The sequence below is a fragment of the Gobius niger genome (assembly GCF_951799975.1).
Source record: "Gobius niger genome assembly, chromosome: 13".
In the NCBI taxonomy this organism is placed as follows: domain Eukaryota; kingdom Metazoa; phylum Chordata; class Actinopteri; order Gobiiformes; family Gobiidae; genus Gobius; species Gobius niger.
In genome coordinates this window covers 25768537-25840091 of record NC_136864.1, presented here as the reverse complement: position 1 = coordinate 25840091, position 71555 = coordinate 25768537, and the positions used below count along the sequence as shown (strand labels likewise).

At 40.8% G+C, this 71555-nt stretch overlaps 4 protein-coding genes across 4 annotated transcripts; 1 reads left to right on the top strand and 3 right to left on the bottom strand.

Moving 5' to 3' along the window:
• The first annotated feature begins 19848 nt into the window (after positions 1–19848).
• On the top strand, positions 19849–25283 carry usp14 (ubiquitin specific peptidase 14 (tRNA-guanine transglycosylase)). The gene is made up of 15 exons (XM_079569182.1): positions 19849–20000; positions 20823–20968; positions 22525–22557; positions 22763–22867; positions 23025–23187; positions 23255–23385; positions 23456–23536; positions 23611–23693; positions 23823–23937; positions 24009–24074; positions 24157–24249; positions 24356–24484; positions 24572–24632; positions 24709–24816; positions 24902–25283. The coding sequence occupies exons 1-15, from the start codon at positions 19985–19987 to the stop codon at positions 25048–25050; spliced, it is 1479 nt and encodes a 492-aa protein (XP_079425308.1). The 5' UTR covers positions 19849–19984; the 3' UTR covers positions 25051–25283.
• Positions 25284–27562: 2279 nt separating this feature from the next.
• thoc1 (THO complex 1) lies at positions 27563–38784 on the bottom strand. The gene is made up of 21 exons (XM_079569162.1): positions 38697–38784; positions 38436–38509; positions 38136–38196; positions 37983–38052; positions 36484–36602; positions 36362–36410; positions 36195–36290; positions 36038–36120; positions 35840–35913; positions 35652–35760; positions 35438–35572; positions 33523–33623; positions 33382–33448; positions 32934–32984; positions 32790–32860; positions 32608–32703; positions 32327–32392; positions 32163–32246; positions 31933–32080; positions 31767–31851; positions 27563–27961 (listed from the first exon to the last, which is right to left on the bottom strand). Exons 1-21 carry the CDS (start codon positions 38742–38744, stop codon positions 27675–27677), a joined length of 1974 nt encoding a protein of 657 aa, XP_079425288.1. The 5' UTR covers positions 38745–38784; the 3' UTR covers positions 27563–27674.
• Positions 38785–49030: 10246 nt separating this feature from the next.
• On the bottom strand, positions 49031–55967 carry LOC306972268 (aquaporin FA-CHIP-like; the record flags this gene model as incomplete). Its single annotated transcript, XM_079568815.1, has 4 exons — positions 49031–49297; positions 50365–50445; positions 53145–53306; positions 55614–55967. 4 exons carry the CDS (start codon positions 55965–55967, stop codon positions 49109–49111), a joined length of 786 nt encoding a protein of 261 aa, XP_079424941.1. The 3' UTR covers positions 49031–49108.
• An 11642-nt stretch (positions 55968–67609) lies between these two features.
• Positions 67610–70798, bottom strand: LOC306972267 (aquaporin-1-like). Its single transcript, XM_079568814.1, has 4 exons — positions 70364–70798; positions 69518–69679; positions 69320–69400; positions 67610–68212 (listed from the first exon to the last, which is right to left on the bottom strand). Exons 1-4 carry the CDS (start codon positions 70724–70726, stop codon positions 68033–68035), a joined length of 786 nt encoding a protein of 261 aa, XP_079424940.1. The 5' UTR covers positions 70727–70798; the 3' UTR covers positions 67610–68032.
• Between the last annotated feature and the right edge of the window lie 757 nt (positions 70799–71555).

Below are 71555 nucleotides of genomic sequence, written 5' to 3'. Positions count from 1 at the left end.
CAGGAACACTTCTATGACAGATAAAGCAACTCTGTTCCGTCAGAGACATAAGAATTGGTCTTAAAGATGAGGTCATTAAATGAAAAATCTACAGAAAGTCCTTAATGAAACCATGCGTCCATCCATAAACAGGTACATAACAACATAAACAGGACTTTTGTCTGTATTTCTTCACAAGGAAATGTATATATTATCAGCTTTGCAAATGTCTCCTGAATGTGTTCTGGATGTGTCGTTTAAACTTGGCTGTGCAACAAATTGATTTGAATTCACTACATTTGTTTTAGACTAATCCAAGCCTTGAGGAGGATCACCTGCTGTCATCGATGGACGTCCACAGAAACCAAACCTGCTCCAGAAACATCCAAAGCTCACGTTTCATCTTCTACAATGTTCGGGACAAACACCTGCTGTTATGCCAGTCATTTCTCCCTGGAGAAATGTGGTGAACTTTTAAAATACCTTTTATTTTTAGGCCGAGATATGCAGGTGCCATTTTGCAGGCAATATTTTTTACGATATTGATATTATGAAACTGTGCAATGTGAAAGTAAACAGCTGAAAACCATAGAATAAACTTTACAGGAAACATGGAGCCGTCCACATCCGGGAGTGAACATGGCACCAGCAGAGGGCGTCCTGACCCAACACCCCACCAACACAGCTCCAGAGGGACACGGGACCTGTGATTTCTCAGGAGGAGCTGCTCTTGGTAAATGCTAAATGGTCTCGACTTACAGCATGTAGCGCTTTGCCTCAGGGAACCACTCACCCCTTTACACTCTCATTTATGCTCCGATGTGTGCAGGTACCGAGGCGAGGACCCAACCACAGTGTGCACCTGCAGGAGCCGGGATCCCAACCCCTGACCTTCTGATCATGGGACGACCCGTTGTCTTCCTCTCTTGTTGGAAGTGGCAGGTCACTGGAGTGCACAGAGTCCACAAAGAGGAGCTCCAGCTGAGGTGAGACGGTGCTGCAGCGGTGCCTCCTGACTGTGCAGCGCCATGCAGCACTTAGAGCAGTGATCAATAAACTGACAGAAACATGGTGGATTTGTGTCGTCTTTTTTGTTCACAGTTTATTTAGAAAGTATTGGGAAGTTTGAATCATTGACCTTTGTTGCGAGTGCAGAGAGGCTGCCCAAATGAGGGACAGGGGAGTTTTTTTGTTTTTTCCTTCAGCTGCACCACTGTTGAATCTCTCTCATCGAGTAGTTTCAAATAGTTTGTGTTTTGGCCCTAACAGGTCAAATAGTTATGAGTCATTTAGACGAGATCCTTTTAGTTTTTGGCAAATCCAGTGATTCCGAGACACTAGGGCTTTTTCAGACGGTACAAAGTCATCTACAGTTTTGGGCCGGCTCTGAGGAGTCTAGATGGAACCAAACGGACTGGACACGGGCAACAGGCTGCGGGTCCCGGAGAAGAACGCCTGTGGACACGCCACACATTCAGCTCTGAGGCTTTTCAAATTTGCTCTGGAGGTTTATGGCTCTCCAATCACGACCTTTGAAACTGTATTTACTCTATTTGGAGAGAACTCAACACAGAGTAGCAGAATTTAAAACTGTTCACATATTCTGGGAGGTTGGAGGAAACAATCCGACTGAAGCTCTTTGAGGAAGTTACTGGCCTGTAAAGCTTAAGGTTCAGGTGCTTTATTTGTCATGATACAAAACTGCACAATGAAGTTTGTCCTCTGCATTTGACCCGCCCGACCAACGCCGCTGGAACCACCTGTAAGGAGCAGCATCAGCCGCAGAGCAGCGCCCGGGGACTCCTCTCCAGATGTGGAGCCAGGCTGATGGTCAGAATCACCTGGCTGGAGGATCTGCCTATTGTAGATGTTTTGATATCATTAATAATGAAGAGCAGACATTTCAAAGCAGTTTGCCCCCTCTTACTTCAGTAGCTATAGAGGCGAATCTGCACAAACAGAGTATTTTAGCTTTGTTTTGATATCGCGACATAACCAAACAAAATAGGACAAAACCAAAATAGCAAATACCAAAAGGATGATTAGGAAAATGATTGCTTCAACCAAATAATTTGAAGAAAAGTATATTTGGCCAAAATAACCATAAACCAAAACCCATAACGAAAGTGCCAAAAAGTTTCCAAACTATATAATAATGACTTAATGCTCTTGAAGCAGCCGCTGCTCTAAAAAGGCTGCTGACCCCTGACCTCGGCCCTACATGTCAGAAATATCTTGTGTTAATGTGACCCTGCCTGGGCTCGAACCCGGGACCTTAGAGTCGGCGTGTGTTTTTTTTCTTCCAAAAAATAAACTTTTTCCCCTCCCCGTTACACAGAGAGCTGTCCCTCTTCCACGGAGCACCGGTCCGTGTGGGCGCGCCACACGGCCCGGCCGGCCAGTCGTCCTGGAGGCGGCAGGGACAACTCCCAGTGGTGCGACTTATGTGACCGTGGACCCGCGCTGTCCGCTCGGCCATCGCACCACCGGGAACAAACTGGACCAAAGGTCTATTTATCATGACCGCATCAAAACACTGTGGTCACCATGGAAACGTCAGCGTGCGTTTAAGGGATGACGTCATCACTCGCTACTTCAGCCAATAATGTTTAGCTGCAGATATATATGTATATATTTAGACCCGGAGACAAGACAAATCTACCGTGAAAAGCGAATCCACCGTGATAGTGCGCCCTCTGCTGGCAAAGACAAATATACGACGGTATTTAGCTCATGTTTTACTGTTGTATCGTTGGGATTATTTTGTGTAATATAGAATGTGTTGACATGTAACTTAGTTTAGGCTACATGTATGTTTGGGTTATTTTATGAAATTAAAACTGTATGTTTTACTCCTTTCATTGTATTTTGTAGGACAGTGCCTTCATTTGGGACAGAGACAATATTTTGGAACAAGATCACATTTTTATTGTGGTAACAGGCCATTCCTGTAATCAGTAAAGAAAGGAGAGAAATCGGGTTAATAATGTCAGCTTGCAGATGCAATAACAAAGTAAAAAAACAAAACATACCGTCAGGGTCTTCCCTGTTTCCTAAATTCAGCAGCATCTTTCTGTCAACTTCATGTCATTAATGTGTAAACATCAAATGTTGTATTTCTGGGCTAATAATAATAATAATAATAATAATACTACAGTCAAAACTAGTCTGGAATGACATATACATGCAGCAATGTGCCATTAATAATGGTGCCATGACTTAAAAAAAATAAAATGTATTTGTCCTTTATTTATCCAGGATAAAACTCTCAAGAGTGTGCAGGCCAAGATTCTTTCAAATTAAAATATGCAATAATTTGCCACAGAAAGTAAAAGGTTCCCGTAATACATAATTATGAATAAATTATATATTTACTTTACATTCTGCAATTGCATTTTTGGGTAGCATGTAATTGGGATTAATTATTGTTTTTACTAATTTGCAACTAGCGTAAACACTATCTTAAGCAGAAAATGAATGTGTCATCTGATCTTTATCAAACATAATGTGTCATCTGATCTTTATCAAACATAATGTGTCATCTGATCTTTATCAAACATAATGTGTCATCTGATCTTTATCAAACATAATGTGTCATATTAGCTTGATCAAACAACAGAAGCATCTACAATTTCAAAATTGGTTCATAAGAAATCAAAAAATGAAATATCTCGGTTAAAGTCTCGCGTTCGTTGAGTTGATCAAATCAATGTTCCCAACCAATAATGTTTAGCTGCAGACCCGGAGCCGGGACAGATCTACCGTGAAGCGAATCCACCGTGATAGTGCGCCCTCTGCTGGTAAAGACGGATCTACAACGGTATTTAGCTCATGTTTTACAGTTGTATTGTTGGGATTATTTTGTGTAATTTAGAATGTGTTGACATGGAATTTAAATTACATGAATTATTATTTGTTTTTATTAAATTATTATCAAATTAAAGTAGTTTGTTAGTAGTATGTTTTACTCCAATATTTCAATATGGTGCCTTCATTTGTTCGTAGTAATAAGGAACAAGGGACAGAGACAATATTTAGGAACAAAATACATTTTTTATTATGGCCATTGCTATCAGTACAGAAAAGGAGGGAAATCATTGGGTTAATAATGTTAGCTTTCAGATGCAATAACAAAGTAAAATACTAAAATTTGTACCTTCAGGGTCTCCCCTGTTTCTTGAATTAAACATATCTTTCTGTTGAATTCCTCAACTTCACTAAAGCATAAGATCAACACTTGTCAATAATGTGTAAAAATGAAATGTATATCATATACATGCAACAATGTGCCATTAATAATGGTGCCATAACTTTTTTAAAGATGTATTTGTCCTTTATTTATCCAGGATAAAACTCGTTGAGATTAAAAATCTCTTTTTCAAGAGTGCCCTATCTAAATGGCTGAATGGCTAGATGGCTAGTTTCCATCCGTAGTCTCCGAGCTAAATATCGTCGTAGATCTGTCCTTACCAGCAGAGGGCGCACTATCGCGCACTATCACGGTGGATTCGCTTCACGGTAGATCTGTCCCGGCTCCGGGTCTGCAGCTATCCCCTACTCCCTTAAAACAAGTACATTGAAAAACAAAATCTACAGACATTGCTATGTTGCTTTTTTATTCAATTTTGACTATAAAATGATAAGAAAATGCCTTTGCCTTTTCAATGATTATTGCTTGGGGGCCCTGAGAGAATTTAACATAAGTGAATGAATGAATGAATAATAATAATAATAATAATAATAATAATAATAATAATAATAATAATAATAATAATAATTATTATTATTATTATTATTATTATTATTATCATTATCATTATCATTATCATTATCATTATCATTATCATTCTTATTCTTATTCTTATTCTTATTCTTATTATTATTATTATTCTTATTATTATTATTAATATCATTAAAGTTACTTTTTAACAAATAAACGTGCATTTCCTTTCCAAATGTATGTATTTATTTATTTATTTATTATAATTATTAGCATTTGGGAAGTGCCGTTAAGGTCATGTTTGTAGCAACCAAAGGCGTAAACAAAGCGAAAAACCCCTGAAATTTCTCTATTTACTGGAACAAATGCTTTATTGTGAACACATAGAAACATGATGTTTCTAATAAATGGATATTCAGAAAAATGGCGAGGAACAAAATGGTTTGACAATCCACAAAAACAGACAATGCTAACAGGAAGCTTACATTAGCTTTATGCCACGCTATGCTAACGTTAGCAAACTGCCGTGTTTTGCTTCTACTGAACAATTTGCTGTGACAAAGCTCTCAAATGGACTCGATTTTGGCTCGACTTTATTGGTGTGTGACAAATATGTTTATAGTCCGCCTGAAAACGGTAAAAAGAGTGAAAAATCATGATTTCAGTGAGATGTTTCCTTCAGTTGTATGACGGTTGCCGTGGCAATAGCTAATTTAAATAATCCATGTTTTTTCATTCTAAAGATGACGGTATGTAAGTGTATCTATAGCAACTAGCACATTCTAGCCAGCTTTACTCTTCAGGTGAGAGTAAACTGATCGCACGGTGGCACAGAAGTCGTTTCTTTGCAAATTATCTCAACAAAACATCTAAATTCAACCTTCAAAAGAGCCATGGACGGTAAGTGTCAAGTGCTAATAAGCGTTTGGCTTGGTTTTTCATCGAGTTTTAGAGGGTTAGACGTCAAAATATGTTGTAGCATCGACCAGACCATAGTTTCTGGGTTTTATCTGTTAGCCCTGTTTCTAGACTTTAAACAACTATTGATAATGTCAAAACATGACCTTGAATGATAGCAGAACTCAAGTAGGCAACTTTCCTTCGCTTTTATCAATGTTACCTCGACAAATACATACTTTAAGATGATGTTTTGTGGTTTCACTGTCACTAACTCCATGGTTTCAAGTGCTAATAAGCGTTTTATTATTATTTGGCTTGGTCTTACATCAAGTGAGGGACGGAAGGGGCATTAAAATATGTTGTAACATCTACCTGACCATAGTTTGTGGATTTTATGTGTATTTTAAACTATATGTGAGCGTATCTGGCTCTTGAGACCTGTTAGTGCAATTTCCAGACTTCAAAAACTATTGATAGTGTCAAAACATGACCTTAAATCATAGCTGAACTCAAGCAGGCAACTTTGCTTCGCTTTTATCAATGTTACTGCGACAAAAACATACTTTATGATGTTTTTTGCTTTCACTGTCACTAATAACTCCTTGTTTCTTCACAGAGAGGCGGAGAAGCCCTCGTCTTCAAGAGAACGGATACTACAGCGCTGATGGGAGGCCCTCGATCAACTACAGTGACCCTCCGCGCAGGTGAGTATCTTTGCAGCCATTTTATTGATGGTACACTATTGTTATTTATGTTACGACGCCTTTAAAGTTGAGACATGTTTTTATAAACCAATCCCTCTGGAGACGTGGTGTGTTAAAACTGTACTACGATACTTAGAAATGAGTGTGAGCTACAGTTAACAGTTTAAAATGCTGAAAATACTCTTTATTTCATTGTGAGCATAAAACAAATAGGTGTAGAGCCTTTAAACTGTAAAGGAATGCAAATGTGTTGATCCAGCCCCTAATAACACATGTTTCTCTCTTCCAGGTCACCAAAAAAGAGTGGCCAGAGGTCCCCTACAGCGCCCCCAGCTGTCGATGGCTTTGTGATGGGTCATGCATTCATCATCTCCCTCTGCGTCATCGTTTGGGTTTCCTGCATCGGCATGACCTACATCTCGTTGATGCTGGGCGAACAGCCGAAAATGAAAAGCAACGAGTCAGTCCAGCTGTCGGTCCCAGACCAATCGCTGAGAACGCCGAGCGACGAGTCAGTCCAGCCGTCGGTCCCAGACCAATCGCTGAAAACGCCGAGCGACGAGTCAGTCCAGCCGTCGGTCCCAGACCAATCGCTGAAAACGCCGAGCGACGAGACAATCCTGTCGCCAAAGCCGGATGGACAGCGGAACTTCCCTGGAAAATCACAAGGTATATTCAGAGTAATGTTGTACAGTATTACAGGCATACAAAGCCAACTTTTTGGAGGTTTAAGTAATGTTTTAATATAGTTCCCTCGTCTAAAACGTACCGCGCCATTCATAGTGTTTTGCGTAATCCAGTCGTGATCCTGTTTAACTTGGTCACTGCTTCTTCTGCTGTTGAAGTGCCCCAATGTGTACACTCTTTAAAACCCATAACACAACATTGGATCGGTTCTGAATAGATGGTAAATCGCTCTGTCTGAAAGTTTGTTTTTAGATTAGTTAAGTTATTCCTACTGCTGCCTGAGGGGGGAGCTCTAGACGAACTCTTGACCAGCTCAGTTGATAATAAAATATGTCTTATGTTTATTAACCCCTTAACTCCCACCTGAACCGAGCACACACTGGCTTTTCCCCAGTCCAAAAGCTTCTGGAAAAAAGCTCTGAAAATAGCAACGAAACTGAGACAAAAACAATGATGCAAATGTGACAAAAAGTGAGGAAACATTGACAAAAAATTGACAAAAATTTGATAAAAATTTGAAGAAAAAAACTACAAAAATGTGACAAAAAATGACAAAAAAGCTACAAAAATAAGTTGAATACCCAACAAAATAATGATGGAAAAGAAAAATCTGATGACGTGAGGAAAAAGATCGTCTCGGGTCAGGCGGGTGTTAAGAGGTTAAGCCTAAAGACTACACGTGTACTTATGAAAGTCTTTTGTCTTCCTCAGATTTCACGATCCTGGGATCCCGCTCTTCAGACACGTACGCACGCATGGGCTACATCGAGAAAATGCTGAACTGGATGTTTCCCAAGCACGCCTGGATTCTTCACAAATGGCAGAATCTGGTGCCTGGGTTCTGCTGGCCGTTCCAAGGATCTGCTGGCCAACTCCACGTCCAGCTGGACAAACCCACCCACATCAGCCACGTCACGGTGGGACACATCACCAAAGCCCAGTCCCCGACAGGAGAAAACCCCTCCGCGCCAAGACTGTTCTCCGTCCATGTAAGTATCTGAGACATTATTTAAAGCCAATGGTAAATTAATATTATGTTGTTTGTTAAATGTAATGTCTGTTTTTTTTGTGCTTTCAGGGAGTGGAAAGCAGCGACAGCAGTGAGACGCTACTGGGTCGATTCGAGTTCGACGCGAGCGGAGAAGCCTTTCAGACGTTCCCCGTGGATCCCGCCGTCCAGAAGGCCTTCAAGGACGTCCGACTCAACGTGGAGAGCAACTGGGGAAACAGCGAGTACACTTGCCTTTACAACTTCAGGGTGCACGAGACCCCGGTGCAGCCTTAGGGGGCGAGTGTGACTCCAACGGCGCAGGGAAAATGGTTTTAGAGTTGACTCTGGACGAATTGGCTTAAGTCACAGAGTCAATGTAGTTTTCTGGACATGTGACAGTGAATGGACTTTGGAGGGGATGTCAGGAGTTTAGTTGGTGGGTTTATAGGTATAGGAGACCTGTGAAACCGCTTAGAATCTAGAAGGATTTAGGTGGGTTTATAGGTATAGGAGACCTGTGAAACCGCTTACAATCTGGAAGGATTTAGGTGGGTTTATAGGTATAGGAGACCTGTGAAACCGCTTACAATCTGGAAGGATTTAGGTGGGTTTATAGGTGAAGACCTGTGAAACCGCTTACAATCTGGAAGGATTTAGGTGGGTTTATAGGTGAAGACCTGTGAAACCGCTTAGAATCTAGAAGGATTTAGGTGGGTTTATAGGTATAGGAGACCTGTGAAACCACTTAGAATCTGGAAGGATTTAGGTGGGTTTATAGGTGAAGACCTGTGAAACCGCTTAGAATCTAGAAGGATTTAGGTGGGTTTATAGGTATAGGAGACCTGTGAAACCACTTAGAATCTGGAAGGATTTAGGTGGGATTATAGGTGAAGACCTGTGAAACCGCTTACAATCTGGAAGGATTTAGGTGGGTTTATAGGTGAAGACCTGTGAAACCGCTTAGAATCTAGAAGGATTTAGGTGGGTTTATAGGTATAGGAGACCTGTGAAACCACTTAGAATCTGGAAGGATTTAGGTGGGTTTATAGGTGAAGACCTGTGAAACCGCTTAGAATCTAGAAGGATTTAGGTGGGTTTATAGGTATAGGAGACCTGTGAAACCACTTAGAATCTGGAAGGATTTAGGTGGGTTTATAGGTGAAGACCTGTGAAACCGCTTAGAATCTAGAAGGATTTAGGTGGGTTTATAGGTATAGGAGACCTGTGAAACCACTTAGAATCTGGAAGGATTTAGGTGGGTTTATAGGTGAAGACCTGTGAAACCGCTTAGAATCTAGAAGGATTTAGGTGGGTTTATAGGTGAAGACCTGTGAAACCGCTTAGAATCTAGAAGGATTTAGGTGGGTTTATAGGTATAGGAGACCTGTGAAACCGCTTAGAATCTAGAAGGATTTAGGTGGGTTTATAGGTATAGGAGACCTGTGAAACCGCTTAGAATCTAGAAGGATTTAGGTGGGTTTATAGGTATAGGAGACCTGTGAAACCGCTTACAATCTGGAAGGATTTAGGTGGGTTTATAGGTATAGGAGACCTGTGAAACCGCTTACAATCTGGAAGGATTTAGGTGGGTTTATAGGTATAGGAGACCTGTGAAACCGCTTACAATCTGGAAGGATTTAGGTGGGTTTATAGGTGAAGACCTGTGAAACCGCTTAGAATCTAGAAGGATTTAGGTGGGTTTATAGGTATAGGAGACCTGTGAAACCACTTAGAATCTGGAAGGATTTAGGTGGGTTTATAGGTGAAGACCTGTGAAACCGCTTAGAATCTAGAAGGATTTAGGTGGGTTTATAGGTATAGGAGACCTGTGAAACCGCTTACAATCTGGAAGGATTTAGGTGGGTTTATAGGTGAAGACCTGTGAAACCGCTTACAATCTGGAAGGATTTAGGTGGGTTTATAGGTGAAGACCTGTGAAACCGCTTAGAATCTAGAAGGATTTAGGTGGGTTTATAGGTATAGGAGACCTGTGAAACCGCTTAGAATCTAGAAGGATTTAGGTGGGTTTATAGGTATAGGAGACCTGTGAAACCGCTTAGAATCTAGAAGGATTTAGGTGGGTTTATAGGTATAGGAGACCTGTGAAACCACTTAGAATCTGGAAGGATTTAGGTGGGTTTATAGGTATAGGAGACCTGTGAAACCGCTTAGAATCTAGAAGGATTTAGGTGGGTTTATAGGTATAGGAGACCTGTGAAACCACTTAGAATCTGGAAGGATTTAGGTGGGTTTATAGGTATAGGAGACCTGTGAAACCACTTAGAATCTGGAAGGATTTAGGTGGGTTTATAGGTATAGGAGACCTGTGAAACCACTTAGAATCTGGAAGGATTTAGGTGGGTTTATAGGTGAAGACCTGTGAAACCGCTTAGAATCTAGAAGGATTTAGGTGGGTTTATAGGTAGGTTTTAAGTGGGGTTATAGGTATAGGAGACCTGTGAAACCGCTTATAATTATGTATTGGTCTTAACGTGGTCCGACCTTTAAGTTCCACGGTACCCAAGTTTCTCAGTTTGTATCTCGGGGCGCCGTCGTACAAACAGGGAACATACAGTAGGTGCCTGGGAACGCAGGGCGGACACATTTGGGCATTTGCAGATTTAACAGCGCCGAGGTTCTCTGGAGGTTTGAGCAGGCCCAACACCTTAACAGTAGCCAATAGCGAGGCTTCGAATACTCACTGTTTGTCCCGCTGATGTATTGACCCAACCAGCAAGCGAGGTTGCGATAACTTCGCTGGCTGGTGACTCAATGCAGCAGCGGACCAACGAGTGCCGTTCCTTTGCGGATAACTTTATCTGATTCCACATCACTTTGATGTCAAATTTATCCCTTGCTCACAATTGAATAAATTCCACTTTGACATCATGCTGGTTGTTCGTAGCACTGTTCACATGTCCAGAAACGTACAAAATTATAGAGAGGGGTCATGTCCTTTTAATGTCATGTTAATGTCTATGCCGTGTTTACTAACGTCTTTTTGTCTCCCTTGTTTGCTTCCTCATTTCAGGTTTTCGAAGGTCCTTAACACTGTTTGTCTCTCTCCAGGTTACACCAGTGATTCTTGTACAGACAGTGGTGTCCAAAGGCACCATTAAGGGCGGCACGGAGGAGTTTGCATGTTCTCCCCGTGTCTGCATAGGTTTCCTCCGGGTACTCCGGTTTCCCCTACCACAAAAAACATGCACAATCGGTTCCTCGCTGGGGCCGGGACTCCCCTGAAAAAGAGATTTAGTCGTCTCAGTGGGAATGACTTAAGGTCGAGGCGCTGCAGGTGAATAGGGAACAACATTTACTTACTTCTCTCCTGTTTCATATAGAAATTAGACATTTAATACAATTCGTCAACATGTTTCACGTGATTGAATCTTCCTGTTTGACATGATTAGCTGTGAAAAATAAAAAGTTTATATTTTTACATATTTGACCTTGTACTGACCATTTTTTCGATTGTTCTTCATATCACGTGGTAACATTCACTTTACAGCCTGATAAACGCCATGGTTAGTGTGAGCTCAACCCCTGAACTCCCGCCTGAACCGAGCACATTTTCTCCAGTTTGGCTTTACCCCAGTCCAAAGGCTTCTGGAAAAAAGCTGTGAAAATAGCGACAAAACTGAGACGAAAACAATGATGAAAATGTGACAAAAAATGAAAAAAATTTGCTTAAAAAATGACGAAAAAATTGGACAAAAATGTGATAAAAATTTGACAGAAAAATGACAAAAAATGTGATAAAAATTGGTCAAAAAATTGACAAAAAATGACGAAAAATTGATAAAAAAATGACGAAAAAATGTGATAAAAAATTGACAGAAATTTGATAAAAAATTGACCAAAAAAAGGACAAAAAATGTGATTAAAAAATGTCGAAAATGTGACGAAAATGTGATAAAAATTGGACAAAAATGACAAAAAATGGACAAAAAAATGACAAAAATGTGATAAAAATTTGACAAAAAATTGACAAAAAATGATGAAAAAATGACTAAAATTTGATTTAAATATGAAAAAATGTGACAAAAAATGACAAAAAAATGTGACCAAAAAATGACAAAAATTTGATTAAAAAATGACGAAAAAATTTGATTAAAAATTGACAGAAAAATGACAAAAATGTGACAAGAAATGTGACAAAAATGTGATTAAAAAAATGTCGAAAATGTGATAAAAATTGACGAAAATGACAAAAAAGTTACAAAAATGAGTTGAATACCCAACAAAAAAAGATGAAAAAAAAAATCTGATGACGTGGGGAAAAAGATCCTCTCGGTTCAGGCGGGAGTTATGCCTCAGAAACTTGCTCTGAAGCTGTTGTGTTCTGATTTGGTTGGTCTGCTGCCTCCTCTCTGTTTCCTCTTCTTTGCAGCAGAGCGGTTTGTGGCGAGGGGGCGTGGCCGACTCCTCCTGGCGCCGCAGATCAGCCTCAGTGTGATGTTCCTGGATGTCTCAGCACCAGTCTGCCAGATAACTCCGTCCTGGATCTCCTCGTCCAGCTCCCTGCCTCCACTGCCTGCTCCAAGTCTGTGAGAAAAATAAACTGTTAAACTTACCTCTGGCTTCTGTCTCTGCTTTAGGGTCCAATAGTTCAACTCAACATGTTATGATACTTTCTCTTAAAATATAAACATGAAAAACAATGAAAAAAAAGTACTACGTTAGAAAAATGGGGGAAAAATGCAAATAAATGTACAGACGATAAATATTGACCCAAAAAATGTATTGCTTATCTGTCATTTGTAACATAGGGCCTACAGCTTCACTGGACTCTCGCAACACACTTTCCATTGCTATCAAAGTGCACATATCAGGCATATTTCAGGATCATTAGTGATATTTTACGTTTGTAAAAATGTCTACTTTAGAGGAAGTGATTCATTATGACGTGTTTGTTTGAAAAGTTTTAAAAAATATCAGCTTTCAGAAATGAATCGAAGCATCAGAGAAAGATCAAATATTTGGACTCATTTCATATTTATTTCTTTATTTGGTCGGGACAGTGCACGTTAATGAACACACATGGGACACATGCATGTAAACGTGCCACACTGACCTTCACACTCTGACAACATCTACACTTAAGCTTCTATAAACTTCACAAACATACAATAACGAGTTTATTCAAAAACTAAAAGAAAAAACCTTCTGAGCAAATCTAATATGTCACAAAATGAAACATTAAAGGAACTTAACCTCATGTTTTAAACATTTAGGTCAGAATGTGATCACAGCCACAGAGTCACAATTACACGAACAAGAGAAAACACTTTGTGGGTTATTCAGATCCACAAATGTAAACTTCAGGCATCAGGCTGATCTTTTCACAAAGTTGTTTTGCTGGAAATATCTGACTGAATAATACATTTTACATGAATTTACAAAACATTTTCCCTCGATTGTATCAGTGATTCTAGAAGCCAGTGGCCCTGTGCCACAAAGCCACTGGGATGCACCGGTTTGGTAGAAGTTTCGGACGCGTGTTTGCTTCTTAAATGAGCCCAATACTCCAAATATGTGCAGCAAAATGTCCTTTATTTCCTCTTGTAACACGGTGAAAAGACTGTTTCTCCTCACAAGTGCAACAAATCACAGCCTGATTGCACCCTTTAAAAAGGCAGAGGTCACACCCTTCACCCAGTAGTGACACCTATAGGCCAGGTGGTACATTTTGGCCACTACAGTAATGTTCAGGAAAAAGTTCTAATTAACCTCTTAACTCCCACCTGAACGGATCCCATTTTCTCCTGCCCTAATCAAAAAGCTTCTTGGGGAAAAAGCACCAAAACAGCCACAAAAATGTGACGGGGGCGAGTAAGGGCGACTGAGGGTGAATGTCTTTATTTTTCTATGAAAACATAACTACATTTGTGTCTGTGTTGTTGTCAGTGATCTACAGCAGAAGTTCCACATTGATTTTTGTTCCTCTTCACCTTCAGCGTCGCCGTAACGTCGTCTGCGGAGAACTGACCGTTCTCGAGTCTCTGTCAACTAAGTTTTGACTTTTTATGTTTTTTTACGAGTCGTGACACAAGTGTTTACAGAAAGAGTTCATTCATAATAAAGCTCTGTGTTCCTTGTGTCGACTGATAAACGTTTTCTGACATGTTTGATTTTCTCATGACCTGACACTGTGGAGACGATTGTTGTTCAAATAAATGATTAAATCTGTCTTTAGCGTCGTCTCTTTATGTTTCCTTTGGTAGATTTACAATAAAACACGTTTATTTCCATCTATGTGTAGCTTCTGGCTGTACCGAGAGAGAGGGAAGCTGGTGCTTGTTTAGTCCTGGTTTATTGGATGCAGTTTTGAACGAGCGCTGCTGTAATGACATTAGTTCTGTTTCTCAGTTGCCTGTAGTGTGGACAGGGGCTTGGCACCACATTCTGGGCCCTGGGTACAAACTATCTTGGTGGACCCCCCCCATATGAAATACACTTTCCATATTCTATGTTCTTTGACCACACAACAGTGGTTTAGTGGTTCTGCAGTTCATTTATATTATATTAGAACTTATTATATATTATATTTATATTATATTAATATATAAATTACTGTGGATCATCAGGAAAAGGAAAAAGGAATACAACAGTGAAAAACTAAATGAGAACAAAAATAACGTAAAGGCTACATGGGGTATAATTAACAGTGTTGTAGGAAACAAAATCAAAAGTGCATACCCAAATTACTTTGTTAAAGAAAATATTGAAATATCCGAGGAGAAAAAAAAGTTCTGTAAATATTTTGCAAATGTAGGATCTACAATTGCAGAAAAAATACCCCAAATAATACACAAAACAGAAAATACAATCAGAGATAATGTAAACAGTATATTTATTGATCTGGGCCTGGAAACAAACGATCTGAGCGTCTGACGCCAATGCTGGACCTCTTTGACGCTCCCTCACAGTTCTGCTCGGCCCAACTGTTGGAATTGGTTCAAACATCAAATCAAACATCAATACAATAAAAAGAAGCTACATTGCAATGAGGCTCCTCATCTTGTTTTACAAATATTTCTTCAAAATCCAGATAGACGCGCGCGGAGTCACGTACGTGCGTCGATGCCATAGCAACGAGAGCGACTATTTAAAGAGCCACTTGACTACAATCTTTCTTTTCACTTCGACCCTCGACACGTGAGGTTTGTATCTTCATTTCTTATTAAGCTAATGTCAATTATTGGTCAAAAACACACTCAAAACACTTTCTAACACTTTCTAACTCTTTGTTTCTGTGCTTGTGCGTGTGTTTTTGCAGATTTACAAACTACTAAACTACAAAACTACTGAACGATGGCGCCTTCGCATCTGGAGTTGCGGTTCCCTCTCCTGGGTAAGTATCTTTACTATTTGCTCTTGTTTATCAGCAGATATCGCTAAAATAGCTGCAATGTTCAATGTTAGTAACAGTTGTGTCCGTGTGAGGCAATATGGGCCTTTTGCTAAGGCTTAAGCTGATGAAATGGCCACTTTTACATAGTTAGCAACTTTCACTCGACGATTTCTTTTTCGGGCCTGGTTATTACCTGATAAAAACGGCTTAAATGTATCAGTAGGAGTCCTAAGTTAAACGTTATCAAGGAATTTGTGGGAAAACTAAGGTAGTTTAGTTTCTGGACGTCTTGTTCTGGTCATAAGTGGTCAAGTTGACGAAATGGTTAGTTTTACAGGTAGCTAATAACTTTCACTCGACGATTACTTTTTTGGGCCTGGTTAATGCCTGATAAAAATGGCTTAAATCTGTGAGTAGGGGTCCTAAGTTAAACGTTATCAAGGAATTTGTTGGAAAACTAAGGTAGTTTAGTTTCTGGACGTCTTGTTCTGGTCAAAAGTGGTCAAGTTGATGAACTGGTCAAGTTTACAGCTACTACTTAGTTGGTAACTTTCACTCGATTACTTTTTTTCGGGTCTGGTTAAAACCTGATTAAAATGGCTTCACTTCATAAGTCGGAGTCTTACGTAAAACATTATCAAGGAATTTGTTGGAAAACAAAGAAAGTTTAGTTTCTGGGAGTCCACATTCATGGATGTTTTATGTCAGCTTTCCAGCCCAACTTTCTAAAGTGGCAGATTTGTTTCACAAATGCTTTGGCAAGTTTTAAAAAGCTGATCAATATTGCGTCAATTGACACTTGTGCATCTTTCGGTTTAGAGGCTCTGTCAGGGGCCCTGGGAACTTACGCAAAAGCCACACCAGACTGAGGTCAGTAATATTTAACTTACTTATTGTCATAGTTTTAATGTTTCTTTATTAAGAAATAATGTTTTCATATTTATTATTTTATTCTTAATTAGTTTTATTTTCACTTGATTTTATTCTATCTATTGTGTTTATTCCCATGTACTGTGGATTTGATGTGCAGCACTTTGGAAAGGCTTGTTTCTAACATGTGCTCTGTAAATAAAGTGGATAGGATTGAATGAATATGAATTGGTGAATAGTTCTGACATGTTCCTTTGATGTAATGCTCATGTTTGTGTGTTTCAGACCTTCTGTGGGACGCTCCGTTGGCCGACCTGTGGGAGGAGCCGGTGGACGCGGACGACCCGTGGGAGGACGACCAGGACAGCGATCCGTTTGAGGTAGATGGTTTTCCTTTGTTTTTTCCTCTGTCTTCTGATGAAGAGGAGGAGGAGGAAGACGAGGAAGACTCTGCGGACTCTGGCGAAGAGGAGGAAGACACGGACTCTGGCGACAGCAGTCTCTCGGAGGAAGAGGAAGGTGAAGAGGACGACCAGCGCTTTCCTCCAGAAGAGTTTTGGGCTGGCTGGCGGGCCCCTCCTGCTCAAGCTGTGGAGCCGGTGGGTCTTCCCCAGATCCCTGCCCCACAGCAGCGAGCAGAGAGCCCGTCTCCAGCCTTCAGCGCCCTGCAGAGGATGTTGGAGGAAGCGCTTCACCGTCAGGACCTCGGTCAGCTCTCTCCCCCTGCGCCCTCCTCTCCCGTCCTGGATGTGTCTTCAGACCCTGCTCTGGACTTTCTGCCCCTCGGCAGATCCAAGCGCAGCAGGGATGAAGATGACGAAGACGAGGACGACCACTTCAAGCGCCCGCGTCTTTCCTCCTAAGAAAACGTCCAGGGACTTCACCTGCGAGTTACTTGAACTAGTCCCACGTGCTCCAGGACCCAGAGTCGGACAAGGACTAAGTTTTAGCCTCCGAGCTTTGGACCTGGAAGCTTCATATCGGCCACTTTTACCACCTTCCTCATCGCCGCCTTATAACCTGTATATAGTCTTTACTTAGCTGTAGGTGTGTGAGCTTCAGAAACAAAAAGACAAAACTAATCTTTCTTGTAGTAGTAATAGTAGTATTTCTGTGTGTGTTTAAAGTAAAAAGACAAAAAAAAACTTTCTTGTAGTAGTAATAGTAGTATTTCTGTGTGTGTGTTAAAAGCAAAAAGACCAAAAAAAATCTTTCTTGTTGTTGTTGTAGCTTTGTTTCCAGTTTTATAAATCATTTAAAGGTAGGTGTGTGTGTTTTAAAAACTATATATTTCCAAAAAATGGTCCGTTCTACTTTTGGTCTTAGTCGTGGCTGTTTGTGCTTTAAGTGAAAAAGCCAAAGGTTTTAAGTCAGTGCGTTTGCACTTTTCCTACAGTTGTCGACGTGCGCCTTAACTAGTTCTACTCTGGGCATAGGAGGGTTAGACAGAATCGCCCCATAACCCGAGGGTTGCCGGTGCGACTCCTTCACTGTGCGTTTTGTGTAAATATTCCACTTCATGTCTATATTGGCCGTGTTTAAACTGAACGTTTGGATCAGGAGGTCTGGGTTTGTGGACGAGCTGGTCGGACAATCCCTGTTCTCCTGTTGTTGTTGTTGTTGTTGTTGTTGTTGTTGTTGTTGTTGTTGTTGTTGTTGTTGTTGTTGTTGTTGTTGTTGTTGTTGTTGTGGGGTAGCAGTGGCTCAGCTGGTAGAGTTTGACCTCTAACTCAAAGGTTGGTGGTTCGATCTCCTATACTGGCAGTGCACACTGTCATTGTGTCCTTGGGCAAGACACTTGACCCGCCTTGCCTCCAGTGTGGATGTGTGGGTGGACAGAGTGAATGGGTGAATGTCTGACTGCTGTACTGTAAGGTAAGTGTGTCTTTGGAGACACTGACTGTGATCAACTGTAACGCGGAGATTTGGGTTTGTCCATGAACTCATCAGTTTGTGGGACACTCCCTCCTTCCCCGTTTATCTTGTTTAAAATGTACTGTGTCATAAAAGGATTTGACTGGCCTCTTTGCACTTGATTTTGGTTTGTCAAAAATACAAAAACTATTTTAAAAGGTGTGAAACGTGTAGAGAAAGGGCTTATTATCGTTGATAAAAATAGAATCATAAAATGTTGTTTTAAAATCAAAACTGCTGCATGGTTTTCATCTAACGCTACAAGATTAAAGGGAAAAAAGAAGTGTATTTTCCTTGGTAGGGTGTGTGTGTTTTTGTTTTGTTTGTTTACAGGAAACATGGAGCCGTCCACATCCGGGAGTGAACATGGCACCAGCAGAGGGCGTCCTGACCCAACACCCCACCAACACAGCTCCAGAGGGACGTGGGACCTGTGATTTCTCAGGAGGAGCTGCTCTTGGTAAACGGTCTCGACTTAAAGCATGTAGCGCTTTGCATCAGGGAACCACTCACCCCTTTACACTCTCATTCATGCTCCGATGTGTGCAGGTACCGAGGCAAGGACCCAACCACAGTGTGCACCTGCAGGAGCCGGGATCCCAACCCCTGACCTTCTGATCATGGGACGACCCGCTGTCTTCCTCTCTTGTTGGAAGTGGCAGGTCACTGGAGTGCACAGAGTCCACAAAGAGGAGCTCCAGCTGAGGTGAGACGGTGCTGCAGCGGTGCCTCCTGACTGTGCAGCTCCATGGAGCACTTAGAGCAGTGATCAATAAACTGACAGAAACATGGTGGATTTGTGATGTCTTTTTTGTTCAGTTTATTTAGAAAGTTTTGGGAAGTTTGAATAATTGACCTTATTCTAAGAGCAGCATTGTAAACCGCACAGAGACGGCCGAGAAAGTTGTCAACACTAGCTTGTAAAGTGCACTTTAAGTGTAGGCCGTTATTATCATCGTTTTCTCAGCATTTGAGCTGGTTCGTTCACCAGGGGCCAACCAGGCCCCTCTGGTTTGACCTATTTTTATTATTATTATTACTATTAATGACAAAATATGTCAACGCAGTTTGCACCCTCTTACTTGAGTATACAGGCACATCAGCCAACAAACAAATATGGCTAATGAACATTCAACAAAGGTTTTAAAAGAGAGAATCACTATATCTTGAAAGGCACAGACCCCTTTCAAATCCCCAGATCCAATTCCAAAGCCATGGAAGGAACTGTGTCACAGTGACAGGAATTACGTTTATGGAAGAAAAGAAAAAAAAGGACATGACTTCAAGAAACACATAAAAGCTACATCGTCAAAACTGGTTTACTCAAAGATAAAAGGGACAAGAGATGGAAAACTGCAAAAAAAAACGTGGAATACTTGCCTATATATATATATATATATATATATATATATATATATATATATATATATATATATATATATATATATACATTTTTCATAAATCTATAACCAAAAAAAAAAGATCTATGATACAATTTACAAGCAATGTCTTTCTTCAAACTAAGTGGGAAGTGGCCATAGGTTTCCTGTACGCCTAAAAACATGTACAATAGTGTCCCGTTTCATTCCCTTGTGGAACTTTCCCGAGAAAAAAGCAAAGGACGAAACTGTAAGGATAGTATTTTCGCAGTACTTTTACATAGACGATGCAGAGAAACGCTCCGGAGCTGCAGGGTTGGCCAGGCTGAGCAGCAGACTCGGAGCGCATCGATAAGACCTTAGCGGCGTGTTGTTGTTGCAGCGTCATTCTGTTTGTTTGAATGGACTGGTAGCTCACTCTCCCTTCGCCACTGGACCTGAACTGTGCACAAAATCCAGAGTTTAGAGCCACACAGAGCCCTAAACATGCCGGTGTTTTCAGGTACGGCGTCGCTTTATCACGCTCCTTCATTCTGAACGGACGGGATCGCAGTGGATTGAAAGTTTCACGTGTTTTAGTGAGTCTGTAGCCGGAGTGGAGCGTCGGAGCTAAGCTAAGTAGCGTGACAAGCTGCTAGCATGCTAAGGGAGTACAGTGTGCCAGATTTTGTGCTACAGTTGAAGTTGTCACTCAGTTATCGTTCTCAATCGCATGTAATGAGTATGAATAAAAGGTGTGCATCATTGTCACTTGCACCGATGTCGAAAAAGTCATCAAACTTTGAGAGATACTGTTAGCCGCTTAAGTTGCTGCCATCAAGCTAGCATAAGTTTTAGCCTGGGAATATTAACCCCTGCGTGCTGGGAAATGTTAGTTATTGGTATTACACTGGTTTGCTGAGATAATATCTGTTTTGTTGCGACGTGTCTCGTATTATTTTGTTTTTAGTTACGTCCGCTCCTGCATGTAGGGAAACTGAAACTGCTTTGACAGCTCTAACGTGAACGCTAGGTGTTAGCATTAGCTAGCGTTAGCCACATGCGAAACTGTTGAAAAGCCTTTTCACACAAACTCATTCTAAATTCTACGTTTACTATGACTAAACCTCAACCTGGACCGTCTGCCATAGCGATTATTTATTCGTTATGTCACGCCAGAATTGTAGTAATAGCAGTATAGCTAAGTAGCTGTTTGTTAGCCTTATGGACCGTGCGGTAACTCGTCGTAGCGCAGAGGCTGGAGCGCGTATGACACAGCACCTTGGAGCAGGAGAAAGTTACGTTACGCCCCTCCATCACTGGTTATTGTGCTGTCCCCCTCCAGTGAATGTGAAATGGGGCAAAGAGAAGTTCGACGCGGTGGAGCTGAACACGGAGGAGCCGCCGGTGGTGTTCAAGGCTCAGCTCTTCGCTCTGACAGGAGTCGCTCCCGAGAGGCAGAAGGTGATGGTGAAGGGAGGCACTCTCAAGGTAAACAACAACAACAACAACAACAAGGGGGCTGATGGTGAGGAGTGTGGGTCATGTTAATCCTGGCAAACAACGGTCCATGTGCTGGGAGTCTCAGGAAGAGGATTGTGGAGACATTGATCAGTTTCTTTATTCCAAGAAGAAAAGCTAAATATGCAATGGCGTGCCTATGTTTTGGTCAATGCCCGTCTGTCTTTCTGTTTTTTTTTTCCTCTACCTGGTCAATGTCTGCCTTCCAAGTCCACCACACTACTTTCTGTTTGTTGGCAAGAGACTCTGGGATCGGCTTATCGTAGATTATATCTCCCACAAGACATACCGTATCTGTGTATTCCTCAGATTATTAGTCTTTTGATTTGCCAGAAGCCTTGGTGCCTTAGTTGGATTTTTCTTTTCAATTGTTGATTGATCTTTTTTACTGACACAAGGCACCATGTTTACTTTTGATATGGATGAACAATCAGAATCATCATCAATCAACAGCAGCGTTGGTGGGATTTATTATCTGTCCTGTGTTCATTGCATACATACATACAGATACATGCAACATTACAGACAACAGATATAGGTACATAGGGCTGCAACTAATGATTATTTCGCTATCGATTATTTTTACGTTTAATCGATTAATCGCTTGGCTGTAAATGGTGTAGGAAAATTTTATTTTTTCAATTTTATCACATTATAAGTGGCGCTTAAGTTGTGTTGATGGACTAAACTAAAGGGAAATGTTTTTTTGAAGGCTCTATAGGTAGCGTTCACGTGACATCACAACATTCTAAAGAGCCTATAGTTTAACATTGAGGTGGAGGTCAACTGACGGTAACTATGGTAACGGTGGTAACTGACAAAATGCATATTTTTATGTCTTTGTTTTTTGGCTCATATCTCAGTCATTACTGGAGGAATCCACATGAAACAAAAACTGTCACAAAGTTCACCGTCTCCTCTGTCAGCACATATGAACTAATGTACAATTATTATCTCTGAAAATTGTCAAAAAGTGGTGACAATATGCGAAAACATGACCATGATGTTGTCCAATAGAAAGGACTTTCAGACAAAAAAATAATATCACAGGTTTGTGAATCCGATCACGATCAAATACTGATGAGGAAAAACATTTGTCAATTTTCGTTTTGGAGATTTCTGCCAAAAACTGCATTTCTCCCATAGAGTTGCATTGGCCCTGCCCTCCATCTGACATTATGACATCATCACATTCGAAATCGTGAACGCTACCTATTAATGAAATTTACAATGTACAAAACACTACAGACCCTAAATATAAAATCAAAGTAGGTTTTCATGAAAAATACTACATTTTTTATGTCATTTTTGCTCCATTTTAGTTTGTGTGAACCAGAAAACGATGAATCGATTACTATAAAAGTTGATGACTATTTCAATAATCGATTAGTCGTCGATTAATCGATTAGCTGTTTCAGCCCTATAGGTACAGTTACTATAGGCAATGTGCTTTGTCCCTGATCTATTTACTTGTCATGCCTGTAGCTGTTTATTTGTAGTAAAATTGGATTGTCTTTTGTTTCTAGGACGACGAGTGGGGCAACATCAAAATCAAAAATGTAAGTCCAAAAAAAATCTCATCTTATAAAATATGTGCTCAGTGGTGAAGAATAGAAACTTGTGAAAGACAAGGCAAACTTCTGCGCTCTTTCTGCTTCTGCCCCTGTGACCTGGCAGTGGCTTGTTTTTTCTTTTCTTTCTTATTCTTTCGGTTGTTTTTCTTCTTGACTGTTATTATTTGTGTAATTGTGGAATCCGCCGCAGGGGATGACGCTGCTGATGATGGGCTCAGCCGAGGCTCTTCCTGAAGCTCCCGCTGATCGGCCCATGTTTGTGGAGGACATGACCGAGGAGCAGCTCGCCTCTGCGGTCAGTCTGCTGCCCACTGCCCCACACCACACGTCAACAGTCACATCACCATTTTTGTTGTTATAACTATTCTCTACACAAGCTGTTTTGTTGAAGGAGGAGAGCTGGATCAAGTCATAACCGGGATATTTGACACAAAGTTGATTTTCTTTTTCAGATGGAGTTGCCTTGCGGTCTCACAAACCTGGGCAACACTTGCTACATGAACGCCACAGTGCAGTGTTTGCGATCTGTGCCCGAGCTGAAGACTGCCCTCAGACGGTATGCAGGTGCTCTGCGATCTTCAGGGGCCAACGCGCCCTCAGAATACATCACAGCAGGTACAACGTCATCCTTTTCATTTGCTTAAAAACAAATAACTAAATCCCAACCTCTTCTCCTCAAAAGCCTTGCGTGACCTTTACGAGACGATGGAGAAGACCTCGTCCAGCCTGCCCCCCATCATCCTGCTGCAGTTCCTCCACATGGCTTTCCCGCAGTTCGCCGAGAAGGGAGACCAGGGCCAGTACATGCAGCAGGTCGAACACGCTCCATCAAATCTTGTTTTTGAAGTGAAATGCACTGGCGCTAACTTTGAGTCGCTTTTAGGACGCCAACGAGTGCTGGCTGCAGATGATGAGGGTCCTTCAGCAAAAGCTTGAGCCTTTAGATTCAGAGGCCCCCATGGAGGTGAGGCTCTTGCAGTAGCAAAACAATATAGCCTCTCTCTCTCATACTTACTTACTTGGGCTTGTTTTTTTAAGACGGAGTCCGGAAGTGGAGCCGCCTCCGCCTCGGCAACAAAGAATTTTATTGACCAGTATTTTGGTGTAGAGTTTGAAACTTCGTATCCTTTCACCGTATTGTGTTATTTGGGAATCACACTCTGTTATTCAAGATGTGAAACTATGCTTTTTTTTTAATGTGCGGGTGTTGCATTTATGAGGAGACTTATTTCTTTAACTTTGCTGCTCAGTATGAAATGCACAGAGTCTGAAGAAGAGGAGCCAATCAAGGGCAAAGAGAACCAGCTTCAACTCAGCTGCTTCATCAACCAGGAAGTCAAGTATCTGGCAACGGGGCTACGACTGGTACGTGCGCAGACATTGTCGGATGAATAGATTTTGCGTTAATTTACCAAAACCGTCCCTTTGTCCTCCAGAGGCTGCAGGAGGAAATCACAAAAATGTCTCCAACCCTTGAAAGAAACGCACTGTACATAAAATCTGTAAGTCTTCCCATTCATTCTCAATGCTTAAAATGGCTTCTGTCATTTCTTCACGCTGTAATATTTCTGTTCTTCTTTACAGTCTAAACTCGGCCGACTTCCTGCCTACTTGACGGTTCAGATGGTTCGCTTTTTCTACAAAGAGAAGGAGTCGGTGAATGCCAAAGTCCTTAAGGTTTGCCTCGTCGTCGTGTTGTTATACTTTTCAAAGGTCATTCCCGTCGAAAGAGAACGCCTAAAAATTACAGTTCTCGCTTTTTTTTTTTTTTTTTTTCCGAAAGGATGTCAAGTTCCCGCTGATGCTTGACGTCTACGAGCTGTGCACCTCGGAGCTCCAAGAGAAAATGCTCTCCATCAGATCCAGGTTTAAGGAGATGGAGGACAAGAAGCTTGAGAAACAGCAGCAAAAGGTCGCTCCCGAACTTCGAACGGTATTAAAAAAAAAATCGCTAGGCTTTGACAGTGTTCATGTTTTGGGTGTTTTTGTGTCTCAAAAGGTGTTAAAGAAAGCAGATGCCAAAAAAGAAGTGAAATATGAGCCTTTTTCTTTCTCTGATGGTATGTGGTGATGGTAAATGAAATATAAAGAATGTATGAATGTGAATAAAAATGAAATGTGCCGATTTTGCGACAGATGTGGGATCAAACAACAGCGGTTACTACGACCTGCAGGCCGTGCTCACTCACCAGGGCCGCTCCAGCTCCTCTGGCCACTATGTGGGATGGGTCAAGAGGAAAGAAGGTAATAAAAGTCGAGGAGTCAAAATTGGTCGCACTTTCCTTCCGCTCCAGCGACACGAATGACCGTCTCCGCTCTTTCCCTTCAGATGAGTGGGTGAAGTTCGACGACGACAAGGTGAGCGTGGTGTCTCCGGAGGACATCCTGCGCCTGTCGGGGGGCGGAGACTGGCACATAGCGTACGTTCTACTGTACGGCCCGCGGCGACTAGAGATAATGGAGGCGCAGGAGCAGTAGTTGTTTATACAAAGACCACATCCAACTCATCCATCGATCGCCATCTCTCAAGCACTGTCTGCAAAAACACGTGCAATAAAACCAGTGTCTTTAACCTCTTTAACCCCCACCGGAGCCGAGCACACGTTCTCCAGTTTGGCCTTACCCAAATCGAAAAGCTGCCTTGAAGAAAAGCATCGAAATTGTAGGAAAAAACGATAAGGAAACGCAATTTAAAAAAAAAGCGTCCATGATTGAAGTGCAAAAAAAAGTGACAAAAATTGTGGGGGAAAGAGTCACAAAAGAGCGTCAAAATGGAGTCAAGAACCAGAAGGAAAAAGCTACCAAAAAGTGACAAAAAAACAAACAAAATAGCAACAAAAAAAAGCAAAAAAATAACACAAAAGTGGCAAAAATTGGGGAGAATAAAGTTTTCAAAAGTACAATAAAAAAGTGACAAATGTGACGCAATTAAAAATAAAAAAGTAATGAAAAATGAAAAAGATGGTGACAACACGGCAACACCGGCCTATAGGTTGTAAGCCATAGCCAGTCGAGAAGCTTTTAGATTTGGGTAAAGCTGAATGGTTGAAAATGCACTCAGTTAAGGCGGGTGGCAAGAGATTAAATTTATTACTTTCATTTTGATAATTTTTGTTTTTTTGTTTCTTTGTAACCAACACAAAATGCTTGTGAAAGGAATTGTCAAATGTTGTTAAATATTAAACCATTGTGGGCTTTGACAAAACGGAGGCACCTCCTGGACTGTAGCCTTTACGAAGGGTTTTAAGTCTCTCTTTGCAATTTCATTAAATGTTTTATACACATGTATCCTGTGGAAGCCTTTGATTAAGAAGACCACGTCACAAAGCGGCATCGAAACAACCGCCTGGACGGCATTTCGGCACCGCACGGACCGGCCCCCCGTAAACACTCGATCTAAGGGTTCAAATGAATTGACTGATGTTCTTTCTGCCAAATCTTCACTGCTGTGTTTCGATGAAGTGTGTGAAGGGCTGGTTCAGAGCAGGTGCCTTGATGGAACTGCACACAAATAAAAGCTTCAGTATTTAATGCACTTTTTATTTTCTCTTTTCAAACCGTGAGATGATTATTTCGGTCTTCACCACAAACCCCCCTTGTGTTGTCAAGACGCTGAGTGAGTGGTGGTTGTAAAGTGCAGACTGTCGAGCCCACTTTCTTTGATCCCACAAGGTTTGTTCTGTAGCTACAAAGCACCTTGACCCCATTTACCTTCAGGTCTGAGGTGGGGTTCAGTGGGCTGCAACCTTAGCACAATCCACTGTCTAGGGTGAGCTGTGTTGACTAGTCTTGCTATTTTAGGGTGATTAATGCCATGTATGATGGGTCCTGGTTGGTGGTGACAGAAGTCCAATGGGTAGGAAGCATTGTCGTGAAATATACCAAAGTTATGAGTTTGTATCCCTCACGCACATACAGACACCCAGTGCATCAAATAGGGGTGATTAAAACTTTGGAATATTTTTAAAAGACAAATCTCACAGCCCAGACTTGAACCCATGTCCTCTCGGCAGGAGGAAAAACTTTGAAATGCTCTGCAACTTAACCACAGGAACAGAAGCACACTTTGAATATTATGAGTTAATTTAACGTACTTTTACCACACTTAACCGGTGGTGGTGGCAGTAGTTCAGGGGTGTAGGAGGCTGGGTTGGGAAGCTGAAGGTTCTGGACTAGGCTGAAAGGTTTATCGATTTTTCTTCTGTCTCTAGTATGAGTGACAGATGTTCACTAATCAAATTGTGGAGCCTCTGATCTCTGGTTCAGCTGCAACAGATAAAAATCTGCTTTATGGAAACTCAGACAAACTTATCTTAAGTGTTGAGACACTCTGCGATTCAATCCCGGACTTATTTTAGTCACGTTGCTGTCCCCCAGAGCTACTCTGAATGTCGGGGGGGAAAGGTGGAAGCCAAACTTTCTTTCAGCAGAGGGCGCTGCCACATAAAACCAAATGTTTTTGAGAGTAGATTGTGTATTGTTCTAATGTGACAAATTTGACAGTACAAAAGAAACTTCCTTCACTCGTCATTTTAGCAGTTTATGCTTTAAAATGTGCCATGTGTGAAAATCGTGATATTAGTTAAAAAAAACAACAACCTTGTGCTCCAACAGGCGATGTTCTAGACCAGGACACACGCAGCCCCTGTCCTCCCTGTGACTGCGGGTCCAAACCAGCTGCACACAGCAGGGTCCCTGTGAATCCACAACCTAGATGCCTTCCTCCCGCGAGCACATAAGAAAAGATCCTAGTTTTATTTTATTTATGTCTTTTTAGTATGTCCTCTATCTGGAAGCCATTAAACCACAGTGAGGTCCATATTTTAGCCAAGGAGAAAAGGTATTATGAAGAGTTAATCATGCCATCTTTGTTTCTAAAAAGAAAGAGCCCATTATTTGAACTGAAATAGGTTCAGAGTTCACCCTCCCAGCACAGCTATGATGAGCCTTTGTAATGCTAACTAATCAAAAATCTTTCAATTGCAGATAATTACAAAAAAAACATTTATTGTACATCCTTAACAGGAAAACATGGGTTGAAACTTAAAACTACATAGAAAACGTATACAACAGTGTTTTGATAAGACGTTGCTTCCCTAAATCTAAGCTTCCGTGAGTCCGTCTGCGATGTGTGAGAAGCCCGCGGCGTTGAGAGCTGTGACCAGGCTCTCCACCGTGGCCTGCGTGCCCTCGCGGTCCTGCCACGACACCAGCAGCAGTTTGGCGCGCATCTCCATGTCCTCGCTGTCCGCCTCGATCTCCCGCAGCTCGGACGCCTTCATGTCCAGCTGCGAGGCCAGGGTCTTCCACTGGACGCCGAGCTTCGCCGCCACGTCGTCCATCTGCTGGTTGGACACCAGTTTGTTCTGGATGCCCTGCACGCTCGGACCTGCGCAGACACGAGGGGCAACAGTGTAAGGATTCTAACGAAATCTGAACAAACCTCTGACTCATGCTTTGCTCACACGCTACACAACAAGAAGACCATGTCACTGAGATGAGCTGATAGACAATGGTCCACACCATAATCATTCTGAACATAACGCAAAGTACAGATAATATACAAACACATAGACACAAACAACTGACTCACTGATAGGCAGTCAGCCTCTCTGCGTAGAGAAGTGCAAGACTAGGATAAAAGGCGACTGTCAACGGAATTCTGGACTTCACTTCTTCTCTTTCTCTGAAGTCACCAGCTGGTTATACAACTTTGTAACTAGGAACAATGGCAATAAAAGCCTTATCTTTGAGACGACTTCTATCTCCAGTGTATGCTTTGGCTATATCCAAAAACTGTTCTCGCGTGATACAAAAGAACCAGATCCTAACAATTGGTGCCGTGACCCGGATATCTTCGCGAGAGTAGAGGATCGCTCTTATTTTTTGAAAATATTTATTGTACTTTTTTTTTTTCGTCAGTGCTAAGACAGGCCAAATAGGACGTGGGAGCCGCAGCCTGAGCACGTGGCCACTCAAAGGGGAAAGGCGCCACAGAACAAGGTAAGCAGAAAACCTTTTCTAAATTTCTGCCACGCTCTCGCGTGATATTTCCTTATATTTGAGTGGCCTCGCTCTTAAGGTTTGGTACTTCCCTATTTAAATTTTGACATACACTGATCAAAGGCAAGAGAAAGTGAAAAGATTTTTGCCGTTCCTTCTTACAAGGATTCATTTATTTAGGTAGAAATCCGCAGGGGTCAGGGACCACTATATAAACTTGCGGCGGCTGGTCAAGGACCCGGTCAAGGACCGCAAAAAAGTCGTTACTTAGATAGAAATCCGCAGGGGTCAGGGACCACTATATAAACTTGCGGCGGCTGGTCAAGGACCCGGTCAGGGACCGAAAAAAAGTCGTTACTTAGATAGAAATCCGCAGGGGTCAGGGACCACTATATAAACTTGCGGCGGCTGGTCAAGGACCCGGTCAGGGACTGAAAAAAAGTCGTTACTTACGCGAAATCCGCAGGGGTCAGGGACCACTATATAAACTTGCGGCGGTCACGGACCGTAAAAAGCGGGCTGGTCAGGGACCCGGTCAAGGACCGAAAAAAAGCCACAGGCCTGAGTTTCTAAAAAAAGCGCGCAAAGAAAGACAAAAAAATAAATAAATACAAAAATATTAAATAAAAATGTTGTTCCGTGCGCAAACACGTCGAGAAAACTAGGTAAACTAGAAAAAATGAAAAAAAAAAAATACAAAAATACAAACAAAAAAAAATACAAAAATACAAAAATATAAAATAAAAATGTTGTTCCGTGCGCAAACACGTTGAGAAAACTAGGTAAACTACAAAAAATGTTAATAAAAATAAAAAAGTAATAAACAAATAAAAATAAATAATTGTGATTGGTCATGAAACAAGAATCACAGGCAATTGCTTACTTTAAATGTGAACAGGGGGACAGTCTAAATTAAACAGGGGGTATGTGCATAAACTAAAACTTAAATGGCTAACTGCACTATAGTGCTATGTGGAATGAGATCTCACCCTGTGGAGGCCTGTGGATTTAAGCTCCATGAGGATCTCACAGGTCAAAAAGGCCATGTCCTCTGAATGTAGGGCCAAGTGACAAAACAATATTGTTGAAAGAGCAACACTAGTAAATAATTGAATATATGAGAATACTAAACTCTGCTGTTAAGTTTTTATCCCAAGGTGCACAGGAAACGCTTGTCGAGGAACCCAAGTACAGGGTCCTGGAGTAAATACAGGAAGGAGACTCGGGGATGAGAAGATTGAACAGCCGGAGGTGGTAAGAGCCTCTTGATTATGATTTTGTATTTTAAAATTTAGTACTTATGATATACTTGGTTTTCTTGTGGGGAGGTTGTTTCAGTTTAGCCTTGTGTGTGCTGTTCATTGCAGATTGTTTGGGTCATAGGGGAATGTTTGGGGCTCTGTTCATGGGACTGTTGGGCCTGGAGTGTGGTTTGGCCTTGGTGGTGGTTTCTTGCTTAGCAGTTTTCAAAAACATTTTTTTTCTTTTTTCTTTGGATTAAACTTTGGAAGAAAGGGGACTATATTGGGTATTAATTTAGTTAAAATAACAAATAATAGTAATTGTCTCGTATTTCTGGGGATTGACCATAAGACAGATACATTTTTTGATTGGGATAAGAATTGACAATACATGTTTTTGAACTGAATTGAATTAAAAAAGGCCATAGACACAGTCATTTATAAAAGTATAGAAGACAAACCCCAAATTTACCAGGTAAGACAATTGGAAAATAACAAAGGTAGACATGGGGGTGAGGGAGAGTAGGGTAACTTCCCCATTTTCCCCCCCCTCATTCTGTTACAGATATTGGTGAGATGGAGATCATGAGGCTGGAATTCTTGGACGTGAAAGTCTAGGGTCTACATTACTGATACACAATGTTGCTAAAGTTAATCACACATGATAACGCTGTGCTTTGCTAGAAATAGTTGTAGGGTTGCTTAATTAGATTATTGGGAGGTACACGATGTTTAGTAATAAAAATAATACACTATGTGCTTTGCAAAAAAAAAAAAAAAAAAAACACGCTACATGCTGGCATTGACTGGAACTGAAAGGGTGGCAGAGCTGATTTGGAGGTGGTCAGCATCACGTTAAAGCCACGCCTAGCTATGGAGGTGAAGGTGGAATGTCACTATACATAGGATCACACACAACACAAGCTGAAATTTAGTTAGTTTAGAGTTAATTAAAGGCTAATTTAGACTGTTTAGTTTTAAAATTTTAATATTATACTTACTCTTAGGGAGTAAGTAACAGGGGGATTGTAAGGATTCTAACGAAATCTGAACAAACCTCTGACTCATGCTTTGCTCACACGCTACACAACAAGAAGACCATGTCACTGAGATGAGCTGATAGACAATGGTCCACACCATAATCATTCTGAACATAACGCAAAGTACAGATAATATACAAACACATAGACACAAACAACTGACTCACTGATAGGCAGTCAGCCTCTCTGCGTAGAGAAGTGCAAGACTAGGATAAAAGGCGACTGTCAACGGAATTCTGGACTTCACTTCTTCTCTTTCTCTGAAGTCACCAGCTGGTTATACAACTTTGTAACTAGGAACAATGGCAATAAAAGCCTTATCTTTGAGACGACTTCTATCTCCAGTGTATGCTTTGGCTATATCCAAAAACTGTTCTCGCGTGATACAAAAGAACCAGATCCTAACAACAGTCAGGGCTGAGGGACACAAGGCAGCGTCTGGGACAGGTATGCTATAATCAGAAGGTCACTGCAGGGATAAAAGGGGGAACTATATTGTAAGGCGTAGTAATACCAGGAGTAGTTTGGCATCTGCACAGTAAAGTGAAGATTACTGCGCGGATTTCAAACTACTTTTATCCGCTTAGAAAATCCACATTGTTTAATTGTTTAATTTTGTGTAATTATACTTTGTAGTGTAACACTTCACGTGACCATATTTAAATAGGGAAAACGTGGAAGAGCTTGGTAGCTTCTATCTTGACCTGTTTTGGAGCTATAGAGGAGAGAGGGAGAGGCGAAATGCTAACGCCGTCTGCGCTGTGTTTACGTGACTGAAGGCACGGGTGAAGATCAGACAGGTCCTTAAGAACTCGTCAAAGCTCAGGTAAGAACATATGTAAAAACGGTGGCCTATTCCTTTAAGAATGCATAGTTCAACGCTGATGATTGGTAACTATACAAAACGTACTGTCATTGCTCTCTTTGAGAAGATTGTCTCCGTTGTCGTCATCGTCCTCTTCTCCCGTCTTGATTTCCTCTGAGGGGATGTCCTTCTGTGTTACGAAATGTGCAGAGTGTCTGAGGACTATCCAGACCAGAACAACAGATGGAAACAAAGCTGGGGGCGAGCTTACCGGCAGTTCCTTGGCCAGTTTGGTGACCATACTGTCCAGGTAGTCCGCCAGGCTCTTGTACTTCTGATTTGTCGGCTGGAAGAAATGTGGACTTATCCTGGACAGCAGCCGCAGAGCTCGCCAGCCATAGTTAGGATTACGCACAACCCTAAAAACAAAACAAAAATCACACAAGCCATTACTAAAATTCAGTCATGAAAAGAGAAATCCACTGTTATTAAAGCACTGACTTGTATTCCTCCTCCACCATGTTCACCGGGTCGGCTTGTTCAATGGCTTCCGTGAAGAACTCGTCCAACGAAGGCATGAACTCCCTGAAATCACACACGCCCGGGTTGATTTAGGAGCAGATTCAAGTCAGAAACGCCCATTTATGGACAGGTCAGAGGCTTACCTGGACTCGGACTTGCAGGCCTCCATGTTGTCCGGGTTCAGATTCCATAGTCGGGTCAACTCATCACTGACAAGACAAAAAATATTTGGATATTCAGTATTTCTGATTAGGGCAGAGCTTAAACCAAGAGATGCTTTTTAATAGGGTAAAACACAAAATATCTTAAAATAATCATCATAATAATCACATTTTGCTGGATTGATAAAAAAAATGTTAGTCCTGAGCTTGACTTCATGTGGGCGGGGCCTTAAAATGCCGACTTCTTTCAATCGTGAACCTACTTCCCCATGAAGATCTTGCGGTCCGGGCCTTTTCCGAGGAAGTCCTCTGGGGCGGCTCTCTTTCTGCTGGGCCTCTTGGGTTTATCGTCCACCGCCCTGCGCAACATTTGGACACGTGTTACACCAGTTTTTTTTTTAACACGTTTTATTTCGTGAAAGCTCAAAACAGACGGCGGTGATACCTCTCTTTGACGAAGCTCGGACAGCCCTCGTTTTTCCACGAGTTCCAGTTTTCCTCGTCGTTGAGCATGTGCTGTCGGACGAGGCGTTCAGTTAGCACGGCAAGTCTCAAAATCCGGTATGGAGAAAGAGGGATATTCGCTTACCTCCACCATTGTGGCAAACTTGTCTCCGTCTGGGGGAATCTCCTTTATCAACTGAGAGAAACCACAACAACAGCACATCAGAGAGTGTTCGAAGAGTATAAAAACAGAGGAGTTTGGGGTCACCATTCACGACCAAATTACTAAAACAAAGGCTCGACATTTTAGCTTCCCTCATATGACATTTTTGTACATTTTTATTGTTCACTTTCTTCCTGTGTCATGAGTTTCAATGTTTGTCATCATTCCAATGTATATTAAAGAGGGAAGTGCGCACTCTACTTGCCTGAAGTATAACTGCATTTTATCATATCGTTAAACATAGGGATATTATTTGGATACGAATGTTATTTCAAGTAATAATTGAAAATAAAGTAGTTGTAAAAGCCTGAATAAAGCGTGATGTAGGAGCTTTGATCAAGAACTGGTTTTGGGAAAGTGTTATTCTGACCTGGTAAACTAGCTTAGTCGTGTCTTCGATCCATGTGGCTTGGTCGTCATTAAGGGAACAACTGGAGCTGCATGATCAGAAAGAAATTCTATGTTTTAACAAACGAAAAGAAGTGCAAGTACAATCTTTAGGCTTCTTCACCTTTTGAACTTGACCTGTCCCTTGAGGTACTGGAAGAGTATGAGGTACTGCAGTAGAATGTGCCGCCTGAAGTTGCTGTCGCTGAGCTGGAGGTCCATCAGCTGCGCAAAAAAGCAAAAAAATACATGGTGAAAATCATTAAAGGACCTATAACTGACATTTCTTGTTGTTGTCGGGAAACATTATTTTTGCCACATGAAAATGCTTTGTAAAAATAGTCATTTGTGAAGAAATGCATTGTGTTATGACTGGTTGATGTTGTGTATGGCTGGCCCAAAGAGTCAATATGTGACAAAAAGGGGTTTACCGTTTCGTCACATATTGACATTGAGTTTAGCGCCTTTAAGTCAGGGGTGTCCAAACTTTTTTTTCCTGTGGGGCCGCATACTGAAGCGTACACAGGGTGAAGGGCCATAGATCGGTGGTTAGTGCCGCAAAACCTTCATGCCAGCTCTGTCTCACAGTAAAAGGTTAGTTGTTTGGTTAGAATTGTGTAGAATTATTCCATTTCAAATAAAAAGGTCCATCTCTGATGTTGTGTCCTTCAGCAAGAAGGCAGAGGGCCACCAAAAATTGTCCTGAGGGCCGCATTTGGCCCCCGGGCCGCACTTTGGACACCCCTGCTTTAAGTAATCCTTTTTAAGACATCTAATACTGCCAGATGTATAGAACTGCCATTGCCATAATATTGCCACATTATAACAGAAATTGTCACAAAATCAATATTTCAAAACAAGACGTTTATTAAAGGGTATTGTGCTTTGTGCTTGATTTAGTAATAATCTCACACAGTATCACTTTGTTAGTGTAAGACACTGGGGAAAATTAAACGATCACTCAAGTGCGAGTAGGTCGAAGTATGTTTTTGATGAGAGAACATTGTAACATGGTAAAAAGCCCCCCCAAAAATACATTTAGCAAACCCCCCTGCCTTTAAATTACATTTTTAATTTATTTTAAGAGACAATGCATTTCAATGACCTGCAATATGTAAATTTAGCCATTTTATCCTAATTTTTTTTACTGCCCCACCAACAGTAAAGCCCACAATTCTGAGCTGTTCTCCTCTGGCCATGCTGAAACTGTAAACCACAACTGTAAACTGAAAGTTAGTTTTTTTTAATAAGTTATTCTCACAGCTGCCAGCAGGAGGAGCCCTAGGCAAACTCTTCAACGGCTAAAGAATCTGTATTTCATCAATACTATTATACTTATTCTTTTTCATTGTAAGGTAAAATATGTTTACGTGATTTCATATTAGGTATTTTAATAATGCAAAACAGGCCATTTATTAAAGAGGGGGTATTATGCTTTTTTCAATCACATAGCACCAGTCTACATCACACTACAATGATGACCAAACCTTCTGTTGGTCTGTAAATGCAGTAAATTAGAATAACTGCCTTGTATAAAATGTCTCTCTCAAAATGGCTGTAGTGAATGTCTTGAAATAGGCCTCTGTCTCTTTAAGAACCTCTGAGCCTTTCCGACACGCCCCCTCCACACGCTGTCTGTGGCATCAGTGGGGAGGGGGTTCGGCTGAGGGGCAGTGGTTGGTTACTCGGCTGGTGACGAAAGCTTGGAGGCGTCTCCAGGAGGTGGGGGCGTTCCTAGGAGGACTCAGGCAAACCTATCCCTAAAATGGCCGCCATCAGAGTTTTTACAGATTACTCAAAAATACGTGAATGTGCCAAGGCAACACTTCAGGCATGTTTTTAATGAGGGAATGACATAATAACATGATGTCAAGCTTGAAAAAGTCGATTTTGCATAATACCCCCCCTTTAAGTAATTTAGAACAAATCAAGTCCCTTAGATTAAACTGAAAGCTTTCCATCTATTTTACAAACAGTTTAAAGGGAAGCAAAAAGAAGCCACTGCAATATTTTTGCAATGTCTTCATGCACCTGCTTACCTTTTCACTTGTGAGGAATTTGGCGAAGTAGACGTGCTCTCCGCTGGACGACCTCAGCTCCTCCATTTTCCTCTTGGACGCCTGCATGTCGTCCAGCTTGAAGCTCTTAAAGACTCCCAGCGTGTCGTCTGAGTACTGGGCGGGAAGAAATCATTCCTACAAGCTGCTTCTATTCGACAAAATTCAACACTTTCGACCTTCTGCTGCTTCTTACCTTCACGAACGTCATCCAAGAGAACTTATCGTAGCACTGCATGGGGTTCCTGAAGTAGTCCTGCAGAGTCCAAAACTTCCTGTAGAGCGTGTAGTCGATGGGGATAGAGCTGCGACAAAGAAGAGCAACATTTAGGAACTCGCGTAGATCATGGCACAACCTTGAGGAGTCGTTTTTGTTTTTTTTACCATGGAGCTGGGCCCTCTTCCTCCCCCATTTCCCCTTCCTCTACCTCCATCCCTTCACCCTTCTCTTCTGTGTGCTGTGAGGAAAAAAACAAATCATCATGTGTTTGCGACTATTATGCATAAAACACAACTCACAAATCTAGTCATAATCGCAAAACTCATCAGAAAAAAAATGCTAATATCCCGCTTTTCACCCACCTTTGGGCCGAGAGTGCTTTCTTGTTCATTCTTGTTGAAAACTGTGATGTTTTCGAGATTAAACTGGCTCTGAAGATTAAGACCTAGACCCGACAGAAAATAAAGACGTTACACTTTTCTTTGCACGTGTGTCAATGCATCGAAAACTGATTCTTACCTGATTTTTCCGACAGAGGGAAAAGCCGAGCCAAGAAGAGCTGGATGCGTCCGCAGAAAACCGTGTTCTGGGATTTGGACAGCCTCCGCAAAAGGTCTGCACATGTTTAACGCCAAGTTTAAAACAGCGGAGGATGTGCATGACTTAGGTTTGGGTGATTTTCTTACCGTTGCACATTCTTAATAGGTAGTTTTTCCCGGCTGTGTAAAAGGTGTTCTGGGAAAAGAAAGTCCTGATGTTCAGTGATGTGATTGCCAAAACACTCGACTGGGAGGTTTTATTGACTGACCGATTTCCAGGTGGACACGTTCTCCTCCACGAAGGTGAAGATTTTGTCGCACTGGTCCAGGGGGAGGCAGTCTAGCACGTCTCCCAGCAGGATGAAGGGCATGGTGGCCGAGCTGATACCTGGGGATACAGCGACAATCTCAGGCTTTCTAAGGCGAAACACGGCAGGTCAGACACAGTGGTCAGTGTTGATTTTTAGCTAGTTTTCTCCCTGAGCGTCTTGATTTTAATGTCAGGGTGAAAAAATAAAGCCCAAACTCAACCTTTGCGATGCTTAATTTATGACATTTTGCCGGTAATTTCACAGGAATAACTACAGGCGCTCCGTCATCTTTCATATTGGCATGTTTGGTATCAACTAAGGTGACAGTGATGATGCTGTAATTCAAATATGGTCTTTTCCTTCCTGGGACACAGCAAATGTCTAGATTCTGTTATATCAAAATGAGCTTTTCTTTACACTCTTGAAAGAATATCCCCACTTGTGGACTCAAATTATCCAGTCTTGTACCTTAGAGTATATTCGACATTTTTTTCCTAAATGATTTCAAATATTTACTTCCTATTCTAGATTGATGAGTTTTGAACAACCACTGTATTAATAGCTTATTCAAAAAATTTGACAACATCCCAACTGGAAAAAATCTCTTTTTGATATAACCCCTTAACTCCCACCTGAACCGATTACATTTTCTCCAGTTTGGCTTTACCCCAGTCCAAAAGCTTCAGGAAAAAAGCTGTGAAAATAGCAACAAAACTGAGACGAAAACAATAATGCAAATGTGACAAAAAAGTGACGAAAAATTGACAAAAAAGTGGCAAAAATGTCAGAAGAAATTGACAAAAAAACGACAAAAATGTGATATTACAAAATAATGACAAAAAAGTTAAAAAAATTAGTTGAATACCCAACAAAAAAATGATGGGAAAAAAATCTGATGACGTGAGGAAAAAGATCCTCGGTTCAGGCGGGAGTTAAGAGGTTAACAACAAAATAAACCCAGAAATTTAAACCTAGCTGTATCCATTATTCAGAAAGTATAGGCTATTTTAAAGCATATAATGCCGTCTTTTTACATAAAATCCATAACTGACTCAAGAAAGGAAATCTTATTTGTATTGTTTCATTTAGCAATTCCTATTTTATTCGATTTCCATATGCTGTTTACTGAGTACTACCAATTGACTGAGCATAACTTCAAATCATAACAATGAAGCAACTTCCTGTTTCGATCCAGCACACCAAAATAAAAGCACGCAGCTCGTCGCATTGATTAGTCCTGCAGGTACTTGCAACATTTCAAGAATATAATTAAATAAACACATTTTAAGTGTTTTGTCTGTTAACAGTTAGGCAGAAAGAAAGTTGAACTAATGAATAAGATGGCGCTTTTATTTTGCTGGATCTAAACAAAAAAACAATACAAGATCGAGATCCCGTATTCCCAAACAATAAAGTGGAGCTTTCAATGAGGCAAAAACAAACAGCACCAGTCTTACCTTCTGTTACTGCGTCAATGCTCAGGTCAATGAGAGCCAAGTACTCGTTTACATTTGTTTTCACTTCATTCTGTAATAAAAGGCGACGGTTAATTTTCACTCAATGTCGAAACACAAAGGATGAAATACAAGAAAGACCATTTCGACACTTACAATCTGCTCCCCGAGCACACATCGGAGAGCCTGGTCAAGGGTCGTCTTCTTTTCTGTTTCACTGCAACAGATGTAAAGTAGATTAATGATAATAACAAATATATACATCTTACAGTTTACACTTCCAGCCTTCTTTACATTGCATTATTCATCCACACAAATGTAACATATTTATCCAAAACAGACAATGAAAACACAACCACAGACAACACGAAGTAGAATTGCAAGTATCAATCCTTAACAGAGAAGTTCCAGTACGTAAATCACTGCACCAGGTAGAGTCAAGCAAATGCCACTTACTTGCCGATCATCTGGTTAAAAGTGTTGGTTAAAGGTTTGCAGCTCTTGCCAGCCAGAGCATGTTTAGCAGACGCCTGGAAAATATAGACAAAACAGTGAGATTTAGCCTTTAGCTCTCGCATGCTAACGGCTAACGACAACAAATGTGCGCAAACTAAACACGCATCCGTCAAATAAACCACTCTGACAACAGCGCCTGGGCCTGGGTTACTGCTTTTATGAAAGAGAACAAGTGAGGCATATAAATGTAATCCTAAATACCACAAATTTGTCTTTAGCCTCGCCAAAAATGAACAAGGAGGGCGACATCTTTTACAACCGGATGTGCTCTGGCGGAAGTGGGTTGCCAGGTCGGGGGAACGGTTTCCAGGGTCGTTCCGTACACAAACATGGATGTGCTAAAAATAAAGAACATAAATAATAGTTTCATGGGCCGGAATGGAAGAAGAAGAAGAAAATAACAGACTGGGCAAAATGTTGTGTCATATTTATGAAGCGCGGTTTCAAACAGACTAAAAAGATCACATTTACGGAGTTGGAGAGGGCTTCACATTTAAGCTGGAAGTTGTTGTTTTTTTCCCTGTGTGGAAACCTTTATAAAAAAAATGTAACTCAAAAAAATAAAATATCATAGATCTGAAAAGCGAAAAGTTTTGTGTTGATGTGAAGGAGCGCCGTTGGTTGTAAGAGTGCAAGTCGAAGTTTGACCAAAAGATGGCATTGTTGTCCACTATTGGAGTTACTATTCCTTCTGCTCTTCTTTCGCAAAGTACCCAGTGCAAATCCTTTTTGTCGTTTTATTTCAAAGTTCAACTTCAAATGGTATTTGGATTGTAAATACCATTAAATTATCTGAACAAGATCTTTATAAACCAGGTCTATGAGCTGCATGGATTTAAAGGGGCATTATGCAACTTTTTGTGCAAAAGAAACAAGTTGATATTTGTGCGTCTTTGACCTTGTAGTGAGCCAGCACATGAGCACATTACTTTCGATCCCGGTGGTCTCTACAACGCTCCAGGAAAATAAAATAAATTGTAGGTTTTCTGGTGAGAGTCGTCGTGCAGCAGGGTTAACCTTACAAACAATTGATCCTGGAGCGTCCTAGAGACCACTGTGATCGGAACTAAAGACGCCATGCTGACCACTCGTACAGCCACTGCATCACTTCGCACAAATATAAACTTTTTTTCCACAGAAGAAGTTGCATAATGCACCTTTAAGTTCAAGGGTAATGATGAAAATAAACGCTAAACGAGCCATTATTTTCGCTTGATTCAGCTCCCCTCACAAAAGACATTATTATTGTGCTGTAAAGACATTCATATTTAATACTAATATGTTTTATGAAGCAAAACCTTACCTATTTATTCATACTCGGGACACACAGTACTTGCTTCTCATGACACAAAGGCCTGGGGTCAGAGCGGGGGTTGTGTTTGCATGTCCCATAACTGCCTGTGTGCTGTGGACATATGATTAAAATACAACTACAGCTGCGGGGCTTAAATGTTACAACAATGTCAGAAGCACTGGCCCGTGTCACCAACGCCAGTGAGGAAATATCCGGCTCGTATGAAAACAGAGGTACATGAAGTTCTCTAGATACGTACAGTACAAGCGGAAAAGTACGACGTTGAATTGAAAGTATTTGGCTTAAATATTACCAAAGCACAAGTCTGGGATAATTTGGCTTACATCACTGCTGAGATTTCAACTATACTGCAACAATAATGAAGGTTCTAAAAAGTTATACATAAGGCTAAATACTTCAGCTATATACTTTTTTTCTCTCTCCCTTTTAACAGAATTGATTAGTTGAATGTTGCTCAAATAAAAGATACATTAAACTGATGAACTTGTGCTATTCTAACACTTCTATTGTTATTTTACACCCATTGCCCTCGACATGCGACGGTCGATTATGCTTTAAGGCCTTTCTTAATGGCTCAGATTATGGCAGGAATTTTTACGAGGCCTGTTTTAATATTAACTGGCATTTCACGGGCTGTTTGTTCTGATGGGGCGCGTTGGCAGCGCGTCGGCCGCCTTAGACTTTGACAACAGTTTTTACAGGCCCCGCAGTGGCAGTTAGGCCGTTATGACGCTGTTGCGCTGATGTCTGGGAAAACACAGTAAAGTTGTGAAGATGTGGGTCAGAAGTGTCACGTCCGGAGAGCTGAGAGGACACTTTCAGGCCCAGTCAGTGACGGCGCTGCCTTTGTGCATGTACGTGTGAGTCGTCTAAACGAGTAACAGTCTGGTCTTTTTGAAGGTCATCATTACACAACAGACACAGATGTTTATTTCATTTCTGGATGAAAGACAACATTTCAGGAGAGGTGATATGATCTCAAACTTATTTCATGTGAAGGCAGAAAATGAGCCATTTCGGTTAACATTCACCAACTTAATTAATTTCTATATACATTAACCTGTCAAAATGAAACGGTGTACACAAGGCCCATAAAGTCTATAGAGAGTGTGAATTTCATGAGAAAATACATTGAAATTTGCTAAATATCAGCCGGCTCTGTTAAGGCGCCATCTTGTTTCCTCAATGAAAACCTCCAAGGCCAAGATTTAATCTGAACTTATTTAATGTCAAACTACATATATTGTGTAGATTTCATGCAAAAAAAATGTTTTATATCGAAAATATTTCATTTTATATGACAGACAGTATGTACAGTATTTGTAAATGCAACTTTTCAGTTAGAGACTAGATGCAAATTGGTCATTTTATGCTCACTACTGCCACCCCAGGTCATACGTGTAACTGCACCTTCTATATTAAAGCAGTACTAAGTAACTCTTCCCCCTAGAGGCCATAAGCGCAACTGCAGGTGTCGTAGCAAGTTACGATTTTTTAACTTATTAATTGTCTTGGAGAGTAAATACTTCGCTGACAGGAAAGGCGAAGGGAGAGAGGGTTACTGTGCATCCAATTATACAACGGAAATATTTTATTTCACTCAAACTTGGCTGTAAATACTGTTTAAAGTGACGTTTGCCCGCAGTTAGCTTTGCCCGTTAGCATGTTAGCTTCTTCTTCGTGATTCCATTAGTGTGTATTGCTTTCTCCGGACCGGTGGCAGTCAAGTTGCAAACATGGTTTTCTGTCCAGAGACACCAGGGGGAGATGAAAGACCCTCCAATCATCCCATAAACACTTGTATTACCCCCACAGGGACTACGGGAAGGATTTATTAAGGTAAACACGTTACTACTGCTTTAAGCTCGTGCATGACGGCACTTTGGACCCGAAGTAACACCTTTCTGAGTGACAGTGCAGGATTTTAGAGGCAGTTGTGGTGAACAGGTCTGAGCTCATTCTACACATTAGGACATGGCTGGAACATGTAGGGGGAGGAAAATACATACACATTTTTATACTCCGTGTAGTCCCTTTAAGCCCTTACTCCCCGCCTTAACCAAGCGCATTTTCCCCAGTCCAGCTTTACCCAAATCTAAAAGCTGCCTGGAGCGTACAGCCTATAGGCCTCATTTAAAAGCTAAGACCCACAAAACTGATTTAAGATTTTTCCTCTCTGTGCTGTCGCTTTTTGGACGTATTTTTGATGTATTTTTTGTCGCTTCTCTTTATATTTTTATGCTTTTTTGTTGTTTTATTTTTGTCTTTTTTATTACAATTGTCACATGCTCTTGTTTTGTCTTTTTGTCGATTTTTTGCCCTGTTTTTTGCGCTTTTGATGCTTTTTGTCTGTTTATATTTTTTTCTAACGTTTTGGCACTTTTTTGTCATGTTTGTCGCCTCTTTTTGTGTTTGTTTTTTTGTGTGCTTTTAGATTCATGAAATGCCAAACTGGAGAAAAGTAAGATTCCTTGTTGGCCTACAGAAGACATCATGACATCCAGTGCTTTTCAAACCTCTCACTCCAAGTACCATAACATATTAGTACCACCACCAGGCTGTGATCAAGCTCGAATCAGGAGTAAACCGGGTCTAAATTGAGCAAAAGAGTCCGTGAACTGAACCACAAGAGGGAAAATAACCTGCAACAAACAAATACATGACTAAAGCATTCATGAGGTTATCTCTTATTAAAATGAATCAAAGAACCACCTCAAGAATGTACCACATGTTTGATGAATAATCTTAATCTGCATTTTCTGGATTCTCTTCCTCTGGAATCAACCGAGACATATAAATACCTTGGTGTTTGGCTGGAAGCTGATCTTTCATTCAAAGAATATAATAATAATAATAATAATAATAATAATAATAATAATAATAATAATAATAATAATAATAATAATAATAATAATAATAATACATCAAACTTGTATAGCGCTTTTTTGGACACTCAAAGACGCTTTAAATGGGGGATAAAACAAAACATAAAAGGGGTTTAAGGAAAAGCTATTTTGAACAGGTTATATATTCACACACTAGAGCCACTTGTCTACCCTCTTGATGTGGTTTACAACAGCCTGTGCAGATCTCTTCACTGCCCTATGGGACACATCATTGTGTGAGGTATGAACAGCTGTCCAGGCTTGAACCAGAAGACAATATCACTGACTACAGTTCAGTCACAACGAGCAGATCTTCTTCTTTATTGTCCCTAGATTTAATAGAGGAATATGCTTTCTGTGCTCGGGCCCCTCGTGCTCGGGCCCCTCGTGACTGTAATAGAGGAATATGCTTTCTGTGCTCGGGCCCCTCGTGACTGGAGCAACCTTTCAGCTTCTGTTCGCTTTTCCTTTGTTCCGAACTGCTCTGTTAACACATCTTCAGAATACTTGTCTTTGTTTCGTACTTAACATCAATATATGTTGTGTACTGTATGTGTATCTATATGCATGTGTTAATGTATATATGTACACAGAGGTGTTAACCATGTCAGTTGTATTTGTGATGTCGTGTTACACTATGATTTGTATTGTGTTACATGAGATATGTTTCCACCAGTGGTTCTCAAACATCTCACACCAAGAGCCCTCTCTTAAAACGCTTGACCTTCCAAGCACCTTCATGCTGAGCCCAAGATTAAACACTTGCCTGAAAAATAGTATAAAATGTGTCTAAAATGTTTCCAAAACGGACTAAATGATGGTTAATTTAAGGGAAAACCATGTCTAACGATAACTTAAATTCCCAACTTTAGCACAGGCTACTTCAAATATTGAATGTATGAATGAAGTCTAAAATTGCAGCCAGTTCCAAGTACTACTTGAAGAATTGCACCAGAGGTACACACACCACAGTTTGGGAAGCACTGTGGGGAGGTGAATAGTGAGAGCTGTGTGTCTGCGTGTGCATGTGCAAAGTTTTGTTGCATTATTTGGTTTTATTTGATTGTATCTGCTCTGCTGTTTTATTCTATTTTCTTTGGACATGATTCCGAGGATCCCCTTGAAAACGAGATGATTCATTTCATGGGGTAGATCCTCCAATTAAAATGTTCACATAGATCAACATGCTGTTCTTTGAAAAGTAGATTGTTTGAATTAACTGTACAACATACTATATGAAGCTTGCAATGATGCCTGGCCTTGATGTACAGAATAATGGCTTCATTGGTTATATTTACAAATGCACCTCCTCACTCCAACACTGTTTGTTGAATCTATGCCAAGAAGTGATGGACCGCAGAGAGAGGGAGTGCACGGGAGATAAGAGCTACGCAACAGTCGGCGGGCCGGGGCAGGTCACGCTAAGGTTAAAAGCACTTGTGCACTTTTTATCTACAAAACCTCACAAAATGTTTCAATTACGGCATTAACTTCGACCTTTCCAAAGCACTTTGTGATGGCCCAGGCTTCCGCAATTGCTTATTTGGACTAGATACATATAGAGTAATTAGGGGGGTCACCGAACGCGCTCCCATGCCAGTTAATGGGATAATCAGCACACTAGGCTATAGCGCCAAGTTATTTCGAGCTTTCAGACAAAATGGCCGAGCAACGACAAAAGGAGCATTGTTCGTTGTTGTTGGGGACAGTTTTCTAAACAAAACGCTTGACACAATGGTTCAACCCGGAGGTCAAATCAGGGGAAGAGTTTTTTTTTTTTTGCTTTGGCGACTGTCTTACAAGATAACATTCCACGGTTTCTAGGCCGCTTCGTCAGAGGTGTAGGCTGCGGCACAATAACTGTAAGTGAGAAATTGATCACTGTTGCTCACGGTGAGACAATGTTGGGTGACAAAGACATTATTCAGACCTTTCCCGGCTGGGAGTTTTATTTGAGGTAATAGTGTACTTTAGGCCCATGTTTTTACTGTTCACACGGCGTCCAAAAGCCCAGTGTCACTGAGCCTGCAGTCCTTTCACACTAATACAATTTTGATATCTCAAAATTCGGGGCTCCAGAGGGCACCTAATTGAGCGGGTGCAACTATTTTTCCTTCATATTTCTAAAAGTACCTTAACGACAACCCAAAATGGATCCACTTACCAAACATGAAGCTGGCCTGGCCTAATGTGTGTAATAGTATTCATGCACATATAGGATATAAGCTAAAATTAGCTGTTAAAAGTGTGTGCTACGGTGAAAGTATATGGTGTAAAAAAAAACTTTCATTTGTTTGGTATTAATTCTTTACGACAGGCGTATGTGCCTAACTTACCTTAACTGTTTTACCAAATTAGTGCCCAACTAAACAGAGAGTGACATATAGCTTTGAAAGTGTTTTTTAGGCTGCACTGTTTATTTCTTTTTTCAAAACAAAATGTCGGAGCTGGTTCATTTCAAATCATTAACTTTCCAAAACAACTTCTAATAGGTTGATTCGTCTCGGGGTTGGATTTAAAAGCATGTCTCACAGCTTTCAAGGAGCAAAATGACCTGGAATTGTTCATAATAACAGCCTTCACAAATGAACAGGCTAGTTGTTTTTAGCATCGGTGCAACTTAATTTCACTCTGCATTGCGAAAAGGTTCAGGTTAAAGCATACGGCTAATCTTACTATAGTTCAAATACATATTATTAATCCAATAAAAGTAAAAGTTGCTAAAAAATTTACTTTAGTGAAAGTAATATTGCTGTATACATACAGTAAGTATTCAAAGTGGAAAACACAAACCAGTTTATATAAGTGTTAGGAAGAATAACTTCAGCTCATTTCGACATCCAGCCAATCTGACACTTTTTGATACCTCTATTCCGACAGTAGTTTTGAGCATAGCCTGTTCAGTTTGTAAACTCCACTATCCTTAAAGAGGGGGTATTATGCTTTTTTCAATCACATAGCACCAGTCTATATCACACGACAATGGTGATAAAACCTTCTGTTGGTCTGTAAATGCAGTAAATTAGAATAACTGCCTTGTATAAAATTGCTCTCTCAAAATGGCTGTAGTGAATGTCTTGAAATAGGCCTCTGTCTCTTTAAGAACCTCAGACCCTTTCCGACACGCCCCCTCCACACGCTGTCTGTGGCATCAGTGGGGAGGGGGTTCTGCTGAGGAGCAGTGGTTGGTTACTCGGCTGGTGACGAAAGCTCGGAGGCGTCTCCAGGAGGTGGGGGCGTTACTAGGAGGACTCAGGCAAACCTATCCCTAAAATGGCCGCCATCAGAGTTTGTACAGATTACTCAAAAATACGTGAATGTGCCAAGGCAACACTTCAGGCATGTTTTTAATGAGGGAATGACATAATAACATGATGTAAAGCTTGAAAAAGTCGATTTTGCATAATACCCCCCCCCCCCCTTTAAGGTTGGGGTAAAGTAAGATTCGGGTTAGTTTGTAAACTCCACTATCCTAAAGGTTAGGGCTAAGGTAAGGTTAGGGTTAGTTCTAATAGACCCACGTATTTTGAGTAATTTTCTTGTGTGTTGGAATGGCAGGATGTTTCACAAAAGAAAAAAGTGTCACCACTCTGACAAAGGGGGAGAAAAAAGGTGGGAGTGCCGGGACGTTGCTCTGCATCCGACTATTAGACCTCAATGTCGGAGAGGGGGGGGTGTTGGAAGGGCAGGGTGTAACCCTTCAAAAACATAAAAATTGTGCCTCTCTCTGTACGGCAAAATGACAAGGACAAACCTTCTTCATTGTCGTGAGTTATCGTCACAGCGCCATCTACTGGTCTGGAGTGTAGGCCTACGCTATTAGGCTTTTGAAATAAACAAAACATTGCCAAATGTCCTATTTTTTACTTCAGAGCCTTTAGAGGTTCAAAAATATAAATAAGCCCAGAGGCTCAAAAACTTAACTCAAGTACAGTACTTTAGAAGATTTACTTAACTACTGACCATATCTGGTTTCAGTTCTCCACCTTTTACCAGGAGGAGCAAAAAGGAAAGGATGGTAAGAATGGGTTAAGGTCTTAATGTTAATGGATGGGAGCTATTTATAAATCTGTTTTTAGGATTAAAACAGCCCAGTTCGATGTCTATCAGCAGAGCTTAAACAGTAGCCTCTGCTTCCCACCGGACAGTAGCTTAGCATCGAGTTTCCAATTTAAATGTTACACTAAAGGGGCCTTGGTGACGTGTACTTGGCTGCTTCACTGGATGTAGCAAAAACAACGTATGTCCGGGCCAGGTATTTAGCTAATAATCATCTGGCATTTGCAACCGTATACGTGCATCCAACCACTGATTAGCGCGTTTAGCTAACAATACCGCGCTAGCCTCGCACGGTTTGCCCTTCGACCTCGCGTTATGTGTTGATCCGGCTTGGGCACGGTGAAAGTCATTTGAGGGTTATTCAATGATTAGCACAGGAGGGTGTGGGGGCCATCGAGTGCCTATAACCCATGAAACGGGATGTGAATGTGCGTAATATGGAGAAAGGACATTCTTGTAGCGGGGCCAAGCAGGAAATCTTTGTGATCTCCTCAACTCGTCTAATCATCGCTTTTGGAATTGAAAAGTACAATCGCCTGATCCCCGTGTTTGGACTGAGGCTGCTCTGTCTATATGGCAAACTGTATACAATGTGTAATAAATGAGCCCCAAAGACAAGGTCGCACATTCATTTAGGCTACATTGTGCTGTTGTGGGAAGTGGAGAATATAGACCAACAAAAATACACATGTGGAATGCTGACCTTGAGTGAACTCTGCAGAACATCAAAGAAACTGTTACAAAATCAACCCATTTGTAAAAGACTTCTGTTGAGTTTGCTGTTTCTAGTTGATGAAAGTAATTGTTACATTTTGTCACACTATGTAACCTTCCTAAACGATAGGCTTCTTGTCTAACCAGTGCATTTTATGTTTGGTACATTATTAAAACTGTGTAAATGGTAAATGGCCTCTATTTATATAACTCTTTTCCACCTACATTAGGCACTTAAAGCATGGAGGAACCACTCACCCGATCACAGTCTCATTCAATCAACAGTACATGCAGACATTGGAGGCAAAGTGTGAAGTGTCTTATCCCAGATCACAAGGTCTGACGGGATTAGCATAGCAAAGGCGTATGGCAACATATTTATTACATTATAGGACGACCCGCTCTACCCCCTGAGCTGCTGGTGCAATTTCTTATATTCTTATTTTTCTACTTTTTGGTTAATTCACCACTGTTCCAAATCAGCCCAGCTACTATTTGAAGGTGCACAACTAGTTACTGGCCCAGACCGAGGCCCAGTGCCAAACAGAAAAATCCCAAGGACCTCCAAATATCCTCCAGACTCGATCAATGTGATGTCAAAATTAATTCAGGAGTTCAAAACCATGTGTAAAATCTTCTATTTTTTTTACTCATTAATTGTCTGTGAGAGTAAATACTACGCTGACAGAACAAACAAAGGGAGAGAGGGATATTGTACATGTGCCTCAACTCAATTACACAATGGAGATCCTTTATTTCACTCAAATTTGGCTATAAATACTGCTAAAGTGGCGCTAGCCCACAGATAGCTTTGCCCGTTAGCCTGTTAGCTTCTTCTTCGTGATTCCATTAGTGTGTATTGCGCCTCCGACCTGGTGCAGGGAAAGTTGCAAGTGTGGTTTTCTGGCCAGAGACACCAGGGGGTGATGAAAGACCCCCCAATCATCCCATTAACACTTGTATTGCCCCCAGAGGGACTACGAAAAGGATTTATTAAAGTACTCAAGTCACTTAGTATTGCTTTAAGTATGTAAGAATCAATACAAAATCTGTTAAAATGACGATCATTGAATTACAAACTTTTTTTTCAGGGGTGTCCTTGGACCCCAGTTTGAGAACCACTGACCCAGTCAAGTGGTTTGTTTTTGGTGTTGTTGTTTGCAGCATTAATAGTCTCATATTATTCTATTGTTATGACTTCTTACTATTCTAACACTCCACCGTGAAATCAATAAAGTCATATCTTAGATCTATTCCTTGATTTGAGTTGTATTCAGTGATATTACTTACTAAAATGTAGTTCATTAAACATGTAAGCGCTGCACCTGGTGTGATGAACTTTAAAATAAATGAGAGCAACAAACAAATACAAAACATTATTTATCTTACAAAAAAAAACAGTCTTTAGTAACATGACCCAACTTTATAGTGACTCTCTAGCTCTGTAAGACAGACTTGTAGACATAATAAAAACCTTGACGTTTGAGCACAACAGACAGAAACACAACTGTTTGATTAGGCTGCAAAAAAAATCCCACGTCTTGCGATTCTCACCCCGCCCCGGTGAGGCATCCACATACACGTGGTTAGTGGTGACAAACAGACAGTGAACATCGAGAAGGCTGTGACATAGTATAGGCTTATTCTTTAGGCCACTGGCTGGGTCCCGGACTGCCCCCATCTCGGATCAGGTTATCATCCGCGGCCTCGTCGGTCCCGTTGAGAAGAATATCCCTCCTCGCTGACAGGCTGGGCGAGCGGGGAGCGAGGATGAGGTCGTAGATAAAAGCTGCCGCGATGCCCCCACACATGGGACCCAACCAGTACACCTGCAACAGAGGAGACACACAACCTTTACAGTGTTCAGCCAAGTTAGGAAGAAGAATGACGACCACCAGACAACTCATGTTAGTGGTTCACTTACGGAATTCACTTGTTTTACAGCAGCTCTTTTAAGTAAGGTGCATCCAGTAAGAAAAAGAAAAATGTGCAATTAAAAACAACAAAGGTAAATGCGCCATTAAAGAATAAAGATCGAGTAGAGATTTATATAAAAGGACTAATAACTGTGAGAAGAAAGCAAAAATGTTAATCAATTGAGACTGAAATTTAACAATATCTAATTTAACATTAATAGTGCAAAGAAATTGCTGTGGGAGGTGTTTTATAAAAATTGGCTAAACATGTCACTTCCTGGTCATATTCGGCTGAACAATCACTGTCAATGGCAATGGCAACCTCCAGCAGCAGCCGTTTATCGATAATAAAATGCATTTCTTATATACAGGGATTATCGCATCTGAAATACGACATTATTATTGCCTTTACAGCAGTTTAGTTCATCTTTGACACCTGGATTGTTCCAGTGTGGCTTTAAGTAGTTTTCTTCCAGCTTATACGGGCCTAACAATACCTAAATAGTTTTTTTTAACTAAACACATCTTGAACACATTAAAGGATGTTGTTTAGGGGCCATTGGATGTGTATCCAGCCCAGAAAAAGCAGAAACTAGTGTTTAGCTCACTAGCATTTATGCTAATGCAAAATATAAAAAATCTGTGTGTATTAATAATTTCTAACCAGGCTTTGACAAAGCTGAAATGTGGTCGATGGATTGACAACAGCAAAAAACACCAAGAATCATTCACAATTTGCGATGTCTGACATGCTAAACGCTAATAGCTAAAGTAAAAATACATTGAACATGGCTAGACAAAAGGTTTCCAGGACTAGCCGTCTTGCTAACAGCTAGCTTTTTATTTCTATGCTAACAACAACCTAGAGTATCTGTTTCCACAAACATGTGCACGTTTCATTTTTGCTTCGTATCTTTGCTCAAATTAGACTAAAGTATGGCAACCATTCATGACAAAAAAAAAGAAAAAGGTAAAGTTACCCAGTGGTTCGCCATTTGCCCGCGGATGATTGCCGGCCCGAAGGAGCGCGCCGGGTTGATGCCGCATCCGGTGTAACTGATCTGCAGAATGTCAGAATGTCAGAGCAAGGCATTAGCGTTAGCATTTAGCATAAGACTGAAACTGATCTTCACGAGCTGTCAGCGCACACACACACACACACACACACACACACACACACACACACACACACACACACACACACACACACACACACACACACACACACACACACACACACAGCGCGAGCGATGAGGGGCATAATGCGGGCTCATTTCAGCGGCACTCAAGCATGGGATGAAAAACGACTGGCACAGAGTCAGGCTTTAGGAAGACTGAGGGCCTGCTGTCTGTCTCGCCCGTGATATGAGCGACTAAATGGGACTTCCTGGTTTCAGGGTCGACTAAAAGAACAGTTTTTTTGGTATACTTTTATCAAGAAGAACTACAGAAGCCCATTGTGTTACCTCCCAAGAAGACTCAGTAGTGTTTGGAGGTTAAAATAAGAACTATTGTATAATCGGATGATAACTTTTCAGACTTCACAATTATTAATTTTTTCATTGCTTCATTTTATGCTAGTTTGAGAGATTAATGCTGCGTTCCACTTGATCTCAAGGGTCGAAACTTCCAAGCTCCCACCAGCACTGTAATTCTTCTGTAAGACAGAATCACCTACACTGCAAAAAGTAAATATCAAGCATTGTCTTAAATGACGTGATTTGAGGAAATATATCTTGTTTTGAGCGGTTTTCGCTAATTTTTTCTGATCGGACCAAGTTTACTTTGCTTGTTTGAGGACATTTCAGACCAGTTCTAGGGTAAATCTCGCTTGAAATAAGAAAGTAAAATTGCCAATGAGATAAGACCAATTTTCTTTCCCCATTGGCAAAGAAAAGGACCTGAAATGAGGACGAAATGTATCGAAACGAGTCAGAAACATCTCTGAACAAGTGAAATAATCCAGGACAAATGCCCAAGAGCTTCTTAACTAGTCAAAACAACAAAAATTTGGATTATTATGCTCAAATTGAGATGTTTATACTAATCTAGTTAATTACTTTTTGCAGTGTAATCCAAGAAGGAGCATTTAAAGATGGCTGCGCTGACGGTACATGCAACAAATGTAAAGCTTTGATAAACTGCGATCTTTGGCAGATGTTTCCCAAATATACTTGTTAAGTATCAACCCCTAAAATGTCAGATGGTGCAACCGTCCGAGCAAATGACCAGACTAATAAAGCCTCTGAAAATTGTATTTTCAGGGTAACAAATTAAAAATAAAACATCATGGCATAATTGTATGTTAAATATCTTACAAATAAGCCATCATGAATCGTGAATATTAATAGTTTTAAAGCTTTTGAGAAAATTAAAAAACTTCTGTCCGACAATTTGTAATCTTAAAATATCAGTGTGGCACAACCGTAAGAACAAGGCTGTTATTTTCTAATAAAGAATAGTATCAGCAAACAGGATATAACATCAGCTAGAAGAACAGGTTGTCTTCATGGCTGAGTGAAAAGTTTTGAAAATCTCTATCAATAATTGAGAACATTTTTGCTTTTTTCCGACTCGATGGTACAATGTCACACTTTCGGTGTCAGGTGGTACAACCAATGTAAATATTGTAAAATATGATTTTATTGTAAAGGGTTTTAATTAGTTTTAAAAGTATTTTTTTTACCCATGCTTTCAAATGCTAAAGCTAATGTAAGAGTCAACATAAAAGACCATTTAATTTTAAATGAGTTGCTAATGTCAGATTGTGCAACCAGACAGTCAAGTGGTGCAACTGCAAAAAATGTCAAATTACCATCTAAAAATGCTAGAGATGCACTGATCAAACACTGGTATAAGTTATCAGAGCCAACACTAGAAAAAAAAAAAGATCAGATATCGGTTTAAAATATCTGACAATTAACCGATAACTGTTTTGGTTTGATCCTCTGGTTTTATTGCTGATTACAGCATCAGTCTGTTACAAATTACAGATGAAATGCTCAGAGGAGAGAGGCTGTTCTAAGATATACTTGGTTAAGATTTGATTTTGTACAAAATATTGGAAACGTTTTAAATTTTAGAAAAACTCAGTTGCGCCACCTGACATTTTTTTTTATACAGAGAAGCTACAAATACATAAAAGATACTTTTAAATACTTTTAACTGTTATTTAACAAACATAACTTGTCTAAACACATAATTATTGACTCAAAAATATGCAAAAAGAGCCCTTATATATCATTGACCACAGTACAGATGCTACTCTCTCTTTTGCCCTTTTCTGTACAGAGGGAGAAGTTTCATCATAAATATAGAAAAGAAACTATTGATTTTTGCTCTCTTACTTCTCTCATATATTACCAAGCACACAAAATGGCTGATCAAATTGTAAATACTACATGCATTTGTTTGTGTCTTCCTCATTAAAATGCATTCCGCACATTGTCTGATAAGTTTGCAAAAGAGATCATTTCAGAAACGGTAAGCCCAGAGCCCCATATGGCACAACGCTGAACCGCCCATCAATAATCATAAAAAACAACACAGTAATCCCACCTCATTGCTCACAATACAGAAACTATTTTGTTTTCTTCTCTATTATTCCGCCGGCATCGCTGCTGTCCCGACCAAATAAACAAACCATGCAGTCGAGAGGACCCCCTTTATCCACGTCGCCTGCAGATGTTTACTGTGCCATTTCAGACGCTTTCCGAGGCTGAAGTTTGTGTGCCACTTCACAGAGTTTGCGGACACTTACAGCCACCAGATGTCCCAGCGTGACGGACAGCCCTATGGCCAGCGGAGCCGACCCCTGGACGTCGCTGCGTCTCTTGTCGGTCACGGCGATGACACACAGGACCAGCTGCAGAGTGGCGAAGAACTCGATGGCGAAGCCTTGGCCCGCGGACACACCTGTCAACTGGAAAACGGGCAGGTCAGCAATGAACGAAAACCACATGAGTTTTAAGAACTGATCTCCCATAAAATGAGCCATTGCAATGCACTCGACAAAGTAGGTTTTTCGTGTAAATGGTGGTTTGAAGTTCCTTGCTTAACCTCTTAACTCCCACCTGAACGGATCCCATTACCTCCAGTTTGGCTTTACCCTAATCAAAAAGCTTCTTGGGAAAAAAGCACCAAAACAGCCACAAAAATTAGAAGAAAACAAGGATGTGAACGCAACAAAAATGTGACAAAAATTCAACAAAGAAGTGACAAAAAATCAACAAAAAAGTGACAAAAACTCAACCAAAAAGTGACAAAAATTCAACAAAAATGTGACAAAAATTCAACAAAAATGTGACAAAAATTCAACAAAAATGTGACAAAAATTCAACCAAAAAGTGACAAAAACTCAACCAAAAAGTGACAAAAATTCAACAAAAATGTGACAAAAATTCAACAAAAAAATGACAAAAATTAAACAAAAATGTGACAAAAATTCAACCAAAAAGTGACAAAAATTCAACAAAAATGTGACAAAAATTCAACCAAAAAGTGACAAAAATTCAACCAAAAAGTGACAAAAATTCAACAAAAATGTGACAAAAATTCCACAAAAAAATGACAAAAATTAAACAAAAATGTGACAAAAAATCAACCAAAAAGTGACAAAAACTAAACCAAAAAAAATTACAAAAACTCAACAAAAATGTGACCAAAAAGAAAAAAAACAACATAAAAAAGGTGACACAACACAGCAACAACGCGGGGAAAAAGATCAGTTTTGTGGGTCTTAGCTTTCAAATGAGGTGTTACACAGACCTATATGGCCAAAGAGGACAGAATGCATTTGGTTCAGGCGGGTGGTAAGAGGTTAAGCATTGGCCGAAAAGCTGTCAAAATCGGCTCAGCTTAAATGACTTAAAATAGTTAAAATTACAATCATAGAGGCAACAGTGGCTCAGGGGTTGGCCTGAACGTTGGCCAAGGGCATAAGATGTTGTGTCCCTTGGCAAGACACGTCACACGAATGGCCTGCTATAATATACAAAGCGAGATTAAGCTTCTCTTAGGTAATGTTTTCAGGTGTAGGCTGATGAGTGCCTGGAGAAAATCCACCCAAACGCGATAAGAACAAGAAAACACGGCACAGAACGACTGCACATGGCCAGGGAATCAGTGTTAATTTTGACAACATTTAATTTAGTTAATTTTTGTCACTTTTTTGTTGAATTTTTGTCATTTTTTTGTTGAATTTTTGTCATTTTTTTGTTGAATTTTTGTCACATTTTTGTTGAATTTTTGTCACATTTTTGTTGAATTTTTGTCACTTTTTGGTTGAATTTTTGTCACTTTTTGTTGCGTTCACATCCTTGTTTTCTTCTCATTTTTTGTGGCTGTTTTGGTGCTTTTTTCCTAAGAAGCTTTTTGATTAGGGTAAAGCCAAACTGGAGAAAATGGGATCCGTTCAGGTGGGAGTTAAGAGGTTAAGCATCAGCTTAGTCTTTTGACGAAAATGTAATTCGACTTTAGTCTCGTTTTAGTCAAAAAATATCTTCAATTTTAGTCGACTAAAATTGCAAGTAAATTTAGTCGACTAAATTTAAGACTAATTTAGTTGACTTTTCCTTTATAATATTCATTATAATCATATTTAATCTTGTTCCTCTGCTTCATGGAGCTGCTCCACATGAACAAAGCTCAGAGCTGATCCTTTAACAGAGTTTTTACATGATCTGAGGCTTTTTCAGACGGTCAATAGAAGTTTGGATGATTTTAGTCTCTCCCTTTCATTTTTATTTAGTCTTATTTTAGTCGACTAAAATATCTGGACATTTTAGTCATAGTTTTAGTCTCATGAGAAACTTTTAATTTAGTTTTAGTCCAATTTTAGTCGTCAAAAATAACACTTTGACTAAAATTAAGACAGAAATATTTTAGTTGACGAAATTAACACTGCAGGGAATCAAACCTGGGATCTTTATTGCTGTGAGGTGAAAGAGCTATGCCCTCAGCCACCGTAAGAAAAGAAACACAGTTCAACCCAAGTGCAAAATAAATCTTGGAATTTTATATGGGAACCTGAGCTACGTTCTGAATAACAACTGGTTGCACATTTTCCTGTCTGTTTTTGCACAACTCTGAGTGATCTTCTTGAACGCCGACTGTAACAAGTGAATTTCTCCATTGTGAGATCAATAAAGGATTATCTTATCTTATAATATTTATCCCATTCCTGCTGGTTTTTCCTGTGACTTCAACTCATTTCCAGGCTCCGACTCACCTGGTTGACCGCGAGGCCGACTTTCCGAGGCCTGAATCCGTCCAGCAGCGCGCTGGCGGCCACCGCCCCGAGCATCTGCGCCAGAGTGTAGCAGAGGAACCGGAGCAGGCTGATCTGACAGCTGACCAGCAGACCGAGGCTGACGGCGGGGTTCAGGTGGGCGCCGCTGACGTGACCCAAGCTCTGGACCAGCGTCGCGATGGCCAACCCGAACGCCAGGGACACCTTCACCTCCTGGGCGAGGTTCCCGGGGCTCCCTATGGCGGAGGCGATCCCGAAAACAATGAACAGCAGCATGCCGATGAACTCCGCGCTCACGGCCCGCCAAAACGGCCAGCTCTTTATTTCCCTCATGGCGGCGAGGAGTGAAGTGATGTGTTTGTGATCAGCTACTAGTTTTATGCTGAAGATGGTGGTGTGAAAGGGGGAGGGTGAACGTGACCATGCGGAGAAATGTGGCGCAAAAAAAGTTTCACACATTCAACCGTCATTTTTTGTTATTTTTGTCGTCCATAGCACTTTGAACAAAGACAAAATCTTAATAAGGCCCCGATGACAGAGTGGTCATCTAATGAGCAGAGGGCCACCTTGGTTGTGGTCCTAATTCATTCAAAAATGTCTGTGAACTCAATAATGCAATAACACTACACACATATATAAATAGGTGCAGCACATTCAGAGTTCCTATTTTATACTACAAATAATCTATGTTGATTGACAAAGACGGGAAAGTTATTCAGGTCTAATTTTTCAGCAAACAAAATCTTCACAAGCAAACACACAAAGCACAACCCCAGATCTTTCAAAAGGGAACATTATTGCAACATTAAGATTTAAGATTAAGCTTTATTGTGTGCACTACTGACAGCATTTGCAGTTTGGCATTAAACCTCTATCATTTCTTTGCTTTCATAAATATGGCTTAGATAATAATAATAATGGGCGTTGTGTTCTCGAACTTTTCACACCAAGTGCCACTTAAGAAAACAAAGTCTCTATCCATCTTTAAAGTACTCGAGAGATCATCGTTTGATGAGGAGAGCACATTTGTACTCAATCATCTTGGACATAACTCACTTTGAGAAATGAAATCAAGACTGGCCAAGACCACAAAAGATTTCATGTTGTGGTTGGATGGTAAAACCAACCCCATTGCACAATTTACTCCCCGTAACTGCAACCACATATATAAACATTTGATTAAATGTTTGTGTTCTTTCATTGGTTCATTCTTTCAGCATAGTTTTAATCATCAAAGTAACTTCCCAAACTATACTTTTGACATATTGCCCCACTGATAAAAACAGATTTGACTTCGCCAATTATAAATTCAGACACATTTTCATTTGTATTTGTCACACTGACAGTAGCTTGGTCTGAGACAGGCCTAATTATGTGGATGAGCTGTCAGCCTTCACCAGGACCATGCAGTGCACCTGGAGATATGAACGAGTTACTTACGTTAACAATGTCTGCAAACAGTGTTCCACAAATGGACCAACGATATTTAATTATTTTCCTACTTTTTTTGGGACTATTTGATTTGCCTCCAGCGGAAGGAAAATACCGAGCAGATTTATAGAAGCATGATTTTAATGTGTGCTGGGACCTCATGGGATATACTTATATCAAACTCTTGATATGATCACAGTTTTTAAAATGAGCAGCATACAGTTTAAAAACGTATAGATATTCTATATTCAAAGGCCTCAATCTGCTTAAACATGATCATCTATGAGTATTATTTCAACTGCAAAGAACTGGGGGGTGTGTGTGTGTACATGTGAGACAGAAGGAACAGTTAGCACAGGATAGGCTCATGTCCTGACCCGCTGGGCCTTGAACAAGTGAGTGGTCCCAGCACCCTGGAGGCCCACCTATGGACCAGTGCATGTCACAAATATGAAATACTAAAGAGACAACTTTGAAACATACCTCAGCAGTGTATTTCACACTGTCTTTTTCACACATATTCCAAAATTAACATGGTGTGTTCACTTCCTAATGCCATTTTCAGTGTCGTCATTGAGTTGAACAAGCCAGTCACTTATTATTTCTTTAACAAAGTCCATTATGTACAGGAAATTATAGCTCAATGAAGGAAATTTGAACTTAAAGATGTCATATAGGCTTTATTTGTCTAATGATTTTTATCTTTTGTTATGCTTCTACGCAATACTTGAAAACAGGAAGGAAACCGAGCTGTTGTGGTTAAGTGACATCACACAATGTGCGTGAGTGGACAAGCAGCTTGTGTTTTTTTTAAATCAAAAAACCCCCAAAACTACTACAATAAAAAAAAACACTGCTGTAGAGTCAGTGTGGCAGTTAACTGTACAGTGACACACACTTAGTCATATGTTCCAGTAGTGCGTTCTCAGCAGTCTGTAGTGACACATATGCACATACAGTAATAGTTTGAAAGAAACATGAATCAGTGTTTTCAGTCTTATAGCTTTGAAATTTGTACTGTATATTAGCAAAGCGTGTTTCTTCGATAAAAATTGATGTCAGAAATCACACAAACGCTTATGAATATCTGCAGATACATTGTCTCACAACTTTGGATTATTTTTTGTGAATGTTTTTTATTTTTTTATAACAATCTTATTAAAAAGGAATTCTACTCTGTTTAGTCTGCTATTTACCAAAAAAAAAAAATCTGTTTCTCAAATGTCTGCCTTTGGGTCACAGGTTTTAGGTTTTACGTAAAGTTTGGTGTGGGAGTGTGTGGACTTTGCATGTTCTCCCCGTGTCTGTGTAGGTTTCCTCCGGGTACTCTGGTTTCCCTTACCACTAAAAACATGTACAATAGGCCAGGATGAATGAAAGTGTGCTTGAGAGTGCAAATGTCGTCCTTTTTTTGCTGCTACTGCAACAAACCACTGGTGCCCCGTCGGCCCCAGGCACCTGATCTCCGTTCTGCTCCCCTCACTTCTCCTTTAAAAGTCAGTCCTGCGTGCCAACACAGGTTCACCGATTCGCTGCTGCTCGGGATTGGAACAGTCACATGGGTCTGGCAACAAGATGGAAAAGGCTTTACAAGGTTTAAAAACACAAAACTTGCAATTAACACATGCAAAAAACATAATAGCCAAAACCATAAAGGAAATAAATCCCTACTTGAGTCATCTTACAAGTGCAACTCAATCTGATCCTTTAATTAGGTTGAATTGCATCGCGTTTATTTAATATCATATCAAAACCTACATGAGAACCGACATGAGAACTGCATCTGTAATTAAAGTGATTGATACTCCACATTGAATACCTTCAGCGCTCTCCAGTCCTCTCAGAACCTCCTCCTCTACATGCTGGGATTCTTCGAACAACAAGATTTAGTGCCTGACCTAGAAGTAACTAACACCAGCCCATAACAATAGAGGCACTAATATAACTCTTTGGCATCTAAACAAGAGTGGTGTGAAGTCCATTGTTGAGAAGACAGCTCATTGTAACAAGCGCGTGTCACGCTGAGACGGATACACAAGTCTCAGACACTGCGGTGAAGGAAATGGCTCCCTTTGAATTATCCAAAACAAAGGAAAGCAGCCCATTACTGCCCGTCTGTGTGGGAAAAGAGGACAGGGTCAAAAGGGCAACCTTGTCTAGTCACCACTTAGTACAATGTAGACACTGGGACGAAGGGGCAAATGATGTGAGGAGAGTTCAAGCAGTTGGAACATTGTTATTATACGTAAGCTTGTTAGAGGAATTTGTAGGATTTGGTGCAGAATGACATATTAATTGAATCATCTCCCTACAGAGAGTCAAAGTGAGCACTAATTCAAAAAGTAGTGTTGAAGAATAAAAACAAACAAAAATTGTGAATTTAATGGATGGATGGTTAACTGGATCTTCTTCTTCTTCTTCTTCTTCTTCTTCTTCTTCTTCTTCTTAACAATTAAGTACAATCTCGGTCTGTGGTTCCAAAGTTTTTTTTAATTTCATGTATGAAGAGTTCATTTGCAAAAACAGATAAGTGCCATTGAAAAAACTCAACCAAGCTACAACATTTCTCTTTACATAGCAGTGTTTTTCATTACCAGATTTTTTTCAGTGCCATAAAAATATGAAGTCACTTGTTCTTAACTAAATTCACACAACTTTTGCTTCATAAGTGGCATCTGTTGCGTGCAAATAACAAATATGCAAAACGATTTTGAAAAAAATTCAAAACGGAGATATCTGTTTTTGCAAATGAACTCTTCGTATTCTTTTGGTCTTTCTTTGATCCCCGTATCCCTGGTTTGGAAACTTTAAGGCCATAGCACACATGAACGCAGCACACCGCGGCACGCCATTTGACGCGCGTCCATGTGCTGTGTCAAGAGAGCGCAAACATGATGATTTGAGTTTACCTGCTCAGGCTGAAGTAGGAGTCCTGATGGAGTCCTGAAGTTGGACTCCAAAGTTCACAGCGTTCCTCCTATCTGTCACAGGCCAGAGACCCATCTGCAGTGGCAAAGGCTGTGTTTTCCTCCCCCTCCGCAGCGTCTGAACTCAGCAGATCCCAATTGTGACATGGGATTGAGCGTTGCAGTGCGTCACCGCAACCTCGGTGCGTGTTCTCTCACAGAAAATAATAGAGTTGGCTTTTCTGCCGCACATCGAAGCGTCTCGGGGTGCGTTGGACTTTAGTCTATGTCAGTGTTTGAAAGATTAATCTTGCTTTAAGAAGCCTAGTGTTTAGGACTGCTGCACACAGTAAGAAGAGTGTTTAGGCCACCGTTTTTCCATATTGATATGTGTTCTTACCTGAACTTAGACAAGTTGATATGCACCTGTCTGGTCTTTGTGCGTGCCCATGGAAGAGCGTGGTCGCTTTTAACTTCAGCCCGTTTGGAGCTATAGGAATACATTGGGAGAGGCCAAATGCTAACCACATCTTTGGTCTTTTTGCACGACTGAGGGCACACAGTTCTTCCATACTGTGATATGTTCTTACCTGAGCTTAGACAAGTTGATATGCACCTGTCTGGTCTTTGTGCGTGACCTTGGAAGAGCGTGGTAGCTTCCAACTTCACCACAGTTTGAAGCTATAGGAAAATGCTGGGAGAGGCCAAATGCTAACAACATCTTTGGTCTTTGTCCTGACTGAGGGCACGCACAAAGACCAGACAGTTACGCATCAACTCGTCTAAGCTCAGGTAAGAACATATCCTCTTCCTTTAACACTCTTCAACCCTACTCACTACGTTGTTTTCCACCTTCACTAAAAAATTATATATTACGCGGCAAGTTACCAGGGTAAACATTATATTACAAATCGATTATTGTTTGCCATCAATTTTCCTAATACAAAAACACTTGCTGGATTTTGATGCATGTGGTGATGCTTCTCTCCCCCAGCCTCTGTTTGATAAACCACTTGGTTGGCCCACTTTACTGTGAACATGCCAATGAACTACGCCCTTGTACAGATCCAACAAATCAAACACCTGCCTAACTTTATCATCTGAAAATGCTCACACTGATAAGAACCCTTTTACCCAAAAGCATAAAACATAATGATAGATTTCTTTTTAATATCTCTATTTAAAAAAATATAGCTTCACCATATCCAAACAGTTGATAGAAGCTAGCCAAGATGGGCTCACGTCAAAGGCACAAAACATTTACAAGTTGTGGTTTATTTAATGTAAGACAAAATGCACTTTGTGGCGATTGCAGGATCCCTTGACGTCGAGATGGGTTTCTTCAGGGGCCTCGTGGTCTCTCATCAACTAAAAATATGCTCTAGTCATCCTGCGAGATGATCACTATGACCAAACCTAGCTAGCTTGAGATCTGGAGTTAGGCGCAATTTACATTTACCACGTTGAGGTGTCTTTTTTGCCCCAAATACATCGTAAATTCACACACTCCCAACTTGATTTAACTTGCATTTTTATCATTTTGAACAAAGTCAGCCAAACTATCAAGAACTTACCACCCCCAACTCCCTTTGAATGGTGTTTCCAGTGCTCGAGTTTAAATAGTCAAGCAAAGCGGTGGAACAATCTCTTAAATGTTGTTGTTTCTTTGTCATAAATGAAAAAAATATTATATTCAATTCATTTAAGACTTGGGCCCTAGAGTTCAACAGTTTTTTTCATGACCAGTGCATACCCAGCTTGGGGGGAATCGACCACTGGCCTGATTTATGGCTTGAATGAAAGATTGCAGTGAATCAGAAGAACCAAGCTCATTCATATAACGTGTCTTCTCTCAATGTGGTTCTTGTTACTGTATGTTATGCCACTGTCAGTCAAAAAGCTACGCTGTGTGAGTTTGAATGCAGTGTTAGAGATGCAAATAAATTCTAAACTTTTTTTTAGATTTCAAGGATAATGTATAGTGCATTCACTTCTTTTTTCTGTGCGAGGATGGCATGTTCTTTCCATCACGTGCTCCTATTGCTTGACTCAAGATCTAGATAGGCTGCCCAAACAACATGGGAAGGATGGGGAATATAGAGAATCCCTTCAGGGACTAAAAAGTAAATCCTAACCTTATGACTTTGCCACCATTAATAGCATAAACGTATTTACTGGAGTTTGATGTAGTCGTACCAGCAGCTTAAAGCCAAAAGGCACCATGCGAATAAATCCAGTGCGTTCTTATTCACTTTCCTCCTCATCTTCCTTCTGGTTTTTGCAAAAGTGGCACTTTTCCAAAAGGGAAGACTGCACTTTTGTAGCGTTGGTGTGATTCATTTGTTAATTTCCCTTCTGCAGTACACACCAGAAATCATTAACATCGCCGGTGCATTACGCTGTATAAGTTCACAACAGACAGGATATTTCGAGGTCAGAGTTTTGTCCCGGCGATTAATATTTGTTTTCCACTGGCAGCACTTGCACTGCGTAGACAACAGCTAACTCATAAATTATCCACTGCTCCTAAATTTGAAGTCACACCAAACATGTTTTCACTGCGACCCAGTCAGTCAGACTCATGTGAGTGGTGCCACCGAGAGACAACAATAAACATTTGAATTCACTTGCGGTGGGATAAAGCCGACATCTGTTTGCGTCAGCGCACTGCCTAACAATGAATCACGGCATACAACATTGCATTATATGTCAGGCAAATACCATGTTGGTTTGCGGGGACCGGAGAATTTCTTTCTGTCAGTGATAGAGCATTTGAACATACACTTATAATGGATGCCAAATGTCCATATACGTTAAACAATCTTTCAGCAATATACTTTTGAGGTGACAGTAGTTCATGAGGTCAAATGATCGTCTTATGTTAAAAAGACTGGCAGTTCTATTCCAGGTATGACCAGTTCATAGTTCTGTGTTATTGTGCAAGACACTTCAAGATGCTCTGGCTGCTCTCGGAGTAAAAATGCTGAGGGATATTCGGGGGCATGTCCTCCGGTCCTCATAAACTTTGTCTTCATTACTGACTGTTCACTTGGACTTTGCCATTTGTCTGTTTTATTAGCTACGGCCACATGGTCAGAGAAATCAGATCAATGCAGTCAATAGGTTCAATTCAATCATCAGATCTGGTTTTGCATGCGTTCATGATCAGCTGCTACAACTACAGCAACAGGTGGAACCGATTCATGGCGATTGCAAACACTATTTGTGGATTGAGAAGTCAAAGTGCTCCCCATTGTCTCAATCCTCCTGGCTAAAGAGTCTGATGGATATGCAAAACCAGCACTTAAAGGAACAGGCCACCGTTTTTGCATACTGAGATATGTTCTTACCTGAGCTTTGACGAGTTGATGCGTACCTGTCTGGTCTTTGTATGTGCCTGTGGAAGAACGTGGTCTCTTCTAACGTCACACCGTTTGGAGCCATAGGAATGTGCTGGGAGAGGCTAGATACTAACAAAGTCTTTGGTCGTTTTGCGTGTCTGAGGGCACACAGTTCTTCCATACTTTGATATGTTCTTACCTGAGCTTAGACAAGTTGATGTGTACCTGTCTGGTCTTTGTTCGTGCCCGTGGAAGAGCGTGGTAGCTTCCAACTTCACCACCGTTTGGAGCTATAGGAATACATCGGGAGAGGTCAGTGTCATGTCTGGTGTTGGTTAAGTTCTTTTTTTTTGGTGCTATTTAGTCATTCTGTTTAATTTTGAAATCTTACCTTTTGTTTCTCGTTTCAGACTTCCTTCCTGCCCTTCCCTGTTCCCCCCGCCTGTGTGATTACCTGCCTCTCCCCTAATGTGTGACACCTGTTGTCTTTGCCCTTCCCGCCCCTTTAGTATATATTATCTGAGTCTTCCCCTTTGTCTTTGTCCTTGTGCAGGGAACCATGTCATTTTGTTCTCGTATGTTTTAAGTTTTTGACACTTCTGTTTTTGGTCTCTCTTCCTTGTGCAGCTCTTGTGAGAACTCTTTGTTGTATATCCTTGCTTTTGACCACATTAATAAAAAGATTCTGAGCCACGCATGTGGGTCTTCTGTGCTGAACGTGATAGTCAGATGCTAACAACATCTTTGGTCGTTTTGCGTGACTGAACGCACGCGCAAAGACCAGACAGATACGCATCAACTCGCCTAAGCTGAGGTAAGAACATATCTCAGTATGTAAAAACGGTGGCCTGTTCCTTTTAAGGGTTCAAGCCTCAATTTTTGGTTTGTTTTGCCAGATGCATAATTACTTCGACCTACGATGTACAATCACTAGTTCAAAGAAACCCCAAATGTACGATCGTTTCACAACGTCGGATACAGTGTGGTTAAAATGCACTATTCAGTTTCATTGGTGCTTTGTCAGCCTCCATACACTGACCCCTTATCACTTACTGTCTCCCCTGAGCGGTCACATGTGCTGGCGCCTCCACCGGTCCGCCGCGAATGTGCAATCGGAGCACTTTTGTTTGTGTAGTAAGTTCGGCTTTTAATACTTCTCAAGAATGGATGTTGAATGTTGCAACAAAGTAGAAGGAGATGGACTTGCTTTCTGTGTATTTTCAGAGGATGCCGAGTGTCAGACGCTAATCAGAGGAGCAGCTTCACGACTCTTCGATCAGAGGATCAACTTCACAAACTCTTTGACTGAAGAAGACTGACTAAAGTTCAGTAAGTGCCTATTATAAAGTTTGGTTAATGCAGCGGTTTGGCTCTACTTGGAAATATGTTTCATGCTGAGATTGACAGGTATTGTCAAGAGTTGTGTTGTGTCTTCCCATTCAAGTGTCTGCTGTGTTGCTTTGGCCTGGCTGCTGTGGCGGTGTTGTTGTGATAGCTCCGCACAGTTGTGTGCCTCATATCTTATGTAGGCCTGGTTTGGCATTGATTTAGTTTAGTCCTGGTGAACTAGACAACACATTCAACTAGAAAAATGCAGGTCCTGTGGTGTGTATGGCTACCTGTGCATCGGGGTCATTCTGTGGTTGCATCAGTCGGTGTAAGTTCTGCTGCTACGGAGTGTGGAGCTCTATTTCAATGACTTTATATTCACTTTTGTTCACAATTTTTCCCGTTGTACATAATTTGGGCTGTCTGTATGATAATGTGGCTTTGAGCATGTGGCAACAATGGTTTGGTCTGTTCACCTGTTTCCAAAGTGTAAACCTAGTGCTTTCCGTACAATGAGAGAGTGGAAAATAAAGCAAACTAATGTTTCATCAATTTGAATATAGAAGTATTTTAAAATAATGTTTGCATACCACTTCAGAAAAGAAGTCCAGTGACCAGAGAAAGATCAGCTTTTTGATGGAATGTAAAACTACCTGCTGTATCTGTCTCATTTCAAACTGTGAGGCAACTGCTTTATCACATTTTTTTAATTGATCACCCAAATTGCCTGTGTGAATTGCAAAGGTGTGTACGATAGGTGGCACATAAGCCATTGAGCTCAGTGTGAAGTGACAGACTATAGCCTTGTAGAGCTTTTAAAGAGACGGCAATTTTACACTATTTCATCAGCTCAAACTAAGGATGTTCTACTTTCACCTTGTTATTGTCAAACATCCCCAATAGGCTTAAAAAATGTGCGTAATTCTTGAAGCTGGTGAAGTGAATCAACAACCCATGGCTTTGTTTGTTATCCAGACATTTGGATATCATTTTAGAAGTAGCAAAACAGTGACTTGCTATATGGAACGTTCCTGTAGAGTTGACCCAATGACCCAGCGAAGGCCGCACAGGTTTCACCATTGATCTTCCATGTCAAATATGGAGTGCACGTGCAACGCATAGACCGCATGGGTGGGCTTTGCTCGATTTTTGTCCTATAGTCAAAAGATAGCGGGCTGGGGCTCTAAACAGTGGCCCAAAGTAGAGCTTTTATAGAAGTTGCCAACAGCTAAACTTTTGACAATATTTTTAACAGGTATTTTAACAGATGTTTAACACGTCCTTATGATAACAAATATGTTTTGCATAGTCTGGTTGACATGACAAGAAGAGAAATGCCTGGAATGTGACAGACTTTTCCAATTATTGAGTGTCTAAGAGTACTAAAACCCTGTTAATGATGTGTCATGATGTCTTTCTTATTCCACCCAATATTTGATTTAAAGACAGAAAATTAAATCATATTAATGTTATTATATGACAAAGGCATATTTTAATTATAAGCACACATTTCTGAACTCCAAAATCAGCCGATGATAATCCTAATCACTTTATCTGCCAATGTTTCCTTTCAAACCTGGGCGCTAAACCAGGGCAACAAAAACATCTCATAACAATAAAGTAGAAATGGCGGATAATAACTTGTTTATTCATTTTGACCATGCATTAGTGTGTTCATGTTCAGTTGATGGGGGTCAGAGGAACGGTAGAAGCAGCCATGCTTTGATCAGTCCGTCTCAGGGCGGTGGCGGCTATATTTTACAAGCTCCGTTAGCCTTGTGGGAAAAGGAATGGATAAACTAATGCATTCTCTTGGTCTCCTGTGCTTCTCTGAATTCTCTGCATATTTCTGGTGAGTTAGTTACACCTCAAAAGTAGTGACATCTTCTTTTTAACCAAGATAACTGCTTTGATAGTATAAAATATCATATGGTCTTTTTTTGTCAACAAAGAACATGTGTGAAAATGACACAGCACGACACTGGTAGGAATAATATTATGCATTGCTCCCCATGGACTATAACCATTGGAGTCTTAAGGAATGGGTGTGACCAAAAATATTGCCTACTCCTTCTAAAATGTCTAAATGCTTTGTAGTGCAACATGACTCTCAACTGACTTTGTGTCATCAACAAAATAATGATTTATTAGCTGTGTTATTAGTTGGGATTGCGCATGAACTTTTAAAAGGTTTTACTTTATTCTGTAACACCGCTAATTTGGTGTGGAGTTTGCACATTCTCCCGAAACAAAAATAAATCCAACTCGAATAAAAAAATAACAATTACAACTCCTAAGGTTGGGCAACATCAGGCCAGAGGATCAAATCTGGCTCTCCAGCACATCCAGTTGTTCCTCAAATGTTTTTCACTGATACAGTGTTGCATCCATTAGAGATCTGTTAAAATACTTCCAAAAACTTGCTCATGTTTCGAGTTTTTACAACCGTTAAAAGTGCTCTTGTGTTGTAGCAATATATAGCCTGGAATGTTCCACAGCGCTTTAACTAATAAAAACTCAGACAAAAGGTTTTGATAAAATATACAATGTGTTTTATTTACTTATAAAAGTGAGACATTTCAGGAGTGCACAAACAACAGACTTCTTTAGAGACATCGGGTGATATATACTGTATAAACATTATACAAAAAAACAAAAACATGGCTCAATGTAGAATACTGACGGCAGCAAAGGGTTAAAAATCATCAAGTGCTGAGAACCAAAAACAGGCAAGTGACATTTTGGCAGAGCGGCAAAGAGTTTCACATTTCAACTGCTCTTAATAAATTGCCCTTACAGGTATATTATGCACTTTTCCCATTTTATTATCTCATAAACATCATAAGAGATTGGAATTGTTTTTTATTATGATTAGCGGTAAATGTATTATGACTATATATTGCTTGACAATGTATAGTCATCATCACAAGTGTACATTTGTTTATTCAGAAAGTACTCCAAACCCCCTAAATTTTGATCTATTTTGCAGATGTCTGAAACAAAAACAGTTGGATTTATTATTGTAAAAACAAAAAAACTATTCAGCAATAAAAACATAAAAAATATTGTGCAGGCCTTGAAAAGTATGAAATAAGAAAAAATGTAATTTCATAAAAGCAGGGCCTACGCAGCATGTCATCAGTCAAGGCTGTGCACTCTCTCCGTATGTATTCTGCATCATTAAATTGAAGCAAACAAGACTTTTTGAACAAACAGTTACTCAAATTTAACCAAAATGTCACTTACGCTTTTTGGAACTCCCACCACTCAAACAAAAACAGGACAGTGACCTTTGTAATAACAAAGCATTTTGACACTAAATTCAATAAGAATCCTTTTTACAAGAGTGTAGATATTGTATGTACAAGAGGAGGGGTCGGGGGCTTAGTGGTTATTTCGAGCTCATCTCCACATTGGTCACGTCATTTCCTCCGTTGACGTCGTAGTCTCCGACGGGGCCGCTGACAAGGACCTTCATACGCTCGGGAAAATCGTCAAATTTCGGGAAAAGGAGGAAGTCGTAAATGAGAGCAGCAGCTACACCCCCGCACATGGGACCCACCCAGTACACCTGCGAAAGTAAATCAAAAGATGGTATGGTAGAACAGAGAAAATAGAATCTGCTTTTATTAAAGCTAGGGGCGACAGTGGCACAGATGGTAGAGCGGGTCGTCTCATGATCGGAAGGTCGGGGGTTCGAATCCCACCTCCTGAAAGTGCACATTGTTGTTGTGTCCTTGGGCAAGACACCTCACCCACATTGCCCCCAGTGTCTGCGTACATTGGTGTATGAATGAGAGTATGAATGGGTGAGTGGATCCTTGCTGTAAAGCGCTTTGAGTGCCTAATGTAGGTGGAAAAGCGCTATATAAGTTGAGACCATTTACCATTTACCAAAGCTGACATCTTAATGGTTGGATATGGTTGAAAAAAAGATAATAGTAGATTAAAACCCATACTGTGTCACAGTTCACCCACTTGCTCATAAGCATATATTTCCATAAAGGTGTTTTTGTTTGTCTCCTCAGACCTAACTCGTAACTCTGCTGGGAGCGAGACATCAACATCTTGTCTCTATGGAGATGTTGCCGCATTGCTTTAAGGTTTAGAGGTTGCCAAACACATAAACTCCTCTTCCAAATGCTTTATTTTGATAACCCACTGCTCTAATAGCGTTATCAATGTCCTGTTTATCATTTGAGGCACGTTTGGTATTGCTGGCATGTTTGGAGTTTGGAGTTGCTCTTTTGACACAGCAACATATGACCTGGAATGTTTCGCAGCGTGGCTTTAAGCTCGATGCTACCAAATGTATGCTAGAGAGTGTTAATTTCTCTATTGGCAAAAAACTATGCCTAATGAACTTTAGAACATATAGCAAAACCTTTTCTTCAGTCAAAACTATATCTATACAACAAGTCATCTTTATGCAAGGCCTTATCACTCTGTAGTTTGTGTATTTATAACTGGCCCTTTTAGCCATTATTGACAAGGCTAGACAGGACAGTTCTTTAGTACTTTTCCTTCTTATTTTGGTTGTATGAATTAAAATAAAACCTATATTACCCTGAATGCTCATGTTTAAACCAGACATTTAAGTTACTGCAGCTGCTATACTACTACTACTACGATGACTACTGATAATACTAACAATAGTATTAAATCCTGTCAGTCTTACCCAATGGTTTGTGAAGTCATTGAGGATCACAGCAGGCCCAAAGGAGCGCGCGGGGTTGATGCCACAGCCCGTGTAGCTAATCTGTAGAAGAAGAAAAAACGGCAATACAAATCAGCTGGCGTCCCACTTATTGGGCAACAGCGCGGTATCTACCATCGAATAGGCAAACATCACGTGCGGTTTTGTTTTTTAACTCACCGCGGCCAGATGCCCCAAGCACACCGAGAGGCCAATGGCTAAGGGCGCCGACCCGGTGACATCACGCCTTCTTTTATCAGTCACCGCAATGACACACAGCACCAACTGGAAGGTAGCCAGCAGCTCGATGCCCACGCCTTGGCTGGGGGTAACGCCGCTGAGCTGGAAAGAAGATGAAAAAGAACAAATTAAGTTAGCAGTCCGCACCACTTGGAACCATAATCTTGTTTCTAGATTGACTCATTGCACTGTGGTGATCATGGCAACAGCAGTTTGGCTGGCAGAAAAAGGTTCTGAAGCTGTCATCTGTACTGGGTTGTTTTAGTGTTTGAGGACTCATCTTCAAGAGGCTTCATCAGCAACTGCTAATTTAGTGCAGATGATGGATAGGGAAGCTTTTTTATGGAGTGAGAAGTCTTCTGCACGACTGAGAGCTTGCACATATGTGGAAAAGTTAACTGACTTTGGCAAGAGTTTGATAAAAAGTTAAAACATAGGGAAAAAAAGATGTTTATCTTATGTTTATCCGTTTCTAATATCCGCAGCAGAGGAGACTTGTCTGGGACAGATCTCACAGATCCAACCCAGTCCAGACGACAGCTGCTTTTGTTTTGTTTTTTAGACTACAGCATATATATTACTCTATAACAAGCAATATAGAAATGTAACAGCATAAGGAAACTTCCTACGTTACTTTTTGATATTTTTCTTAAATGGCATATTTTGTGTAATATGCAATAAAAAAATTCTACAATTATATGAATATGACACTTGAACACAATCCACAAAAGTAGGAATCCACCTGAACAGCACACTACAGTCAATGCTTTAATTTTTTCTACTCACAGAATTCAGTCCCAGAGCATCCGTCGTGTCTGGCCTCACTCCATAGACAATCCCACTGGCCAGGGCTGAACCCAGCATCTGAGCAACGATGTACATGACCGCCTTGAACACGCTTATCTGGCAGCTCGCCAGCATCCCCAGCGTCACGGCGGGGTTCAGGTGCGCCCCGCTGATGTGCCCCAGACTCTGCGCCAGGGTCGCTATGGCCAGTCCGAACCCCAGGGCCACCTTGACCTCCTGGTCCGGGTCGGTGTTGTTCTTGTTGCCTATGGCCGTGACCAAGCTGAGGAAAATGAAGAGCGTCATGCCGACCAGCTCGGCCAAGACGGCCCTCCAGAAATCCTTGCTTTTGAACTCTCTCATGGCTTTGCCCCTCTTTTTTTTCTGTGAAGTTTACGTGGTAAGCTCCAGTTCTTGGAAAAGAGTGTGTGCTGACAAACAAGTAGTAGCCTATATAGGGCTGGTGCTGATAATGGACAGGGGGCGGGCTTTGGGGAAAGAGAGAAAAAAAAGCAGTCAAAAAGAGAAGGCCACAGTGAATTAATGAGAAATCCAAAAGTATGCTTTGGAACAGCCCCTCCCCTCTCCACTCTCCCCCCTCTTGGGACATCCCACTAGGCCCGGTGCATGCATGGGACCTCCCTGTTCACCCTGCTCTTTGGACTCTTTGCACTGTCAAATTAGGCTGTGGATGGCATTTCTGTCACACAGTATTTATATCTCCACTTAACTTGAGCATTATTGTTTTGAAGTAGCAGTATCTCTTACTCGAGTGAAAGCAACAAAAGCGTCGCAGACATAATCAAAATGTTTCTGTTCCTTATGCCTCATCTCAAGCATTTTAAATGTCTTCGAAAATATCAGAATTTTCTCCTTTTTAAGCTGTGCAGAATAGAGCAAGACCAAAAGATACATCAGGCTGTTCCGCTCAAACAGCCACTCAGTGCCATAAACTGTAGAAAAGCAATTGACTGAGAGTGTCCAGCGTGGGCTAACTGAAGCTTATTTGTGCTAGCAATTTGGGCTGGGTTTTTGGAGCCAGCTTTATTATTTACAATAGGGCAAAAATAGAAATAGCTAAAGGAGAAAAAAAATCGGGCACTGTTGTTAAGACAAAACTCATAGAGGTAAGAATGACAAGCCTGTGGCCAAAAGGTTTTAATTAAACAGCCATTATAGCAAGGAACGTCTG

What these genes read in the sequence shown, in the direction of transcription:
- usp14 (XM_079569182.1), top strand. An exon ending in AGGGCCAGTACATGCAGCAG is followed by an intron (nt 23,386 to 23,455) that starts GTCGAACACGCT and finishes AGTCGCTTTTAG; the next exon opens with GACGCCAACGAGTGCTGGCT. An exon ending in ACGCACTGTACATAAAATCT is followed by an intron (nt 24,075 to 24,156) that starts GTAAGTCTTCCC and finishes TCTTCTTTACAG; the next exon opens with TCTAAACTCGGCCGACTTCC.
- thoc1 (XM_079569162.1), bottom strand. Translation starts at nt 38,744, where the DNA reads ATGTCGCCCTCCTTGTTCATTTTTGGCGAGGCTAAAGACAAATTTGTG. An exon ending in GAAGAGGGCCCAGCTCCATG is followed by an intron (nt 35,761 to 35,839) that starts GTAAAAAAAACA and finishes TCTTTGTCGCAG; the next exon opens with CTCTATCCCCATCGACTACA. An exon ending in AATTCCTCACAAGTGAAAAG is followed by an intron (nt 33,624 to 35,437) that starts GTAAGCAGGTGC and finishes TTTTTTGCGCAG; the next exon opens with CTGATGGACCTCCAGCTCAG.
- LOC306972267 (XM_079568814.1), bottom strand. Translation starts at nt 70,726, where the DNA reads ATGAGAGAGTTCAAAAGCAAGGATTTCTGGAGGGCCGTCTTGGCCGAG. An exon ending in ATGCTCTGGGACTGAATTCT is followed by an intron (nt 69,680 to 70,363) that starts GTGAGTAGAAAA and finishes TCTTCTTTCCAG; the next exon opens with CTCAGCGGCGTTACCCCCAG. An exon ending in ATGACTTCACAAACCATTGG is followed by an intron (nt 68,213 to 69,319) that starts GTAAGACTGACA and finishes TTACTTTCGCAG; the next exon opens with GTGTACTGGGTGGGTCCCAT.